This window comes from Podarcis liolepis, assembly GCF_965112155.1.
Source record: "Podarcis liolepis genome assembly, chromosome: 7".
NCBI lineage: Eukaryota > Metazoa > Chordata > Lepidosauria > Squamata > Lacertidae > Podarcis > Podarcis liolepis.
The window spans coordinates 85576574-85630500 of record NC_139561.1 but is presented as its reverse complement, the minus strand read 5'-3'; the positions used below and the strand labels follow the sequence as shown (position 1 = coordinate 85630500).

General features: G+C 49.1%; 2 protein-coding genes and 1 long non-coding RNA gene across 4 annotated transcripts; 1 reads left to right on the top strand and 2 right to left on the bottom strand.

The window, feature by feature from the left end:
- The first annotated feature begins 19101 nt into the window (after positions 1 to 19101).
- B3GNT8 (UDP-GlcNAc:betaGal beta-1,3-N-acetylglucosaminyltransferase 8) lies at positions 19102 to 40253 on the top strand. 2 transcript variants are annotated; one of them, XM_083515921.1, is made up of 3 exons: positions 28951 to 29837; positions 34622 to 39040; positions 39407 to 40253. In XM_083515921.1, the coding sequence occupies exons 1-2, from the start codon at positions 29830 to 29832 to the stop codon at positions 35847 to 35849; spliced, it is 1236 nt and encodes a 411-aa protein (XP_083372047.1). In that variant the 5' UTR covers positions 28951 to 29829; the 3' UTR covers positions 35850 to 39040; positions 39407 to 40253. The 2 variants fall into 2 exon arrangements, 1 of the variants encoding a protein (XP_083372047.1); XR_014528956.1 differs by lacking the exons at positions 28951 to 29837; positions 34622 to 39040; positions 39407 to 40253 and adding exons at positions 19102 to 19254; positions 23064 to 24456.
- On the bottom strand, positions 30178 to 31813 carry LOC310712753. Its single transcript, XR_014528985.1, has 2 exons — positions 30813 to 31813; positions 30178 to 30493 (listed from the first exon to the last, which is right to left on the bottom strand). It is a non-coding gene; the product is annotated as an uncharacterized lncRNA (long non-coding RNA).
- Positions 40254 to 41132: 879 nt separating the features above from the next.
- BCKDHA (branched chain keto acid dehydrogenase E1 subunit alpha) lies at positions 41133 to 52785 on the bottom strand. Its single transcript, XM_083515924.1, has 9 exons — positions 52550 to 52785; positions 48174 to 48353; positions 47924 to 48010; positions 46718 to 46826; positions 45956 to 46117; positions 45344 to 45550; positions 44260 to 44401; positions 43961 to 44132; positions 41133 to 42289 (listed from the first exon to the last, which is right to left on the bottom strand). Exons 1-9 carry the CDS (start codon positions 52658 to 52660, stop codon positions 42119 to 42121), a joined length of 1341 nt encoding a protein of 446 aa, XP_083372050.1. The 5' UTR covers positions 52661 to 52785; the 3' UTR covers positions 41133 to 42118.
- Positions 52786 to 53927: the final 1142 nt, after the last annotated feature.

Genomic DNA, 53927 nt, shown 5'->3' with positions numbered 1-53927 from the left:
TTGAATAAAATATTGGGTGGGCCCAGGTAAGCCCTGGCCTGCATAACTGATCACAAAACATGGCTCACACACATCATTTGAATGGCTTTAAATGTACTTAACCCGAGGTACCACTGTAGTTTGGTGAGCACACCAGAAACCAGAGTTGTTGTTGCAGGCATCTGTCTGTCTTGAGAGACAATGGAGTGCGCCTCCGGGGTTGAAGTCAAACGGCTGTGTTAGCAGCACTGAAGTGACCTCCCCGGGGCTCAAGCCTGGGCAGTGTGGATGGAGGTCCAGGGCTGCTCAGTTGACAAGACCCCCCTCTCGGCTTCTCTGATGCGGTCCAACGGAAAGCAGAGCAAGATGTTGAGCACCAGCTTGGCTGCAGGAGTTGACGGAAGGAGGTGTACAAGGCACCATCCAACCGCCTTAGGGACAACTTCAGATTTGCGTAGGCTTTACTCCAGATCCTTTTCTTCTCCCAAAGATATCCTCCAAGGCAGCAGAGGGTTAGGATCAGAGTTTCCCTTCTCCTAGATGGGCCACATTCCCAGGTTGACGAGCCCCATTTGCCCTTAGAACGAAAGCAGCTTTTGGTATAAAATAGCACGGGTGTCCTGAACTTCCGGACGCAGGTGGTGCTGTGGGTTAAACCACAAAGCCTAGGGCTTGCCGATCAGAAGGTCAGTGGTTCAAATCCCCGCAACGAGGTGAGCTCCCATTGATCAGTCCCTGTTCCTGCCAACCTAGCAGTTCGAAAGCATGCAGTGCAAGTAGATAAATAGGTACCACTCCAGCGGGAAGGTAAATGGCGTTTCTGTGCGCTTCTCTGGTTCGCCAGAAGCGGCTCAGTCATGCTGGCCACATGACCCGGAAGCTGTACGCCGGCTCCCTCGGCCAGTAAAGTGAGATGAGTGCCACAATCCCAGAGTCGGCCACGACTGGACCTAATGGTCAGGGGTCCCTTTACCATTTACCTGAACTTTCAGGCCCCTAGCAACAAATAGTTCATTTAATTGATCTATTGCATCCTTCTCCAAGACGCGGGTGGCGCTGTGGGTTAAACCACAGAGCCTAGGGCTTGCCGATCAGAAGGTCGGCGATTCAAATCACCGCGTGTGGGTGAGCTCCCGTTGCTCGGTCCCTGCTCCTGCCAACCTAGCAGTTCGAAAGCATGCAGTGCAAGTAGATAAATAGGTACCACTCTGGCGGGAAGGTAAACGGCGTTTCCATGCGCTGCTTTGGTTCGCCAGAAGCGGCTTAGTCATGCTGGGCACTTGACCCGGAAGCTGTATGCCGGCTCCCTCGGCCAATAAAGCAAGATGAGCGCCGCAACCCCAGAGTCATCCGCGACTGGACTTAATTGTCAGGGGTCCCTCTACCTTTTACCTGAACTTTCATGCCCCTAGCAACCAATAGTTCAGTTAATTGATCTATTGCATCCTTCTCCAACTGGTGGTGTTCTAGATGTTTTGGACAACAGCAGTTGTGCTGGTTTGGACTGATGGTGTTATTGCGATCTGAAATGTCTGATGGGCACCAGGATGCGAGGCTGACTTATTATGGCATGCTATTTCTAACAGACCAACCTGCCCCAAAATGCAGAGCGTAAAGGCAACCAGCCTTCCCCATCATCTCTCAGCACCTGGCATTTAGAGGTAGACTGCCTTTGAAGAGGGAGGCTCCACTAAGCTTTTCTGACATTGGAAGAGAGTCCTGCAACATGGCTGTGTCCAAAATGAACTGGAGATGTCCAGTAACAATGAAAGTGGCATCACAAGCATCCCTCTGGTGTCCACACTGACTTTGGAAGGCGGCCTTGTTGAATCTGTGTCAGGAATACAGTTTGCGTGGTGAAGAAGAAGAAGGAGAAAGGGACTTTGCTTCCTGTTTTGTTCTCCTGTGCAGCAATGTGTACACATCCTCGCTTGCTGGTCCTGCTCATCCTCACAGGTTTGTTTGTTTTCTGACTGCGCTCAAATCCGTCGCTTGCACCCGTTGCCAGAGGCACCACCCGCCATTTATAATAATAATAATAATAATTTATTATTTATACCCCGCCCATCTGGCTGGGTTTCCCCGGCCACTCTGGGCGGCTTCCAAAAGAATATTAAAATACTATGATACATCAAACATTAAAAGCTTCCCTAAACAGGGCTGCCTTCATATGTCTTCTAAAAGTCTGGTAGTTGTTGTTCTCTTTGACATCTGGTGGGAGGGCGTTCCACAGGGAGGGCGCCACTACCGAGAAGGCCCTCTGCCTGGTTCCCTGTAACTTGGCTTCTCGCAGCGAGGGAACCGCCAGAAGGCCCTCGGAGCTGGACCTCAGTGTCCGGGTAGAACGATGGGGGTGGAGACGCTCCTTCAGGTATACTGGGCCGAGGCCGTTTGCCCCCTTACGGCACGTCTGCCTCTTGTTGATGGCGCTTGGCCTTAGAGCCCCAGATGCTGAGCACCTGAGCTGTGCGGTTGGCAGGCTGTTGACGAAAACACAGCGATATTTTTGCAAGTAAGAACAAGCCTTGCGGTGGCGGCAGGCCTGGGGGATTTACACACTCACAGAAGAGGCCTTGTTGCAGCAGCTGCAGACAAGGAAGATGCTTTCTCCCTGTTGGCTAAATACCTCACGATTTAGTGCGGAGTGGAGCTTTCTATAAATCATTTAAAGCAGGCCTTACGCACTCGTGTTGAAAGGGTTCTTGGATAAACGAAGTATCGACTTGCCTGCTGGATGCCAAAGTGCACTTGAAGAAGCGGGGAGGTTTTAACCTGAATATGCATTTGGGAACCCCTTTTCTGAACCTTTTGCCTTATACCTGCACAGTAGCCAGGTGAGCAGGACCAGCCAGTGTAGTGTAGTGGTTAAGAGCGGTAGTCTCGTAATCCGGGGAACCGGGTTCGCGTCTCCGCTCTTCCACATGCAGCTGCTGGGTGACCTTGGGCCAGTCACACTTTGAAGTCTCTCAGCCCCACTCACCTCACAGAGTGTTTGTTGTGGGGGAGGAAGGGAAAAGGAGATTGTTAGCCGCTTTGAGACTCCTTAAAGCGAGTGAAAGGCGGGATATCAAATCCAAACTCTTCTTCTTCTTCCTGCTGCGATCCACCTGGGATCAGGCCACGACCTGCCAATTGAAGGCCAGGGATCTAGCGGATGGCATTGGACTTTCCTGCCAACTTCCGGTGCAGCTGCCAGGAAAAAGGTAAAGGTACCCCTGACCGTTAGGTCCAGTTGTGGATGACTCTGGGGTTGTGGCGCTCATCTCTATAGGCTGTGGGAGCTGGCGTTTGTCCGCAGACAGCTTCCGGGTCATGGGGCCAGCATGACTAAGCGGTTCTGGCGAACCAGAGCAGCGCACGGAAATGCCGTTTAACTTCCTGCTGGAGTGGTACTTATTTATCTACTTGCACTTTGACGTGCTTTCGAAATGCTAGGTGGGCAGGAGCTGGGACCAAACAACGGGAGCTCACCCCATTACAGGGATTCGAACCGCCAACCTTCTGATCGGCAAGTCCTAGGCTCTGTGGTTTAGACCACAGCGCCACCCACGTCTTGGCAATTCTAAAGCAAGAACAGGGAACCTTGGGCTTCAGGAGTGAAATACGCCCCACAAGCAGCAGAGTGTTTTTGTGTCAGGAGTGGGTCAGTAATAAATCTCACGGGATAAGTGAACTCTCTATTAGGAGAAACAAGGTCTGCGCAGAAGTGCTAGGCCTACTGAGCACAGCAACTCTTCTCGGCAGGTCCTGTGGCACTTGTGGAGACTGAAGGCCTTCCCTCAGCTGCCTAAGTCTCCTCCCCAGGTCCTTCCCAAGCAATCTGAGACTATGCCGGTGTGTCTGATTTTGATCCTCTCATTTCAGCCCTCTTCTGGTCCTGGGAGACACCCTGTCTTCTTCACCAGCCGGTCTTCCTGCACAAAGGTCAAAAGTCAACCGTTTAGGGCAGTGCAGGAAGTGTCTCCCCCCCCCCCCGCCCGGCACTGAGCAGGGGGCACAAAATTGAGAAGATCCATTTCGGGGTGCCAAATTTTGGCCTCACACAGGGTGCCATATTACAAAAGGTTACCCCAGTGCACCCCTGTTTTTGCCCCGCCTTCTTTTGCCCCTGCCCCCGCCCACCCCTGACATGGCCCCGCCCCTGAAAGGGAATATGGCACCCAGGGTGAAAAGGGTCCCAGTTCTCGAGTTATTTCAACAAAGGTTTGCCTCCTCCTTATCCTAACACAGCAAAGCTCGCCTTGCATTGCCTGTTTCTCCTACAGTCCCCGACACACAAGTGAAGTCTTTTTTCTGATCTAAGCCCACCAGCGATTTCCAGAAGCGAGATGTGCCGCCATCATTTCCTGCGCAGGCTCTCAGCCACTGGAGTTAATTTCCTCTGTGAAGCATAGCAGTGTGTGTGTGTGTATCTTCTGTTGCCTTCTGTTCATCCCTGTGCTGTACCAGAAATACAGTGCGTGTCCAGCGCCCTTGGCTTTCCAGTATTTGTCAGAAAAAAGTCCGTTCCCATTGGCTTCCTTCTTGCTGAGCGTTTGTTTCTTACTTGTGATGATTAATCCACAGTGGCCAACTTCTCTCTCCCTCCCTCCCATGAAAAGCCATTACAGCATTTAAATTAAATTTCAGACCGGGCCTCTCTTGCTCTCTTTAGTCTGTGTTTCCTGTTTGCCATGGGCCATTGATGACCCAATGGATCCATTGTAAAAGGCCCAGAGAGGGCTGAGAAATGTGACTGTGAGTGACGTCAGGAGTAGCAGAACAGAATGTGTAATGTGGTTTCTTGCTTGCCTCATCTCCGGGTCTTGGGTTTGGCCTCGGAGATCTCCTGAGAACCCTGACGAAAACCCAGCTTGCCCCGTGCCCGGTTACAGAATCATAGAATTGTAGATTTGGAATCAGGGGTGCCAAATTGAATAACAAAATATCGTTGCCCTCGCCCCACATAATCGATCGCATGAGGCAGTGCACACACACCATTTGAATGGAAATGCCCATCAACTTTGTGGGGGCCCAGCCCCCTCAAATCTTCTATTGCGGGGGCTGAAGCCCCTCCTGTTAAGTTGTGGGTGAACATATCAGACGACACAGCAATTCTTCAAACAGCTCTTGTTTATTCACAGGCCAGGACAGAACTGAACTGAAGGGTTCAGTCAGCCTGCTTATATAGAGCTCCAGTACAACGTAACTGTATCAACTTTCTAAAACTATCCAATCACTGAACGTCACTTTCGATCCCTTATTTGCATAACTAGCTACCGTATCCCCCTGCTGGCCCAGGGTGAGAACTTCAGTACATAACACCTACGGCCCCTGGGAGTTGGCTCCCATGCTTGCAAGGGACCCTGAGGGTCATCTAGTGCAACCCCCTGCAATGCAGAAATCTTTTGCCCAACACGGGACTCGAACCCACAACCCTAAGACTAAGAGTCTCATGCTCTGCTGACTGAGCTAGACCCTGAACTCAGGCTTTGCGAGTCTGAAGCCTAAAGCCTGAGCCTGCATAGACGCATGTGTGTGTGTGTGTGTGTGTGTGTGTGTGTGTGTGTCTAGCCTTGTGGAGAGCAAGCTTTCAGTACCTCCGTTCATTCTGCTGTCCGCACTCTCCCCTCCTTCAGTCTCGGTTTCCTCCTACCTAGGCCTCTCCCTTTTCAGAATAGCCTTGGTATGAGAAAATCCAGCCAATAGAGCAAAGGCAAGTCACAGGAAGTTCTCTATCTTCATTAAACGACAGCACGGACGAGACCTTAGCTGAAGGCAACAACCCTCTGGGTGTCAACAAGGCCGCCATAAACGAGGAGGAAACTTCTGTCTCTCTCTGCCCAACTTGAGGTCTGCTCCCTTTCTTGTTACCTCTTATGGAACGAGAAGGCGCAGGATTGTCACACCATTTTACTTTTAACCGCTGGTGTCCCCCCCCCCCCCAATTCAGTTGCAAACTCGCCTTATCGCCTCCTCGCGTTCTTTGTGGTTGCTGTCGCACGAAAATGTGACTCAGGCCTGGAGCAAAGTATGTGTCTCCCTTGACATCTATGCGCCTCAACTCCTTCTCCCTCAGCCTGGTTTGTCCTCCCACGGAAGAGATAGAGCTGTTTGCTTAGACAGGGCTCCCGGCTTGTGGGGGTTCCTTCAAGCCCAAGATAGCATTTTTCCTAAAGCTGCTTTTTTTGCATATATGTGTTGGTGCGTGGTTTTTTTCCCCTGCCCCCTCCATGATCAGACATTTCTGCTGCTGCGTCTGGCCACGTGGGATGGGTGCTGAGCTGTGGTCTAAACCAGTGTTTCCCAAACGTTTTTGGGCAACGGCACACCTGTTTACTGAAAAAAAATCTCGCGGCACACCACCATTAAAGCCCCGCCCCGTGACATCAGCGCGCAGCGTCACGCCGGGAGGGACGCACAAAAGTGAAAGTTTTTTCCCTCGGCAGCTCCTCTCAGCTGCGCTCAATCCGCCTCGGAGCGCAGGAGCGATGCCTCTCTCTGGCTCTCCCTCCGCGCAGGCTGAGGGAGGGAGGGAGGGAGGGGCGCGTGTGACCCGTCTCTGCTGGGAGACCAAACCCAGCGAAGCAGAGTCGCGCGGAGGCGCCCAGGCAGCGCTGCCGGCTGCGAGGAGGAGCGCCAGGCAGCAGCAGGAGGCGCGGCCTCTCCTCGCCGCCGCCGCCCCGCCTCTCGCCGCCCGACTCGCCCGCCTCCCTCCAGGCATCTCGCGGCACACGAGGCAACGTCTCACGGCACACTCGTGTGCCGCGGAACACCGGTTGGGAAACACTGGTCTAAACCACCGAGCCTCTTGGGCTTGCCAATCAGAAGGTTGGTGGTTCGAATCCCTGCGACGGGGTGAGCTCCCGTTGCTTTGTCCCAGCTCCTGCTAACCTAGCAGTTCAAAAGCACACCAGTGCAAGTAGATAAATAGGTACCGCTCTGGCGGGAAGGTAAACGGCGTTTCCAAATGCTCTGGTTTCCGTCACGGTGTTCTATCGCACCAGAAGCAGTTTAGTCCTGCTGGCCACAGGACCCGGAAAGCTATCTGTGGACAAACGCCACAGCAAGATGAGCACCGCAACCCCAGAGTCGCCTTTGACTGGACTTAACCATCCAGGGGTCCTTTACCTTTTTACCATCAAGGCAGGACTTCAGAGTCCCCACCCAGCAGAAGGGCCCCACCCATTCGGGTTGCCACCCGTCCCTAGAAAAAATGGGATCGCCCCGTTTTTTGGACGAAAGTGTTCCTTGTCCCATTTGGACCTCAAACGTGACACCATATTTCCCGTTTTTGAGATTGGCCGGCCCAAAACAGCCGTTGTGGCTGATGAACAGCCTGGCCTGACACGGGTGACAATACAGTGGTGTCCCGCAAGACGAATGCCTCGCAAGACGGAAAACCCGCTAGACGAAAGGGTTTTCCGTTTTGGAGGTGCTTCGCAAAACGAATTTCCTATGGGCTTGCTTCGCAAGACGACAATGTCTTGTGAGTTCCTGCGGGGTTCCCCCCCCCTTTCCCAAGCCGCTAAGCCGCTTATCAGCTGATCCTAAGCCGCTAAGCCGCTTAACAGCTGACCCGATAAGCCGCTTAACAGCTGATCCGCTAAGCCGCTTAACAGCTGATCCGCTAAGCCGCTTATCAGCTGATCCGCTAAGCCCGCTAATAGCGGCAATCCGCTAATGGGCTTGCTTCGCAAGACGAAAAAACCGCAAGATGAAGAGACTCGCGGAACGGATTCTTTTCGTCTTGCGAGGAACCACTGTACAGAGAAGGGGGAAGGAGTGGCGTTCTCTCCCTCCCTCGCCCTCTGGAGGTCATATGTGGGGAACCCCCCTCCACAAAGTGGGGGGAGGATTTGGTGTCATGCGAGTGTGTGTGTGCCCCCCAATCCCCACCCCTCTCCGGTCTGTCCCTTCTTTTGCCTGCCATGTCCCGTATTTTGCCCGACCAAAGGTGACAACCTTACGCCCAGTGATTGGCTCCACCACATTTTGAATCAACCAGAAGTGGGAAGAAGGAGGGCCATTTGGGCAGGGCCTCAGGCTCAACAGGAGCCTCAGGTTTATAATAATGAATAATAATAATAATAATACATTTTTATTTATTTTTAGGGCCTTCTCGGTAGTGGCGCCCGCCCTGTGGAACGCCCTCCCTTCAGATGTGAAGGAAATAAGCAGCTATCTTCTTTTTAAAAGACATCTGAAGGCAGCCCTGTTTAGGGAAGTTTTTAATATTTAATGCTGTATTGTTTTTAACACTTGATTGGAAGCCGCCCAGAGTGGCTGGGGAAACTCAGCCAGATGGGCGGGGTATAAATAATAAATAATAATAATAATAATAATAATAATAATAATAATAATTATTATTATTATTATTATTATTATTATTATTATTATACCCCGCCCTTCCAGGTTCAAAAACCGGGCTCAGGGCGGCAAACAACAAATTTAAAACACTTAATTATAAAAACAGCATAAAATACAGGATAAAAACATGAATAACAGTAAATTCAAAAATCAATTAGATAATCCCCAGGGCTAGCTGGCTGAATTGGTCCTACTTGGGCCAGCGAGGAGGCCAGGGGAGAATTAGCTGTGGGGTTTAGAGACGTGTTAATTTTTTCTTCTTTCTTTTGCATTTGGTCATAGAATCGCAGAGCTGGCAGGGTCTCTGAGGGTCATCTGTCAGAAGGTTCTTCCTGATGTTTAGCTGGAATTTCCTTTCTTGCATCTTGGATCCATTTGTTTGAGCCCTAGCCTCTGGAGCAGGAGAAAAAACAGCTTGCTCCATCTTCCGTGGGACAGCCCCAACTTGCTTTCATGCACACGGGACCAAAATGTGTCATGATCTTAATAATAATAATAAATTTTATTTATACACTGCCCTCCCCAGCCAAGACCGGGCTCAGGAAGCCTAACACCAGGTAAAAACAATTGATTAAAATACAACATAAAAACAAGATTTAGTACAACATTAAAATGCAGCCTCATTTCAGGAGGAACTCAAATCAAAAACATTTCAGGGATGAAAACGTCAAATCTTCACCAAGGCCGACTATCCAGACTGGTCCTACATGGGCCAGAAGAAAAGCCAGGGAAGTCCCCAAATAGGTGTTCCATCACAGAAGGAGAAAGGAAAAAGGAAAAAGGGATCAAGTTGATTCCAAGCCAAAGGCCAGGTGGAACAACTCTGTCCTACAGGCCCTGCAGAAAGAAATCAGATCCTGCAGGGCCCTGGTCTCATGAGACAGAGCGTTTCACCAGGCCCGGGGCCAGTGTTGAAAAGGCCCTGGCTCTGGTTGAGGCTAATCTGACTTCCTTAGGGCCCGGGACCTTTAGGGTGTTGCTATTTATGGACCTTAAGGTCCTCCATGGGGCATACTGGGAGAGGCAGTCCTGTAGGTACGAGGGTCCTAGGCCGTGAAGGGCTTTAAAGGTCAAAACCAGCACCTTAAATATGACCCTGTACTCCATCTTGCAGCTTTAGGGGTGCTCTGCAGAGTTTAAGAGATGTGATTTGGTAAAAGGGCATTCTTTGAGCACTGGTGCAAGGGCTGCTGCGCTGGCATAAGGTTGAGAGTAACAGAGGTGTGATATGAAATGTGTCGACACAGCTGGACCAGTAGAAGCTTGCTGGGGCAAGAGGTTGCACAGAGCGGGCAGGATCAGACCTACAGCAGAAGAGTGCCGAGAGTCATCGCGACTTCCCATGACTTCTCTTGCACAACTGGCACACTGCTAAGTGATTTCAAATAGCACAGCACTGAATTCCTTCCATAATTTTTGGCTTCACCGGCTGCCAAGTGCTTTTTTCCTCATCTGCCTGCTATGTAAGCAATGGCACTCATCCCCTGAACATCAGCAGGAGAGAGAGTGGTTGGCTTGTTGTTTTAAAGTTATAAAACAGCAGAATTAGGTGGGAAGGAGATAGCAGAGTCAACAAGTGCCCAACGACCTGTAAAATTTGATGAGTGGATGTCTACCCTTGTGGGTAGAATGGATGGTTTGGTCTAGAAATTTTCTCCCTGACATGCTAGATATTTTTTGCTTTCAGGGAGTGTTTCCCCTTCATTTCCTCCCATAGAAGATTACAGTGGTACCTCCAGTTGCAAACGGAATCTGTTCCAGAGGTCCGGCCATATCCCAAGGAATTCCCAACTGGAGGACCGCTTCTGCGCATGCGCGCATGGCGAAACCCGGAAAAATACTTCCGGGTTTGCTGCGTTCGCATTCCGAAGTTTACGTATCCAGAGGGATACGTAAGCGGAGGTACGACTGTATTTTAAAATGTTGATCTCCCACCTGCAGCACTCTTAATAGGATCGCTATGGGTCCTACTTTGTAAAGGTAAAGGGACCCCTGACAATTAGGTCCAGTTGTGACCGACTCTGGGGTTGCGGCGCTCATCTGGCTTTACTGGCCAAGGGAGCCGGCGTACAGCTTCTGGGTCATTTGGCCAGCATGACTAATCCGCTTCTGTCGAACTAGGGCAGCGCACGGAAACGGCGTTTACCTTCCCTCCAGAGCAGTACCTATTTATCTACTTGCACTTTGAGGGGCTTTTGAACTGCTAGGCTGGCAGGAGCAGGGACCGAGCAACGGGAGCTCACCCCGTCACAGGGATTCGAACCGCCGACCTTCTGATTGGCAAGTCCTAGGCTCTGTGGTTTAACCCACAGCGCCGCCTGCGTCCCACTTTGTAGAGTACAGTCCTCTGTTTGAAGGTGTCCTCTGTTTGAAGGGCCGTCTGGTTCAGCTGAAAGACATTTCAAGAAGAAAGAGCTGGATGTGCGTATGGCTTCAAGTTCCCCACCTACGCTGAGCCCCTTGGGTTGTAGATTGAAGGTCAGAGCCTTCCCCACTACGGCATCGCACTTGTATTTTAAGTTGTAGCCATCATTTCGAAATATGCATCTATCAGATAAATTGGCGTATGCAAAACGTATGCAGATCAGTGTACTCTCTTATTTTGGCTGGGCATTTCTGCGGGGTTTATTGGGAATGAAGTCACCACCGTGTTGCAGTCCTCCGCCCTTTCGTTTGGCTACCTGCATAGGCAAGACCTGAGACGTCTTCCTGATAGGAATGTGTCCCTTGGGTGAGCCATGGAGGACCAGCCCTGGTGACTGAGCACATGGGAAAAGAGGATGGCAGTTGCCTGTTGCCAGGAGGCCGTTCCGCGCTTGCGTAAGGATTCCGCGAACGAGTGGAATTGCATTGTATTTTGCAATATCGGGCAATGACTGCTGATACTGCTTGAGAAATCTGGAGGTGAGGCTGCTGCCATCTCCCACCGCATCCCAGCGGAAGCCTTGGCTCACCTCCTCTGACGCTTGCCCAAGTGGAAGAAGAAACCCAACCTCAGAGCCAATCACGCAGATCGGTGCCAGAATTCTCCCACCCACAGCCTCCACAAGTCTATGCCAACATTCTCCAAGCTGGAGATGTTTTAGAGTTTGAAGGGCTGTCATTGGCAGGAGCTTCTCTGGCTATTTTAAGCAGTTTTATGTGAGATTAATGAATATATGATGCTCTCTTATGCTGTGTCATAACGTTGGTCCATCAAGTCAAGGGCTTATCTGCTGTGACTGGCAGGGTCTTTGGAGTCTCAGGCAGATGTGTTTCCTCTGATATTTGGGGTCCTTTTAGCAGGGTATACAGATGCCTGCTTCTTGGGAGAAAAGCAATGACAAACTTAGACAGCATCTTAAAAAGTAGAGACATCACTTTGCCAATAAAGGTCCGTATAGTTAAAGCTATGGTTTTCCCAGTAGTGAGGTACGGAAGTGAGAGCTGGACCATAAAGAAGGCTGATCGCCGAAGAATGGATGCTTTTGAATTCTGGTGCTGGAGGAGACTCTTGAGAGTCCCATGGACTGCAAGAAGATCAAACCTATCCATTCTGAAGGAAATCAGCCCTGAGTGCTCACTGGAAGGACAGATCCTGAAGCTGAGGCTCCAATACTTTGGCCACCTCCTGAGAAGAGAAGACTCCCTGGAAAAGACCCTGATGCTGGGAAAGATGGGGGGCACAAGGAGAAGGGGACAACAGAGGATGAGATGGTTGAATACTGTTCTCAAAGCTACCAGCATGAGTTTGACCAAACTGCGGGAGGCAGTGGAAAACAGAAGTGCCTGGCGTGCTCTGGTCCATGGTGTCACGAAGAGTCAGACATGACTAAACGACTAAACAACAACAACAACAACAACAACAACACGGCATGCAGGTTACCACAAAGCTATGATACAAATAACAAATATTTCCTACCTCCATCACTTCCCCTGGTTCCCATGGTTCATGTTGGCTATCAATTTCAGGTGGGCAACCTGACTCTGGGCAACCTGACTCTACTATCCAAGATTTTATTAAGCATTAAGACAGATATTCCAAAATGTAGGGTAAAGGTAAAGGGACCCCTGACCATTAGGTCCAGTCATGACCGACTCTGGGGTTGAGGCGCTCGCCTCGCTTTATCGGCTGAGGGAGCCGGCGTACATGTGGCCAGCATGACTAAGCCGCTTCTGGCGAACCAGAGCAACACACGGAAACGCCGTTTACCTCCCCGTCAGAGCGGTACCTATTTATCTACTTGCACTTTGACGTGCTTTCGAACTGCTAGGTTGGCAGGAGCAGGGACCGAGCAACGGGAGCTCACCCCGTCGCGGGGATTCGAACTGCCGACCTTCTGATCGGCAAGTCCTAGGCTCTGTAGTTTAACCCACAGCGCCACCCATGTCCCTAAAATGTAGTGTAGTCTAGTGTAAAAGCAGCTGGCATTTTTACCTTCTGTCACAGTAAACCACAGCTAAGATAAACGGTGGTTTAATCATAGAATCATGGCAGGGGGTTGGACTCGATGACCCTTGGCTTCGCTTCCAACTCTGCAATTCTCCGATTCTATGACAAATCTCTCTCTCTCTCCCTAAACCCACCCCGGGCTCTTCTGTACTGCACAGAGGTCAGCTCAATTAAGCAACCCAGGTGAGCAAACGGAAGCGGTGTTTCAGCTAACACATAATTAACCTGTTGCCAACTCCAAACAGATAAAGGTCACACACACACGCACAACACCTCTTGTTTTCTTTTCGGCTGAAACTGCTTCAGAAATGCAACGTGACCAAATAATAATAATAATAAAGCCAGCTAAGTTCGCCTCCTGTTTGCAACTGAGAAGAAAAAGTTGCCGTGTTGTTGTTTTTTGCACACAGGAAACTGCTGAATCCCTAAAATAAAGGTGCCAATTTTGAAGGTATTTTTAAAAAGGTGGGGCGGGTGAGAGAGCCAAGCCTGGCAAAGGAAGACTGAGAATTTTCCTCATCTGTCTTTGCCTTATAGGGTTGTCAAAAAGGCTCTTTAAAAACATCGGTACTGGACCTAGGTAATAAGGGCTCCTGCCACACTTGTTTAGATGACTTTGTGCACCCACTTGCTTTTACAAATCTTGTTCTTCAGCTGATTGGGAGGAAGAGGGACAACAGCCAGAAATAACCTTCAAACTCTTGCAATGCACATGTCAACAGACTGAACCTGTTTTGCACAAACAGTCCTCTTTGCCTGGGGTCTTTTTCACATCCTTCATGGTAACCTCCAGCTCTAACCATTGGCACGCTCTTCTTCCACCATCCCCCTCTCTGGAAATTTCCACGCAGTGTCCTTCTAAAGCAGGGGTCAGCAAACTTTTTCAGTAGAGGGCCGCTCCACTGTCCCTCAGACCTTGTGGGGGGCCGGACTATATTTTGAAGAGGGGGACAAGAACGAATTCCTATGCCCCACAAATAACCCAGAGATGCATTTTAAATAAAAAGACACATTCTACTCATGTAAAAACACACTGATTCCCGGACCATCCGTGGGCTGGATTGAGAAGGTGATTGGGCCGCATTCAGCCCACGAGCCTTAGGTTGCCAACCCCTGTTCTAAAGGGTGATGAATTTACACAGTGGCTGAGTCTCAGGATCAACCCAAACCCTTGAACGGATTTGTTACTAGAGCACGACTGTTTGGTTTGTTCCAATAAGGTATTGCTCGGGTTAAGAACTTTGCTTCAAGATGAGAACAGAAATCGTGTTCTGGCAGCAGGAGGCCCCATTAGCTAAAGTGGTGCTTCAGGTTAAGAACAGTTTCAGGTTAAGAACGGACCTCCAGAATGAATTAAGTACTTAACCCGAGGTACCACTGTACTTGTAAAATACCTACTGCTGTGCTCAGTGCTATTTTTATAGAAAAAGAGGTGCTGGAACGTACCATGAAAGCCTCCCTTGTTCTCTTATAATGGCAATGGCGCCCACCTGAGAGGTGCCAGAACCGAGTTCCGGTGAGTTCCCGCTGGGAAGAAAAAAAGCTCTGGTTTTGCTAGATATTGAGCAGAGTTTTAAATTTTGTTGTTGTTGTTTAGTCATTTAGTCATGTCCGACTCTTTGTGACCCCATGGACCAGAGCACGCCAGGTACTCCTGTCTTCCACTGCCTCCCACAACTTGGTCAAACTCATGCTGGTAGCTTCGAGAACACTGTCCAACCATCTCGTCCTCTGTCATCCCCTTCTCCTTGTGCCCTCCATCTTTCCCAACATCAGGGTCTTTTCCAGAGAGTCTTCTCTTCTCATGAGGTGGCCCAAGCACTGGAGTGCTTCCAGTGAGCACTCAGGGCTGATTTCCTTCAGAATGGAGAGGTTTGATCTTCTTGCAGTCCATGGGACTCTCAAGAGTCTCCTCCAGCACCATAATTCAAAAGCATCAATTCTTTAGCGATCAGCCTTCTTTATGGTTCAGCTCTCACTTCCGTACATCACTACTGGGAAAACCATGGCTTTAACTATACGGACCTTTGTTGGCAAGCTATTTAAAAGAGTTTTAAATAGCTACTTCTAAAGCTTTGCAAAAGTTGGTTCTCCTTTCTCGCATGTCAGAAATTTGGGGTATCTGTGGACGACGGGAGGAGTGCGTGCAAAACGAAGCGGGCTTGCAACTTTTCTAGAAAGTTTTTTTTAATTTTTATTTGAAAGTGTCAAGGGTAATTACAACTGCCGTGTGAGCAAAACAAGTCGGAACGGAGGTTATATAAAAGAAGAGCCCCTGGTTATGAATCGAAGGTCAAACCTCCATAAAATCAGCAGCTGAGCTGAAGGCGACATAAACAGACTTGTTGGATTAGCAGGTCCTTCCAAAAATATTATAAATTTCTCGGGGAGATTTGTGGAGGAAGAATCTTAACTGGTTTTGCACATTCTGGAGCGACCCCGTCATAAGGGGGTCATAAACCAAGGACCTTTATAGCTAAGCACCTAGCTCAGCCACCGGCTATTGGAATTTGCGTACAAAGGACACCTAGGTATAAACATGACCAAGCGGATTAAATTGCCAAACTGAAATGTGCAATTTAAAGATCAAAGAGAGCCTAGTTGTGGCCTTTCCTTTTTCCCCAATGCCACTCTCTAGCAATTTTGTGGACTCTGCTGTCACCGGCTTATCTTGATCAGCAGGGAGAAAACTGAGGTTGCAACCAGCTGAACACCCCAAACGAGGCAATAATTATGGGGCTGAGTAACTGTTTATGCAAATCTCTGTTTCGCCATCAACACCCTCTGTGTTTTACGATCCTGCTTTCGGTCAGATGCTCGAGAAATTCCATATTTTCGAATGTCGGCTAAACATAAGCTGTGTGCACAGCATACATTTAAAGCACACACCGCCCCCCCCCAATAATCATTCTGGGAACTGTAGTTTGTTAAGGGTGCTGGGAATTTAGATCTGTGATGGGGAAACTACAGATTCCCAGTATTCTTGGGTGGCGGCGGAAGAATGTGCTTTAAATGTATGGCGTGCATAGAATTTGGCATGGGAGGGCGCTCTATAGCGGTGCTGGGAGACCTGTTTCTTTTGGGATAGCTCATTTGGTAGAGCAGGAGGCTCTTAATCTGAAGGTTGTGGGTTCGAGTCTCACACGTGCATTGAAAGGAGTTGGACTCGATGACTTGCATGGTCCCTTCCAACTCTACGTGATTCTAAGAGCGGAGACCCTTGGGAACTTTGCTCTTTCTCTTTCTCTCCTATTTTTTTTATCCCTCTTTCTACTCTGACACCTACCCTTTGAACTCTTCCATCCCACCAGAGACTATTAGCAGGGAGAGAGAGTGTACACTTGCCAGAGGTCCAAGCCAATGACTTCCACAGTGTTTTTCCAATGAGGGTGAGGGCCTCAGATAACTGTAGCTTGTCAGAGTAATCCCCCTTCTCCTTAACACTTAGTGGTGGCCTCAGAATGGTTTTTTTCTGCCATATCTCCAACCCCATCCCTTCTGCCATACAAGACACACCTCCACTCCTTGCTTCAGACGGCCTCGCAAATATTTATCTTGCTGCCCAGGCTTCGCCCCACCCTTTAATTCCCAGAATTATCACCAAATCCTTTTTTAAAAAAAATAAAGCAGTTTTACTGGGGGTTTACGAAACACTTTTTAACGTAGTGTTTTTGCACACGGCTTAAAGGTGGCTTTTTTCCTTTAAAAAAAAAGTTGTGCTTTACAACTGCTTTCGAATAAATATATTATTTGTTTCCAAAAAATTACAACCTGCTTGACTGGGGTTTTTAAAAATTAACACCCCCCAAAAAAACCCCCTAAAACGGTTTATATGCCTACTGTATGTCTCTTGCGGGAGCTTCCTTCCATGGTATAACATTTTATTACTATTATTTATTAAATTTGTATAACGCCCTATACCCATAGATCTGAGGGCAGTTCACAACAATATAAAACCCACAAAATACATAATAAAAACCAGAACAGAAACAAACCAATAAAAAACCCGTCCACAACACATTTAAAAAGGCATTGGGTGTCAATCAACCCGAGGCCTGACTGAAGAAAAATGTTTTCGTCTGGAGCCTAAAGACATGTAATGAAGACTCCAGGCAAGGCTCCCTTGAGGAGAGCATCCGACAAGCGGGGAGCCACCACAGAAAAGGCCCAGTCTCGTGTTGACACCCTCAGGACCTCTCATGGGGGTGGCACGTGAAGAAAGGCCTCAGGTGATGATTGCAGGGTCCGGGACAGTTTATATGGGGAGAGGCGGTCCTTGAGGCATTGCGGTCCTGAGCTGTTTAAGGCTCTATAGGTCAAAACCTATATGGAGGCAGTGGGAGATTTTACTTTCTTGGGCTCCATGATCACTGCAGATGGTGACAGCAGTCACGAAATTAAAAGACGCCTGCCTCTTGGGAGAAAAGCAATGACAAACCAAGACAGCATCTTAAAAAGCAGAGACATCACCTTGCCAACAAAGGTCCGTATAGTTAAAGCTATGGTTTTCCCAGTAGTGATGTATGGAAGGGAGAGCTGGACCATAAAGAAGGCTGATCGCCAAAGAATTGATGCTTTTGAATTCTGGTGCTGGAGGAGACTCTTGAGAGTCCCATGGACTGCAAGAAGATCAAACCTATCCATTCTGAAGGAAATCAGCCCTGAGTGCTCACTGGAAGGACAGATCCTGAAGCTGAGGCTCCAATACTTTGGCCACCTCATGAGAAGAGAAGACTCCCTGGAAAAGACCCTGATGTTGGGGAAGATTGGGGGCACAAGGAGAAGGGGACGACAGAGGACGAGATGGTTGGACAGTGTTCTTGAAGCTACCAGCATGAGTATGACCAAACTGCGGGAGGCAGTGGAAGACAGGAGTGCCTGGCGTGCTCTGGTCCAGGGGGTCACGAAGAGTTGGACACAACTAAACAACAACAACAAGGTCAAAACCAGCACTTTGAATTGGGGCTGGAAACTGGAAGCCAGAGCAGTCGGGCCGAGATTGGTGTCATATGCCCGAAACCGTCTTGCCTCGTTGAGCAACCTGGCCGCCAAATCCTGCACTGGCTGGCGTTTCCGAACCGTCTTCAGAGGCCACACGTAAAATCATTCCTACAGAACTTGATCTTCTTGACCGGGAGGGCCCACACCTCCAGAAAGCCCCTATGAAAAAGCCCCTCAGGCACTCAGAAATCTCCCCACACTTCTTCTGCACCTCCAAGCCTGAAATCCTGAGAATTGCTACTGCAGAGAGGCGATGTGGTGCTACACCAGTTGAACTATCAGCCAGTTATGCAACCGTTTCAAGGTGTGCTAGGTGGCCGAGAGAGGAGGGAATACCTGCCCTGTGTGTTTTCCGAAACTGGTTGTGGATGCCCCAGGCCACATCCTGATGTGTGTTTTCTGAAAGTCCCTTAGTTGCCTAAGATGCCTGGTCTTATCTCCTGACTTCATTCCTCGGGTGCTTTCCACCCAGTGCTTTCCAATAATAATAATAATAATAATAATAATAATAATAATAATAATAATAATAATAATTTTTTATTTATATCCCGCCCTCCCCAGGCAAAGCTGGGCTAAATGTTTTGGGGTACAGTGGTACTTCGGGTTAAGAACTTAATTCATTCCGGAGGTCCTTTCTTAACCTGAAACTGTTCTTAACCTGAAGCACCACTTTAGCTAATGGGGCCTCCTGCTGCTGCCTCGCCGCCAGAGCACAGTTTCTGTTCTCATCCTGAAGCAAAGTTCTTAACCTGAAGCACTATTTCTGGGTTAGCGGTACCTTGGGTTACATACGCTTCAGGTTACATACGCTTCAGGTTACATACGCTTCAGGTTATAGATTCCGCTAAGTACTTAACCCGAGGTACCACTGTACTCTCATTTTCCCTACTCATATTGAAATACTGCCCTTCAATGAGACCAAACTTAAGATTCACAAAATGTTTAGGGGGTGTGCGTACCCCCTGGAAAAAAGCTCTGGGTCCACCTGCCTCAACCTTTCCCTCCAAATTTGCTTTTCTGAGCTGCCAAGCGAGTCCTTAAGCAAATGATTCCCTCCCACAGCCCTGCCGGCAGCATGAATATTTGATGGGAGATGAAATATTAAGACACTTTAAAAAAACAACAACCAGAAAATGAAATGCCCCACCCTTTTGCCTTCCTTCCAGTGGTTTTCTGCTCTGGGAAGAGCCTTGTTTTTTCTCTCTCTGCTTCACCTTTCTTTCCTCTCCCCAAGAGAGGCGGCTTGTGTCTGTGAATGGTTTTGGTTTTGCAGAAATAATTAAAAAAAAAAAGTGGGAGGTTTCGCTTCTGCTTCGGGTGTCAGGATGCGCGTCTCTAGTGTATGTGTGCGATGAGAGAGACACCCATAACGCCTGGAGCAATAGCAGAGGAGGGAGAGAGCGGAGGAAGAGAGAGATGAAGACAGTCGAACTTCAAGCAGAGAAGAGGAGAGAAGGACAATAGGAGCCTCCCCATTCTCACAAGGCCTTCAGGTGAGACCTGGGTCTGTTCTGGGCAATGGTGCCTCTTCTGTGAAATCCTGCATGTGCGTTTACCTGGGAGCAAGCTGAACACAGTGGGTCTGGCTCCCAAGCAAGCATGCCAAGCATTTTTGCAGAGCAGTCCTGTGTCTACTTGCTAGGAAGCAAGTGCCATCCGGCAGAAAAATGCTCATTTTTTCCTCCTGAGCAAACGTGCTCAGCATCACACGGCGTGAGCCTGGGTGGCAGGACTGTAGCATGGCTGAAACTGGGTGCACTCTTCCCACCTCGGATCAAATCTATGCTTCCAGGTGCCATAAGAAAGCGGCAGAGATAGCGCAGGATAGTGCGCACCCCGGAAACGATCTCTTTCAGCTTTTGCCTTCTGGAAGAAGGTACAGGGTTATAAAGACTAGGACTAGCCGCCTGAGAAACAGTTTCTCTCCAAATGCGATTTTGGTTTTAAATGCAGTGTAAGGAGTCTCTATGGGAGTATATTGTATTTAAAAATGGGGTATCACAGTTTTTAGGGGGCTAACCAGACTGGGATAGCAGGCTTGTTGGTATTTGAATGTCTGATGTAGATTTTTTCAATTTCGTTGTTCTGTATGGGATAATGACAATAAAGATTATCGTATCGTATCGTATCAAAACAACTTTTATATGAGAGGACACAGGTGAAGGAAAGACAGAGCTTTTGAGAGTTGTTCTTTTTTTGGGGGGGGGCTGTTGTTACCAATGTGCTTTGTTTGGGGGAGGGGGGGCTGGAGGGGGGAGAGTTTGCTTGGTGTGTTGCTATGCTTTTACTTCCTGTTGCCTTTTACGACAGGTGGAAATAAACGATGGGGCAATAGGAGATCTCTAGGATAAAATGCATTAGCTAAAAAAATCTGCAAGTGCTGTAATTCAGCCCGTGGCTCCAGCGTTTGTCTTCCTGATGCTATTTGCGATATTGAATTATTGAGTTGAAAAAGCAGGATTAGAGGTGGAAAGTGGGTTGGCTTTTTTTTAAAAAAGTGTGAAATTAAATTGCAGTCGTGACGGATGGGAAAACAAGAGGAAAGCAAAAAAAGGGACAAAAATAGAGAAAGATACATCCTTGCCGGGGGTTGGACTAGATGATCGTGCGGGTGCCTTCCAATGCTGCTATTTCTGTGAATCTGCGATCGCATGCCTAGAAACTCCCCACAAATGTGGGAAGATTTAGGTGACCTGCGAACCTCTGAGGGTTGTTTTTTTTTTTTAATATTGTGGGTGCGCATAAGTTAAACCATGGAGGAGTTTTCCTTAGCAGGAGGGAAATGGTATAAAGTTGTGAAGTTTTCCTCTGCAGCTTGAGTGCGTTGCCCACAACTTTTGCGTCCTGAGAGAGGTGGCTTGTGGGAGAAGACCGGGATAGTTATGGGTCACCTTTTATTGGTTCAGCATCTTCTCTGAAAGATGCAACGCTGCACTGGGGATGTTAGGTACCCCTGAAGCTCCATGTTATGCATTTGCCGGTGTGGGCTGCACGAACCCCAAACCCCTCACATCACCCCCCCAACATTACCAAGGGCAGAGGGCTATGAACCCCGTGGCCTAAGGTGGTGTTGGGGGGGTCCATCACCTGCCCCTTTTCAAAATAAACGGCAGCCAAGCAACACGTGTTTGTTTTGAGGCCTATAAATCCTCTCAGAAGCCTTGCGTGCCTCTTATTTCTCTTCTCTTGCTTTTCTTATGATCTTATTCTTGCTTTCTTTCTGTTTATCCATATTTATGCTTTGCTTTTCGAAGTTCCCTATCTCCCTTCTGTGTGTGGAAAAAGGATTAAGATATAATTACGATACTAGAGGACTTCGGGTTTGCTTTTCCTTATTCGTTTTCTACCTCTTCAGTTTCTTCTTGTGCTTATTCTCGCTTCTCTCCAAATGATCTTTAGATTGGTTTGGCTTTATTGTATTTTAGGTTGAAAAGTCTCAGTAAACATTATTCTAAAGAGAGAGAGGGAGAGGCCTTGCGTGCCTCTCACTGGCATCATGTGGAGGTTTGGAATTCCCACACAGGGCTGGGCATGTGTCTTATCATGCCCTGTGCCAGATAAACCTGCCATGTGCATAAAAGCGTTGCTGGGAATTTTATGGAAAACTCTTCCTGGAACAGTGATATGTAGGGTACTTGCAAAAGGCGCGTAGCAATCAATGCATTCCGTACCCTTTCCTACCCTTGCTGGTCCAGACAGGTCCAGACATTGTGTTTAGCATTATGCGCATCATGCTTGAAGCTGGCCGCTGAAGTATCCTGCTCCCCAAGCAGAAGAACCACTGTCAGAAACTGTGTCCTTCCATTTCATTCCAGCCTGCCAGGTCAGAAGCGATGCCTCCTTATTAGATCTGTTGTTGACTAGAGGTCCAGAGCCTCTGGCATCTTCTGATTTGCCCCTGCAAGTTGCATTAGGCTAACTCAGGGGTCTGCAACCCGTGGCTCCGGAGCCGCATGTGGCTCTTTTACACCTTTGCCGCGGCTCCGGGGCGGATACTAGCAAGGGGAGGAGGCGCATTGTGCGCCCCGACACTCCCCACTGTGGCGGGCGCTGTACTGGCTGTGACGTCGCATGGGGGCGGTGCATGCGTTAGTCACGCACCGTCCCGATGTCGCCCGCCCGCTACATTGTAAGGGGCATGTACGCTGGTCACTGCATTGAAAGGGGGCATGTACGCTGGTCACTGTTTTGAAGGGGAGTAAAGAACACACACACAAAAAAAGGTAACTTGTTAATTTAACGTTTATTTCTATGAGGAGGAGTAATTCTGAGGGGTCAAACAAAGAAATAATTTTAAAAAGTGACAAAAAGGTTATTTTTATAATGACGAGTTTTGCGGCTCCCAGTTTTTTTTTCTTCGGAAACGGGTCCAAGTGGCTCTTTTTGTCTTAAAGGTTGCAGTCCCCTGGCCTAACTTCTGTTGTCTATTCTCCTACAACCTCTGGGTTAGATTACTGTAGAGCATTATACATGGGGCAGCCTTTGAAGATGGTTCAGAATCAGCAGCTGCTGCTGAATTCAGCGGCTGGATTGCTGACTGGGGCAAAACAGTCTCAACTTATAACAATAACAGCAGCAGCAGCAGCAACAACAACGGCCTATAACATGAATCCTGGCACAACAGCATTGGCTCGTTCTTACTCTGGTTTTTGTACTTGCTCTGAACATTTCTGTAAGTTGCTTTGAGTTCGCCTTTCCAAAAAAAGCACCTGATAAATGCAATGAGTAATGATACTAATATGCAGTCATGCCTGCCCCCAAGCAGGGTTCAGTGCACGGCCCTTTGCTATCCCAGGCTATCAGGCTGGCCCAGCTATGGGGCAAGAAGAATGGCCAGCCCGTTGGGGCTTCTGGCTTGTAGGGACGCCAGGCATACAAAATGTTTGGATCTTTTCTTTCGCGGTTGGTGTCCTCTTGAGGCAGGGCCGGCCCAAGGCCATTTTGCTGGCTGAGGTAGAGGGCAGACTGCCTTTCCCCCTATGAAGCAACCCGGACCTTGAGACCATCTTATGAGGCCTTTCTCTGTGTGAACCCCCTCCATGAGAGGTCTAGAGGGTGGTAACACGAAAACAGGGCCTTTTCTGTGGTGGCCCCCCACTTGTGGAATACTCTCCCCAGGAAGGCTTGCCTGGTGCCCTCATTACACATCTTTAGGCACCAGGTGAAAACGTTTCTCTTCAACCAGGCCTTTGGCGGATTAGCGTTCTATGGCCTTTTAAATGTGTCTGTGGGTTAGGGGGGCTGTTGGTTTGTTTTGGTTTTGTTTCATCATGTATTTTGTGCTTTCATTTTGTGTTTTTAGGTAGTGAGCCGCCCTGTGGTCTTCAGATGGAGGGCAGTATACAGCCCAGTTTGAAATGATGTGCTGCAAGGTGCCTTGGAGATTATAGCGTCAAAAGGCAAGGGTGAAATATAATCCGTTTATTGATTGATTTGATTGATTTTATTTCTGTGCTGTTTTTCATTCACAATAAATAGTAATAACGTAATGGAACATCATGAGCCTGACACTAATCGTATAGAATAATTAACAAGTCGCCAGTAAAACAATTATGGTCTATAATGCACTGGTAACAAAACAACTCAGAAAATAAGCCGAATTACAAAAGGCATATTATGGGATTCACACAGTAGTACAGTCTTTAAAATCTCTAAAACAACATCAGCAACCAAAAAAATAAACTTAGCACTGTTGGATTCACCTACCCACCTCATGACTCATAATCTTCCACTCAATTCAGCTCATTAAAAGACTTAGATACATAATTCCTGTGGCAGCAATTCCTTCCTGAAGGCTGCTAGGGCAGTAGGAGGCAGGTGGGAAAAGCCATTGCCTGATGGCCAGCACAAAGTCTCCATCCCCTCACAGTCCTTCCTCTGGAAACAGCTTTCTTATTGATCTAAAGTTTGTGCTGCTGCAGTTTCACCTGATATGGCATTTGAATTGTGTTGCTTAAGAGTTGCATAGAGGGCTGGGATGGTGAAAGGTGGACTCCATCTCATGCATGTCTACTCAGAGGTAAGTTCCGCTCAGCTCAGTGGGACAACATGTGCGCAGCATTGCAGCCTCGTGAATGTAAATAATAAAAGAGATTCACATATTAATGACTGCAAGGATGCAATGTTAGGACAGGAGCTTTTTCCAGTAGGAGTTTCTCTGTGACTAATGGCATGAAACCATCCCTTGCCTATTATTTTGTCTTGGTGTTCTTACTGCCAGAAGGGACTCCCAAAAAGAACCGCCTTCTTCGGATTATCCCAGACCTTGTTGCCAGTTGTGCTTTGCCCAGGTATTGCAAAGCTAGTTCGTGAATTTTCATGAGGCAGGGGTGGGTGTGGGTGGGGATCACAGCTGTTGCAAGACGGAGAGCTGCAAACTCAGCCTTTTGTATTTTTAACAGTTTGGCAGGTGCTAAGCACCACAGGAGTGCAAAACCAGATGCCCGCTGTACTGCCACTTACGGCTCAGTCTGAACTGGTAGAAAGACATTGGCCTCCTCTGGGAAATCCTTCCAGGTATCGATCGGCCTGGAGGGCTCAGTTGCTTAGAGCAGGGGTCGGCAAGGCTTGCCGGACATGGGCTGGATCACTCTCGCGGAGATCCTCCGTGAGCCGGACTGGCGCAGTGCGATGCCGGAAATCATGTCTGCGCATGTTCGTGGCGCCAGAAATTGCTTCTGTGCATGCCCAGACGCTGAAAAATCTCCAGTGTCTGGGCATAAAGGTAAAGGGACCCCTGACTATTAGGTCCAGCGCTCATCTCGCTTTATTGGCCGAGGGAGCCGGCATACAGCTTCCAGGTCATGTGGCCAGCATGACTGAGCTGCTTCTGGCGAACCAGAGCAGCGCACGGAAACGCCCTTTACCTTCCCGCCAGAGCGGTACCTATTTATCTACTTGCACTTTGACGTGCTTTCAAAGTGCTAGGTTGGCAGGAGCAGGGACCGAGCAACGGGAGCTCACCCCATCGTGGGGATTCGAACCACCGACCTTCTGATCAGCAAGTCCTAGGCTCTGTGGTTTAACCCACAGCGCCACCTGTGTCCCTTTTTACTGTCTGGGCATGCGCAGAAGCGATTTCCAGTGTCTGGGCATGCACAGAAGCGATTTCCAGAGCCACGGAAGAGAGTCCCCGCACCGCACTGCACCGATTTAGTGCAGCGTGCAAGGACTCGCCAAGCGGGCGGCTCGGTTTGGGGGCAGCTCATGGGCCGGTTAAGCGACCCTCATGGGCCTTAGGTTGCCGACCTGTGGCTTAGAGTGTGGTGCAGATATAACGCCAAGGTTGCAGGTTCGGGACAGCTGCGTGTTCCTATATTGCAGGGACAAGATGTTCCTTCCAACTCTATGACTGAGGGGCCTTCTGGTTGATGTACAGTGGTACCTCGGGTTACATACGCTTCAGGTTACATACGCTTCAGGTTACAGACTCCGCTAACCCGGAAGCAATACCTTGGGTTAAGAACTTTACCTCAGGATGAGAACAGAAATCGTGCGGCGGCAGTGGGAGGCCCCATTAGCTAAAGTGGTGCTTCAGGTTAAGAACAGTTTCAGGTTAAGAACGGACCTCCGGAACGAATCAAGTACTTAACCCAAAGTACCACTGTAACCAGCCGGGGGTGGATGGGTAGGGGTTAATTGAGAAAAATCCTCTTGTGGGATTCAGCTTCCTGTTGATTTGGTCGGAGATGGATTTTCTGCAAGCCCTGCCAGGAGAAGAAAGGGAAATGTCAGCTCCTTTCTTCACATTAGGGCACTAAATGGGCACTTAGCAACGCAGGGTGAGGCCAAATCACATGGGCTGACGCAGAGCTTGATTCAGTATTTCCTAAACACCCTGCGCCTTTTTTTCTGAATTAACATTGGATGCACACATTTAATTCTTATGCCGAGAAGAGTTTCTTACATAGGCATTTTGTGTTCCTCTTTATTTAGAGCATACGGAGGCACAAGCCACTTCCTCAGAGGATGTCTGTGTCTTTGTCTCTGCTCAGAATTAAGCCAAATTGAGTCTGGTGGAGTTCATTTCCACATAGGACATCGGTTTGCAGCCCAATTTATTATTGTGGTTTTCTTAAAATGAGCAAATGTCTGTGTTGTGGCTGTAGGCAACCTGCCCATGTTTTCTCAAAAGCAAATTCTACTTGATGTGAACAGGGGCAAGGCAAATAAGTGGCCTTGTCTCTATGTGGGACAAGAAGCTACAGTTAGAACTGGATATGGAACAACTGATTGGTTCAAAATTGGGAAAGGAGTACGGCAAGGCTGTATATTGCCTCCCTGCTTATTTAACTTATATGCAGAATTCATCATGCGAAAGGCTGGGCTGGATGAATCCCTTGCCGGAATTAAGATTGCCGGAAGAAATATCAACAACCTCAGATATGCAGATGACACAACCTTGATGGCAGAAAGTGAGGAGGAATTAAAGAACCTTTTAATGAGGGAGAAAGAGGAGAGCGCAAAAAATATGGTCTGAAGCTCAACATCAAAAAAACGAAGATCATGGCCACTGGGCTCATCACCTCCTGCCAAATAGAAGGGGAAGAAATGGAGGCAGTGAGAGATTTTACTTTCTTGGGCTCCATGATCACTGCAGATGGTGACAGCAGTCATGAAATTAAGAGATGCCTGCTCCTTGGAAGAAAGGCGATGGCAAACCTAGACAGTATCTTAAAAAGCAGAGACATCACCTTGCCAACAAAGGTCCGTATGGTTAAAGCCATGGTTTTCCCAGTAGTGATGTATGGAGGTGAGAGCTGGACCATAAAGAAGGCTGATCGCCGAAGAATTGATGCTTTTGAATTATGGTGCTGGAGGAGACTCTTGAGAGTCCCATGGACTGCAAGAAGATCAAACCTCTCCATTCTTAAGGAAATCAGCCCTGAGTGCTCACTTGGAAGGACAGATCTTGAAGCTGAGGCTCCAATACTTTGGCCACCTCATGAGAAGAGAAGACTCCCTGGAAAAGACCCTGATGTTGGGAAAGATGGAGGGCACAAGGAGAAGGGGACGACAGAGGGCGAGATGGTTGGACGGTGTTCTCGAAGCTACAAACATGAGTCTGACCAAACTGCGGGAGGCAGTGGAAGACAGGAGTGCCTGGCATGCTCTGGTCCAGGGGGTCACGAAGAGTTGGACACGACTAAACGACTAAACAACAGCAACAAATATGTTGCCTTCCCCCCTAGTTCCTCAAACATAACCAATTTATTTGAGCCAGACAGCAGGTCATTATCAATGTCACTAAGGTGCCAATAGACCCAGGGTGTGGGGAGTATTCTTTAAGTATTTAGCCCTCAGAATTTCATATAACTTACAGTACAACTTAGAATGAACAGTGTCCTCAACTGACTGACATCCACAGATATGGATTCTCTGGGGATGTTTTTCTATCAAACTTCCAGGAATTTGGTTTTCATTGTCTGGAACCTCAAGGTTACAAATGCCATGCGAAGGGCAAGGGGAAATAATCTGAACCAGACAATGAAATTCAATCAAATATATTAAATATAGGCCTGGCTTTATTTCAACTCATTTTGTGGCACATGACAAGTTGGCCTCTGTCCCTTCGCTGTAAAACGGAGACTATATGACCGATCTGTCGTGAAGGCAAACGAAATAAAAGCTTGGAAAATGCTTATTGGTTCCTACATTCAGGGGCTGGGAGCCAGGCAGCTAGTCCTCATTAACTTGAAGATAAGCTGGCAATAAACCCTGAAACAAACTAATGAAACATATTGTGTTCCAACTAGAATGGGGAATATGTCAAATGTTGGGTAGATTGCTGATGTGGCCCATGTTTACCCAGCAGATCGCCCATGTTGAAGATCTGGGTTGGGGTTATATCCTGACTAGATGGAATCATAGAATTGTAAAATTGGAAGGGATCTGAGGGTCATCTATTCCAACCCCCTGCCGTGAAGGAATGTCATTCTGTCAAGAAGTACTATGTCTTTGCAGACGCTCCAAGGGGGTCCCTATTTTCCAGGGATGCGGGTGGCGCTGTGGGTTAAACCACAGAGCCTAGGACTTGCCGATCAGAAGGTCGGTGGTTCGAATCCCTGTGATGGGGTGAGCTCCTGTTGCTCGGTCCCTGCTCCTGCCAACCTAGCAGTTCGAAAGCACAACAGTGCAAGTAGATAAATAGCTACCACTCCGGCGGGAAGGTAAACGGCGTTTCCGTGCGCTGCTCTGGTTCGCCAGAAGCGGCTTAGTCATGCTGGCCACAAGACCCGGAAGCTGTACGCCGGCTCCCTCGGCCAATAAAGCGAGATGAGCACCGCAACCCCAGAGTCATCCACAACTGGACCTAATGGTCAGGGGTCCCTGTACCTTTACTATGTCTTTGCAGACGCTCCAAGGGTCCCTATTTCCCAGGCACAGTCCTGGATTTACAGAAGCCATCCCGGTTTCTGATTTGATCCTGGAATGTCCCACTTTTCCTTAGGACGTCCCTATTTTCAGCAGAGAAATGATGGAGTTATGTGACCCCCGAACCAAGGAGATAAGTAACTATACAACCTTTAGAAGACACCTGAAGGCAGCCCCGTATAGGGAAGTTTTTTAAAAAAATGTTTAATGTTTTATTATGTTTCTATGTGTTGGAAGCCACCCAGAGTGGCTGGGGCAGCACAGTCAGATGGGCAAGGTATAAATAATAACATTGTTATGGAGCAGGACATCCCTATTTCCATCAGAGAAATGTTGGAGGGAATGTCTTTCAATGTCAGTTGCTGAGAATGGCTAGAGCATGGGTAGGCAAACTAAGGCCCGGGGGCCGAATCCGGCCCAATCACCTTCTAAATCCGGCCCACGGACGGTCCGGGAATCAGCGTGTTTTTACATGAGTAGAATGTGTGCTTTTATTTAAAATGCATCTCTGGGTTATTTTTGGGGCATAGGAATTCGTTCATCCCCCCCCCCCCAAATATAGTCCGGCCCCCCACAAGGTCTGCCTCTAGAAGGAGGACTGCTGTTTTCCCCAGGTCCTGGTTTTGTCATATGCATTGGTAAAGGTAAAGGGACCTCTGACCGTTAGGTCCAGTCGTGGCCGACTCTGGGGTTGCGGCGCTCATCTCGCTTTATTGGCCGAGGGAGCCGGCGTGCAGCTTCCTGGTCATGTGGCCAGCATGACTAAGCCCCTTCTGGCGAACCAGAGCAGCGCACGGAAACGCCGTTTACCTTCCCGCCAGAGTGGTACCTATTTATCTACTTGTACTTCATGCTTTCGAACTGCTAGGTTGGCAGGAGCAGGGACAGAACAACGGGAGCTCACCCCGTCACGGGGATTCGAACCGCTGACCTTCTGATCAGCAAGCCCTAGGCTCTGTGGTTTAACCCACAGCGCCACTTGCGTCCCTGTCATACGCATAGGATCTGCCATTTTGGGAATAGGATGCTGGCTCAGATGGGCCTCTGGCCTGATCCAGCCGGCCACTTCTTAGGTCCTTATCTTCCCTCTCTCTTCCTCCAGCTCCTTGCACAGGGGGCAGAGAAGGAAGATTTGCATTAGCTTCTAGCCTGTGGCTTCCCTTACCCTTTGAACCCATCCCAGCAACTGGGGTGGAAAAGTTTTTAACTACAGGGAGGAGATTTTCCTCTCTCCTCCGCCTCCAGCCATTGCCAAGGGGGAGTGGCAGATGCCCTTTTCAGAGATGCCAAGCGCACTGTTTTGTCTCCCGGCCTGCGCGACTGTTTAGTTTTGCCACCCAGGCAGAATTTAAATTTAGCCCCTTGGCCGGTGGCCAGGATCGGATGGTAGAAAGCCACGGCAGGAGGGGGAAATCCAGCAGCATTGTGTGTGCATGTGCTTGTCACATGAGGCACATCTATGCACTGGAACTCCACCGGAGAGCGGCTCCGTGCTTGCACCACGTGAAAAAGGGCCGCGTGCGGCGGAAACCGGCGTCTTTCCTCCCAGGGGAACAGGCCTTGGCACACCAGGGATAACTGCTTCTTGGCGCCAGGGCTTGTGAGCACAGCAAGCCTGCTAAAGTCACAAACGGGAAACCTCTAAGTGCAGGAAAACTGTGCCAAAGAACACCAGGTCTATAAAACCTGCAGTAATGAGAAGGTAAGTACATAAGGGACTGTCCGTTTGTTGACCTGTAATATACTGTCACGTTCTGGTGTGCTGGGTGCAAGCACATCCTCACTCTTTTTTTAAAAAAAATAATTATTTCTAAAATTACAAACATCAAATTAAACATCCACATTGATTTTCTAACATAAACCTATTACATAATTAACTAAATTAAAATATACCTAACTACTCTAAACTTCTCTTTGCTGTATACAAATATAACACAGTTAGAAATTTTATATTAAAGCTTTTATATTATAAACAATATTTCAAATTCCACTATACCCCCCTTCCCCTTCACCCATGTGTGATCTCTTTTCCCCTCCTTCTTCTTCTTCTGTCTTGTTCTGTTGTTATAATTTAATCATTGTTCGGCTGATTCTTTTATTATTTCCTTGCTTACCCCTGCACGTTTTACACGCTATCTATTAATATTCCAGTTCCGAAACCATATTTTTTCATATATTCCTTCACTCCCTCCCACTCTTTAATTATTCTCTGATTTGAATGGCCTCTAATAGTTGCCGTCATCTTTGCCATTTCCACAAACTCACAGAGTTTACTTTGCCATTCTAGTAATGATGGTATTTGCTCCCCCTTCCAGTTCTTTGCGATCAGTATTCTGGCCACTGCTGTTGCGTAAAGGACTACAGTGGTGCCTCGCAAGACGAAAAGAATCCGTTCTGTGAGTCTCTTCGTCTAGTGGTTTTTTCGTCTTGCGAAGCAAGCCCATTGACGGATTAGCGGATTAGCGCTATTAGCGGCTTATCTGCTGATCGGATCAGCTGATAAGCGGCTTAGCGGCTTAGAAAAAGGGGGGGGGGAACCAGCAGGAACTCGCAAGACATTGTCGTCTTGCGAAGCAAGCCCATAGGAGATTTGTTTTGCGAAGCACCTCCAAAACGGAAAACTCTTTCGTCTAGCGAGTTTTCTGTCTTGCGAGGCATTCGTCTTGCGGGGCACCACTGTACATTTTTCTTATCTCTGGGAATGTCATTTGATATTATGCCTAACAAAAAAAACCTCTGGCTTTTTGGCAAACGAAATCTTGAATAATTTTTTTCAGGTCCTCATATACCTCGTTCCAAAATGTCCTTACAATTTTGCATCCCCGCCATCACATCCTCACTCTTAAGGGTCACAGGCCAAAAAGAAAAAAGAAAAAGAAAAGAGGCCATCCTGGAAAATGATGTGTTGCAGGGGGTTGGTCTAGATGACCGCTGGGGATCCCTTCCGACTCTGCAAATCTATGATTCTATGGTTCTAAGAAGCAGAGACCTTGCAAAGATACTGCACTACTGTGATGAAAACAGCAGTTCCTGGGCCATTGCAGAGAATGAGCCAGGAAGGAAATGGGTAAAATCCTTTAGAAGGGACCCATCTCTCACATCATGGAGCGTTTATGGCTAGGTTTACCCATGTCCAGAAGAAAGAGGTGTAGAAAGGGATTGTACCGCTTCATGCTACTGCTTTCAAATGCTTCTCCATTATTATTTTTTAACTCCTTGCAAGCTGAGAACTAGCAGATCAGGAAAAAGGGTTCTCAGTCCTTTTGACTGCTGTGTGCTGTGGTTCGTTGTTTTTTGTTTAATTGACCGTACGTTATTAACGTAGAGCAGGGGTGGCTAAAATTTTGCGACCCGAAGGCCGTTTGCATCGTTTGCCAAGCCCTCCAGGGCCGCACGCCAGCCGTGGATGCGGCCACAGTGCTCAGATCAGCAGAGAAGTTTTAATTTCACTCTCCGCCTCTCTCTGTATGAACCCTGCACTCATCACCCAAGGGCCTTCCTTGTGTGCCTCCTCCATGGAAGGTCCAGAGGGTGGAAACAAGAACGGGGCCTTTTCTGTGGTGGCTCCCCGTTTGTGGGATGCTGTTGCCAGGGAGGCTGGCTTGGCGCCTTCATTCCATATCTTTAGGCGCCAGGCAAAATCTTTCCTCTTCAACCACACTTTGGGCTGATTAAACAATCTATATATATAAAAGGAATATATAAAAGGAAGACAATTGGCTGAATCCTAACAGTCCTTTTTTTTTGGGGGGGGGGATAATGGTGGAGAAAATCACCACAAAGTTTGTTTGTTTGTTGATTGTGAGGCCAGTCGTGGTACCACCCCCACCCCGGGGCAGTCAATAAACTTGAATAAACTCAAGCAGTCAATGATCTGGTATGCAAATGGCCACAACGTTATGGGCGAAGCAAGCCCATAGGAAATTTGTTTTGTGAAGCACCTCCAAAACGGAAAACTCTTTCGTCTAGCGAGTTTTCCGTCTTGCGAGGCATTTGTCTTTTGGGGCACCACTGTATAGTCTGGCCCCCGACAAGGTCTGAGGGACAGTGGACAGGCCCCCTGCTGGAAAAGTTTGCTGACCCCTGCAGAAGAGATTCCTACATCTAAAGAATCCCAAGAAGGCTCTGGTTTGTAGCCAGTGCGAGTCCTACTCAGAGTAGACCCGCTAGAATGAATGGACATAATAATAAAAAATTTTTATTTATCCCCTGCCCTTCCCTGTTCAGAAAACTGGGCTCAGGGCGGCTAAAAACAAATTTAAAACACTTAATTGTAATACAACATAGAAGCAACATAAAATACAGTACAAAAGCATGAATGACAATAAAATTCAAAGTTCAAAAATCAATTTGGGGGGAAACCATCCAATAAACATTAGTCAGTCACCAGGCCTAGCTGGCTGAATTAGTCCTAATTGGGCCAGCGAGGAGGCCAGGAGAGAATTAGCTGTGGGGTCCCAGAGTGGGTAATCTTCATAAAAGGGGGGGGGGGGGAGAGAAGGGAAATGAAAGATCAGGCTGAATTCAAATTAAAGGCCAGGTGGGATAGCTCTGTCTTGCAGGCCCAGAGAAAGGAGGTTAAATCCTGTAGGGCCCTAGTCTCATGGGACAGAGCATTCTACCAGGCCAGGGGCCATCACTGAAAAGGCCCTGGCCCTGATGGAGGATAGTCTGACTTCCTTAGGGCCTGGGACATCTAAGCTATGGTTATTCATGGACCTTAAGTCACTTACCCTATTAATTCCAGTGGGTTTACTTTGAGTAGACCTTAGTTGGCTACAAACCCGTATTTTAGCTCCATTTTAACTTTTTTATCAGCGATATAGTTTTGCATAATCAGAACTTTCATATGCCTAAGATTCTGGGCTGGCCTCTAAACATTTATGCCGGTGGTACGATTTTATTCTCGCTATCGCAAGCTGGCACTAGAGGATTACGGAGACCGTTCTGTGCTGTCCTGGCAGAAAACGACCGAGCTATTAAGAGTGCTAAATCCCGTGCCACTGCTGCGGCCCGTGTTTTGTTAGCCCCAGAATGGAAAACGAGCGAAGTCTCAACTAAAGAAGAATGGCAACTTAAGCTGGCAGAAAATGCGCAGCTTGCAGACTTAACATATAGAATAAGAGAACAAGAAGAACATACATTTAGAGAAGACTGGAAAACGTTTATTGAATATATGGTGGGAAATTGTGTACACTTGAAAACACTGGCAGCATTAAGATAAATTCAACAGTGTAGATGAGTTTTGATGGATGTAATAATGGAATACGGAATGGTTTAGTTTTTGTAAAATATGCAGGGATTTATGATGTGCAAAATGAACCGTGGAAAGTGAAGAAGGGAAGTCATTGATACTTTAAGGATGTTTAAATGAGTATTCTAAATTGTAAAACAGAATACATATACTGTGTGAGTGTCTGGAGGTGGTTGGAGGATGGATGGCGGCCAACAGATTGAGGTTGAATCCTGACAAGACAGAAGTACTGTTTTTGGGGGACAGGAGGCAGGCAGGTATGGAGGACTCCCTGGTCCTGAATAGGGTAACACTGCCCCTGAAGGACCAGGTGTGCAGCCAGGGAGTCATTCTGGACTCACAGCTGTCCATGGAGGCGCAGGTCAGTTCTGTGTCCAGGGCAGCTGTTTATCAGCTCCATCTGGTGCGCAGGATGAGACCCTACCTGCCCGCAGACTGTCTCACCAGGGTGGTGCATACTCTGGTTATCTCCCACTTGGACTACTGCAACGCGCTCTACGTGGGGCTACCTTTGAAGGTGACCCGGAAACTACAACTAATGCAGAATGTGGCAGCTAGACTGGTGACTGGGAGCAGCCTCCGAGACCACATAACACCGGTCTTGAAAGACCTATACTGGCTCCCAGTATGTTTCTGAGCACAATTCAAAGTGTTGGTGCTGACCTTTAAAGCCCTAAACGGCCTTGGTCCAGTATACCTGAAGGAGTGTCTCCATCCCCATAGTTCTACCTGGGCACTGAGGTCCAGTGCCGATGGCCTTCTGGTGGTTCCCTCACTGCGAGAAGCAAAGCTACATGGAACCATGCAGAGGGCCTTTTTGGTAGTGGCACCCGCCCTGTGGAACGCCCTCCCATCAGATGTCAAAGAGAACAACAACTACCAGACTTTTAGATGACATCTGAAGGCAGCCCTGTTTAGGGAAGCTTTTAATGTTTAACAGACTACTGTATTTTAATACTGTGTTGGAAGCTGCCCAGAGTGGCTGGGGAAACCCAGCCAGTTGGGCGGGGTATAAATAATAAATTATTTTATATTAGAGAGAGAGAGAGAGAGCGCGCGCGCTAAATCCAAAGAGGTGGATTTTGGAAAGAAAAAACGTTTTACAGATGGTGCGAGTACTATGAATGGGATAATGTTTGCCATCTTTAATTATTATTAATAATGATTTTTATTTTCCACCCCGTTCCTCAGCCCTTCCGAGCCTCACTTTCCCCTCTGCTCTTGCTTTCCAGGAAGGAGATGAAACCTTCGCGGTGCATCACCGTGGCTACGGCTTTGCTGAGTCTGGTGGCCCTCAAAGCCTACATTGAGTGGACTGTGGAGGAGGCTGAGAGGGTCCCGACCCCTCACGGGGGGCACGGCGTCCCAACCACGGCCCAGACCTCCAACGAGGACTTGCCGGCCTTCACCCTGCAGCGCTTCAACGCCTCCTTGCATCAGCTGCGCCAGAGTATCCCACGGACGAACGCCTACTGGAACGAGAAGCAGCACCAGATTTTCCAGGACTTGGACGACGGGCTGGTGAACACTTCATGGAATGACTGTTCCGCTGGGCCAGAGGCAGCAAGCCGGGTGGCCAAAATCAGCGACTTCAGCTCCTATCCAGAACTTTACAAGAACTTCCTCCTCTACGACGAATGCCGGAACTTCTCTCTCTTGATCAACCAAGCGGGCAAGTGTTCCGGCACCAAGAACCGCACTTTCCTGCTCTTGGCTATCAAATCTCTGCCGGGGAATTTTGCCGCCCGCCAGGCCGTGCGGGACACGTGGGGGCGCGAGGGTGAGCCCGGAGGGTTGCCCGTCCGCACGGTCTTCTTGCTGGGCACGGCCCAGGGCCGCTTGGGGCCTCGGCTCCAGAATCTGGTGGAGTACGAGAGCCGGAGCTACGGCGACATCTTGATGTGGGACTTTGAGGACACCTTCTTCAACCTGACCCTGAAGGACTTCCTCTTCCTCAGCTGGACCGCGGAGTACTGCCGGGACGTGCGCTACATCCTCAAGGGGGACGACGACGTCTTCATCAACACGCCCAAGGTCTTGGAGTACCTGGGGTCTCTAGACGCCAACAAGATGATCTACACGGGCCAAGTGATGGCCAACGCTTCGCCGTTCCGCGTCCGCCGGAGCAAATACTACGTCCCCGAGTCGTATTACGTGGGGCCTTACCCGTCCTACGCGGGGGGTGGGGGGTACATCTTCTCGGGGCCGCTAGCCCGCTGGCTCCACCTCATCTCCCGACACATCGCGTTCTACCCCATCGACGACGTTTACACGGGCCTTTGCTTCCAAGCCCTGGGCATCGTCCCCGAGGCGCACCCGGGCTTCTTGACCTTTGACATCGCGGAAAAGGACCGCAGCGATCCTTGCGTTCACAGCAGGCTGCTGCTGGTCCACCGCCGCAGCCCCCAACAGACCTTCCAGCTGTGGAAGCAGATCACAGACCCGAACCTCAGCTGCTGAACGATGGGAGTCAGGAACAATGGGTTCGAGACGCTTCCTGAAGGCGGACGGAAGCAGATGTGGCGCAGCCTTCTGTGTCTTTGTTGGACATGAGGACCTCCGGTGTGCAGTTGGGGGAGGGAACGGCCTCCATGAAAAGTCTGTGTGCGGAGAAAGGGCAGTTCCGAGTGGCGGCGCCACGCCACTGCCTTCGTATTCTGCTTGGGCGCTTCCTAGAGGCAGGAGCCAGAAACCGAATACTAGGTCAGAGGGGCACCAGACCCTCTTCCCTAGGCCTCTCCTTAGGTTTCTGTTTTAGGCCTGCTCTGGGGTGGCAGCATGGAGAGGGGAGAGGTTGGCCGGTGGTGCAGCGGGCAGCCCGGTAGAAAGCAGAGGACCAGAGGGGCGTTTTTCTGAGGAGTGGTTCGGAAAGGGTGGTATCTCAGCGGCAGAGGACACGTCTGGCCGCGTCAAGGCCCACCTTCAATCTCTTCGACCGGGGGTGGGGCCCTTTACTGCCAAAGGTCCGCATTTTCTTCCGTGCCATCTTCTGAGGGGCCGCATGCTGGCGGTAGGCGTGGCCAGAGGTACAAGTGGGTGGAGCAATGGGTGTAAATTTGGCCTTTGTACAGGAGGCAGGTTTTTACACCAACAGACGCCGCCTATCCTCCTCCCGGACAAGCAAAAGGTGTGATCGGAGTTCAAGGAGACATTTGTGGAACCATGGGAGAGTTGGAAGGGACCCCGAGGGTCATCTAGTCCAACCCCCTGCAACGCAGGGATCTCAACGAAGGCATCCATGACAGGTGGCCATCCATCTTCTGCTTAAAAGTCTCCAAGGAAGGAGGGTCCACCATCTTCCAAGGGAGACGGTTGCACTGTTGGAACAGCCGTTTGGGGTGTGAAAAATGGCCAAAGTAGGGTATGGCTTGGAGACAGGGGGTATGACGAAAGGAGAGTTCTTCCTGGTGTTTAGTCGGAATCTCCTTTCTTGTAACTTTAATAATAATAATAATAATAATAATAATAATAATAATAATAATAATAATAATTTATTTGTACCCCGCCTATCTGGCTGGGCTTCCCCACTCTGGGTGGCGTCCAACAAAGATTAAAAATACATTAAAATGTCACACATTAAAAACTCCCCTAAGCGGGGCTGCCTTCAGATGTCTTCTAAAAGTCAAATAGTTGTTTATTTCCTTGACATCTGATGGGAGGGCTTTCCACAGGGCAGGTGCCACTACCGAGAAGGCCCTCTGCCTGGTTCCCTGTAACCTTACTTCTCGCAGTGAGGGAACTGCCAGAAGGCCCTCGGCGCTGGACCTCAGTGTCCGGCAGCACGATGGAGGTGAAGATGCTCCTTCAGGTATACTGGACCGAGGCCGTTTAGGCCTTTAAAGGTCAACACCAACACTTTGAATTGTGCTCGGAAACGTACTGGGAGCTAATGTAGGTCCTTTCAGGACCGGTGTTATGTGGTCTCGGCCGCCACCCCCCGTCACCACTCTAGCTGCCACATTCTGAATTGCAGTTTCCGGGTCACCTTCAATGGTAGCCCCACGTAGAGTGCATTGCAGCAGTCCAAGCGGGAGATAACTAGAGCATGCACCACTCTGGCGAGACAGTCCCCAGGCAGGTAGGGTCTCAGCCTGCATACCAGATGGAGCTGGCAGACAGCTGCCCTGGACACAGAATTGACCTGTGCCTCCATTGACATCTGTGTGAAGCCATGGGTTCGGGTCCTACCCTCCAGAGCAGGAGAAAAGAAGCTTGCTCCACTTTCTGTGTGGCATCCCTTGAGACATTTGAAGGTGGCTTTCATATCTCCTCTCAGTCTCCTCCTATCCAGGCTAAACATACACAGCTCCTTCATCCGTTCTTCATAAGGCTGGGTTTCCAAACCCTTGATCATTTTGGTCGCCCTCCTCTGCACATGTTCCAGCTTGTCCACATCCTTCTTAAATTGTGGCACCCAGAACTGGACACAGTATCCCAGGTATGGTCTGACCAAGGCAGAATACAGTGGTCCTATGAGATCCCTTGATCAAAACACTAGACCAGGGGTCTGCAACCTTTAAGACAAAAAGAGCCACTTGGACCCGTTTCTGAAGGAAAAAAGACTGGGAGCCGCAAAACCATTGCAACATCTAAAACAAATATATCTCCGGAGCCACGATCTGACAGCGGGCGGGAAGGTGACATCGGGACGGTGCGTGACTAACGCACACACCGCCCCATGCGACATCACAGCCAGTACAGCACCCGCCACAGTGGGGAGTGTCGGGGCGCACAATGCGCCTCCTCCCCTCGCTAGTATCCGCCCCGGAGCCGCGGCAAAGGTGTAAAAGAGCCACATGCGGCTCCGGAGCCGCGGGTTGCAGACCCCTGCACTAGACTGTTGTTGATGCAGCCTAGAATAGCATTAGTATTTTTATTTATTTATTTGCTGCTGTGTCACATTGTTGACTCAAGTTAAACTTGGGGTCCCACTAATACCCCAGTATCCTTTTTCACATGTACTGTTAGTAAACCAGGTGTCCCCCACCATGTTATATTTGTTCATCTGGTTCTTCCAGCCTTAAGTGCAGAACTTTACATTCGTCCGTATTGAAATTAATTTCGTTATTTTTGGCCCAGTTCTCCAATCCGTTAAGGCCATCTTGGTGCGTGGGGAACAAATATCCAAGCTGCCATTGCCTTTAGAAAGAAACAAACCTAAACATGCGTAGAGGGGGGATGTGAAAATAAGGAGGGAGCAATTCTACTGCAACAGCTCAGTGTTAGGGAATGATAAATTTTCAGATTTGGAAAGGCAAACAACTCTGACTCTCTCAGATCACCCAGGTTAAAAAACATTTGGAGGATCAACCCCTGCTAAAAACATTTTTCTGGTGTGAAGGTCTGCAGCCCTACCAGGGATGTCGCACTGATAGATTTCCTGCAATGGCAAGTGGGTTTGACTAGATGGCCTTTGGGTACATTTCAGATGCTTGTCAAGTTTGCTTTCAATCAAACTCTTTGATCACACAGTGGGATTCTTATACAGCTCATGTACCAGAGCTGGCTCAGCTAATCAGAAATATTAAAAATCCAACACGCAACTTGAATGCCGTTTTCTCCCTGCTGAAGCAAGGAGGGCTGCAGACATGCACAACCACTCAAGATCCTAAGGCTGCCATCTTTTTGTCCTGGACTTTGGAGGGACGCAGGTGGCGCTGTGGGTAAAACCTCAGTGCCTAGGACTTGCTGATCGTAAGGTTGGTGGTTCGAATCCCCGCGGCGGGGTGAGCTCCCGTCGTTCGGTCCCAGCTCCTGCCCACCTAGCAGTTTGAAAGCACCCCTAAGTGCAAGTAGATAAATAGGGACCGCTTTACAGTGGGAAGGTAAACGGCGTTTCTGTGTGCTGCGCTGGTGCTGGCTCGCCAGATGCATCTTTGTCACGCTGGCCACGTGACCCGGAAGTGTCTTCGGACAGCGCTGGCCCCCGGCCTCTTGAGTGAGATGAGTGCGCAACCCTAGAGTCGGACACGACTGGCCCGTACGGGCAGGGGTACCTTTACCTTTTACCTTCGCAGAAAAGTACTTGGACACGTTGAAAAGCGGGTGCAGCTTTTACGACATTTGCTGCAGAAAGACTTAAGTCAGGGGTCAGCAAACTTTTTCAGCAGGGGGCCGGTCCACTGCCCCTCAGACTTTTTGGGGGGCCGGACTATATTTTAAAAAAAATAAAAAATGAACGAATTCCTATGCCACACAAATAACCCAGAGATGCATTTTAAATAAAAAGGACACATTCTACTCATGTAAAAACACGCCGATTCCCGGACCGTCTGTGGACCGGATTGAGAAGGCGATTGGGCCGGATCCAGCCCCTGGGTCTTAGTTTGCCTACCCATGACTTAAGTGGTACGGAAACCTCTGCCTGGTTCACACCTGTCAGGCAGCTTATAAAGATCAGTTAAGAGTGGTACTGAGTCTGGGTTGGACTCTCATTCCTCACCTTCATCACCCCAATGCCAGATCTGGGTACAGGCTGGGCGGATCCTGCTGAAGAGTTCTGTATTATCTGACGTGTTTACCCACTGCAAGCATTTCCCCCCTAAGGTCTGTGGCTTGATCTCCAAGGCACTCAGAGAACCTGGGTGAACAAAGGAGCCCAGCAAACTTGTCTGTGCTATTGGCCTCCTAGTGTTTAAATACACCTTAAGGGAAAGTGTCCACCGTCACCAATAGCAAAAAAGAGGTGTTCTATTAAATCACAGGCTATTAGTGGCTGCCTTTTGGCTGATTCTTACACAGAAATTTGAGGAAGGTTCAGATGTTTCCATGAGCTCTATTTAAAGAGCTGGGAAGACTATCTCTCCCACTCTGCAATGATGTACAGCTATCATAATAAAATATGCCTCAGGTGCTGTGTATTGATGATGTGGTTTGTGTCTGCTGTGGTTGGAAGTTATACTTGTTGCTGCTCTTTGGAAAGTATTCGCAAGTGCTTTTAAAATACCAGGCTAGTAATCTAGTGCCAAACTATTATTTTGCAGCAAGGCAGTGGTTCCTAAATGATGGCGCAGCAGGGAGGCAAGCTGTTTTCAGTGTTGTGTTTTATAAACCAAAAAGTCTGCCTTTTGGCTGGGGCAAGCAGCCGAGGCAAAAAATGGAAGGGTGACAGGTGGTATCAAAGGGACAGAACGGGGTTGTAGACAGGAACGCAGATGGCCAAGGAACCTTTATAGTGTCCTTCCACATGATGGCTGACAGGTGGTAAAAACAAATAACAGGTAAACTAGGAAAGTACTCCGATACAAAATTTTAAGGAATGTGCCCTAAGATGTTGAAGATGATGGATTCTGTACCTAGTACCTGTTTCCAACTAAGTTCTACTCAGACAAGAGCCTCTGAAATTAATAAATCTGCATTGGTCATGGCCATTAACTTCAGTAGGTCTACTCAGAGGAGGGCTGGCATTGGAAGCGACCCTATGGTGCTGTAGTGCAACTGCAGAATATTCATCGCAGTCAGGGTGAGATGAGATGAAGCAGCTAACTTTGCTCTGCCACAGTTTTAATCATTCTAACATGAATTCATCTAACATGAATCCACAGCCTGCTTCGATTTAGGGCGCAAGCCCTAACTCCCGTGAAGCGAAGGCAGTGTGTCTCTGAGCACGTGCAAAGTGCCATTCTTTCCTTCCCAAGTGACTGCCAAACGGGTTCCACCCATTTTGATAACTATCCCAGTCAAGAATGTGGCACCCTGGCTGGAGATTCTCACTGGTTGAAAAGCAGACTGCACAGAGGCAAATGCCCACGAAAGTTTTATTAATTCCCCAATGTGACCCTTTGTTCATACATACATTTGCCTAGACACTTGTTACTCCCAGCAGCCCAAATAGAACCATTGCTTTTCAGTGGTAAGAACTTCCGATTCGAGCGTAACAGACCAAGAGAGCTCCCCCCTCCAGGTGCCAGTTTAGATCGGGGAAAGGGCTCAGGAAAAGAAGGCCAGGCAAGACAGCCGGAACTTCTTTCAGCATTGCTCTCCCTGGCTGCTAAAAACCCTCAAAAAATTTAAGATGACAGCTTGAGGTTCACATCCCTTAAAAATGCCATTTATCACCCAAAAGACACTATCCGAAGAAGGCCAGGATTTCCTTCTCAGACAGGACACCAGCTGCGGCCTCCCACTCTAGACAGCGCAGATTCTAGCGGCAGATTCCACCAAAGTGGTATTCAGTTCCGAAGACATTTACGATGGCATTAGGGATCCGTTTGGCAAAAATGCTTGCCCCCCCACAGGGGAAACCAAGGTGCTGCCTGCTAGTTTATGCCCAATTTTTGGCTGAATGACAGAATGGTGGAGGGAAAGGGTACCGGGAGCAGGAGAAGAGTTGGGGAAGCAGCAGATCTAAGGCAATTCACATCCACAGCAGGAGAGCCGTGGATGTTTCGTGTGCTTTGAACAGGCTCTGTGCAACTAGCAGATTCTAAAAACGGGGGCAAAGTAACAGTCTGGGCTGCTACCACAAGCTAGTTTGAAGCCCCTGGGTGGGGCCCAGTGACACAGCTTACAGGTGCCAGCCCCTCAACCCCAAAGTATCCAAAAGGGATCCCTCGGTGTGGAGTCTCTTAGCAACTGATCCTTCCTTTTCACACGATCGCCACTGTGACAAGGAAGGGGTTGCGCAGAACACGAAACCTCTCTCTCTCTCTCTCTCTCTGCACGCTGGCTTGAGCCAATCTCCTGCACATCCCAGGTGCTGGAGGGCAGAGAGGCGAGGGGAAGGCGGTTCACTTCTCGTACTGGCCCAGCGGGTAGTGCTCGCCGTATTGCTTGAGGTGGCGTTCCAGGGATTCCTGCTGTTTCTGGATGTGCCAGGGCATCTCGCAGTAGACGTCGGAGAAGAGGAACTGAGGGCTGGGCTTCAACTTGCGCTCCGCCTCCTCAAAGGCCTCCATCACCTGAGGAACACAAAAGAAAAGTAGAGATGGGAGTCCCCGTTCCGGACCTGCGATTTGCTTTACAATCCTGTGCGGAAGAAAAGGAGGGTGGGGCAGGTGCCTGGCTTCTCTGAAAAGGAGCACCCATGGTTATGTCCCACCTCAGCCAGGATGCTTCTATTCATCACAAAGAAGTGGTTCTATTTTAGAAAGCTGATCAGATGAGCACTGGAATTTCTCTGTGTCAGGGCTGGTTTGGCTGCAGTTCAGCACAGAAACACAGAGATGAGCAGTAAAGTCGATTCTTTATTCAGAGAGACAAAACACAACGGCGAACTTCACAGGCAGGACTAACCTGATGATGAAGTAGTAGTAGTAGTAGTAATTTATTTATACCCATCTGACTGGGTTTTCCCAGCCACTCTGGGCAGCTCCCAAACAGAATATTAAAAACACGATAAAACATCAAAAGCTTCCCTAAACAGGGCTACCTTCAGATATTTTCTAAAAGTCAGGTAGTTGTTTATTTCCTTGACATCTGATAGGACGTTCCACAGGGCGGGTGCCACTACCGAGAAGGCCCTCTGCCTGGTTCCCTGTAACCTCATTTCTCCAAGTGAGGGAACATCCAGAAGGCCCTCGGAGCTGGACCTTGGTGTCTGGGCTGAATGATGGGGGTGGAGACGCTCCTTCAGGTATACTGGGCTGGCACAGGGGATCTGAGCCTCCCACTTCCTTCCAAGGCTCCTCTGCAGCTGGCTGCCTTCCCAACAGTCGCAAACTCTTCTGAGGAGGGGCTCTCTGTGCTTTTTGCTCTGCTACAGGTAACACCCTTCTCGTTCTTGGGGACAGAAGAGGACGGGAGGAGGAGACAGTGGAACTGGCAGGGGGCTGGCAATCTGTCGCAGCCTCAGCCTCCTCCTCTTCAGCTGCCTCACTTAAACCTATTGCCTGCTCAGCCTCCAACCCATCTGCCCCCCCTTCTTCCTCTGACTTGTCTTCTGCACCCCACCACCAATCTCCTGGCTCGGAGCCTTCCCACTCTGATGCTTCCCTGGGGGGGTTCCTCGGCTGTAGCCTCCCACCATTCCTCCTCGCCTAGCTAGTCCCTGACACCCTGTGGAAGTCACCATGCGTGTTCCTCCTTTTCAAAAGGGGTATGTACTCCTGTACCTAGGGCATGGGCAGATGGAAGGAGCACCCTCCTAAATAACGAAGAGGTAGCTCAAGAGGTAGAGCATTGACACTAAGCTAGGGGGAGCAATGTTCTGGCTCAGTATTAAGGCTGCTCCCTATGTTTGTCCTAGGAGACTTCAATATTGTTGGCCTTTGCTCATATTTTGCATTGTTCTGTACATTTGCCTAATTATCGCAAGCAGGCACCCACAGAAACACAGCCAAGACGGAGAATAAGAGTTTGGATTTGATATCCTGATTTATCACTCCCCTAAGGAGTCTCAAAGCGGCTAACATTCTCCTTTCCCTTCCTCCCCCACAATAAACACTCTGTGAGGTGAGTGGGGCTGAGAGACTTCAGAGAAGTGTGACTGGCCCAAGGTCACCCAGCAGCTGCATGTGGAGGAGCGGAGACGCGAACCCGGTTCCCCAGATTACGAGTCTACCGCTCTTAACCACTACACCACACTGGCTTTCAGGAGGGTAACGTGGACACCATACATCCAAGCCACTCACCCTTTTGCGGGATTTCTTCCGCCACGTCTTCTCCTGGTCCTCATCCCACCAGCCTCTGCCCACCATGTAGTGACGGAGACGAGAGATAGGGTGGTCTTGCTTGTCCCAATAGTTGACTTCGTCCACCGAGCGGTAGGCGGAGCTGTCGTCACTTGTGCTGTGATGTCCAATCCTGAGAGGGAAACGGGCAGCTCATGATTCAGGTGGGTTCTTTGGTCCCGCCCCCCACATCAGGTCACTTCCTTCTCAGGCTATGGGACTTGTGCTCCATTGACTCCCCCCACTCACTCCACACCTACCTGTAGGTCATGGCTTCAATCAGGAAGGGCTGGTTCTCGGCAACAGCCCGGCGACGGGCCTCTCTGGTGGCATTGTACACGGCAAAGACGTCGTTGCCATCCACCCGGATAGACTGGATGCCGTAGCCGGGACCACGTGCAGCTGTGGAAAGAAAGCAAAGGATGGGCGCTCTGGGAATAGGGAGTGTTGGACTGTTCAACTTTCCAATTCCAAAAATGAGAGGTGCTAAGAAGTCATGATATTGATTTGGGAATTCGAAAGATACAGTGGTACCTCGGGTTACATACGCTTCAGGTTACAGACTCCGCTAACCCAGAAATATTACCTCGGGTTAAGAAATTTGCTTCAGGATGAGAACAGAAATTGTGCTCCGGCGGCACGGAGGCAGCAGGAGGCCCCATTAGCGAAAGTGGTGCTTCAGGTTAAGAACAGTTTCAGGTTAAGAACGGACCTCCGGAACAAATTAAGTACTTAACCCGAGGTACCACTGTATTTTGGTTGAATAAATATAGTTTAGTTTTACTTAGTATAGGTAATATGTGTGCAAAACTGCAAAGAAATAATTAAAAATGATTGCCAAGAACTTGCAGTTATACATTATTATTCTTTAGCATTACTCAACATTTTCAGAAGTTAATATTGAAATTCATGGGTTTCCCGAAAGCAGTTTACATGTATCTTCATCAAATGCAGACTTATAGAGCTAAATGTTGTCTGATCACAAAAATAATAGCAGATTTGAATTCCTCACACCCCGAAAACATGATTTTAAGACCCCTAACTGAGGAAATTTGCAAAAATTAACTTTTACTCCCAATATGATACGCCCTACTCTGGGAAGCCACGCTTCACGTTGCAGCAGGTGCTTTTGGGACAGTTGATGAAACAATGCCAATATAAAGATGAAAAAAGGCACATATATTTCTGTGCTAGTTATGCGGCAGTGGCTGGTAACAGCAGAGCCTTCCAAAATGGACTTTCTATGTTATTCTTGCTTCACCCAGAATCTGGGGCAGGAAGGTAAGGTCATGCAGCCTCAGAGCATTCTCCACCCCACCCACACCCTGGCCTGACCCCCCTCACCTATTCCGTCGCCCCGGTACTGCTCAGACGTCGGGGTGGAGATGGCATAACCGTTGTTGCGGCAGAAGAAAATGATGGGGCACTCCAGGGTGGCGGCGAAGTTGAAGCCTGCGTGGGCATCGCCCTCACTGGCCGCGCCCTCCCCAAAGTAGCAGATGACAATCCGGTTGGTGTTCTCCCTCTTGATGGCGTAGGCGGAGCCAACAGCTGCCAAATGGGGAGGGGAAGAGAGGGAATGAGAGCAGGGAAAGGAAAGAGATGGGTGCACAGGCCATTCACTGTGACTGTGTCTTCAGACAAAGGGTTGCTTTGTTGTAACGAACCCTTGTCATTAATAAAGCGGAGGATCTGTCCATACTAAGCAGTGTCGTGACCCGCTCAGCTCCCAGACCCCTTTGGCAACGAGGGATTTGCCAGCCTGGGGTGTCTCACACCTCCTGACTCTGCCAGAGGGAAAGAGGATCAGATACTATGTGCACTTGAAGCTACCACAGATCAAGCTAAACCACCGATTCAGCCTGAACATACCCAGTTCCCTCAACTGTTCCTCATAAGGCCTAGTTCCCAGACCCTTTATTGTCTTGGAAATTTTTAAACCTATTTTCATCTCACCTTGTGGGATCTGCGTAGCTAGTGGGGATGATATGGTGACAAAGTGCAAATCTTTGCAGCCGTAGTGCACGGGCATTTGACGGCCTTTCCCAGTGTCGCTGGCATTGCCGTAGCACTGTGCCATGAACAGGTCCAGAGGGTACCCTCTGTGCATCAGTACACCTAAGAGGAGCAAGAGGGAACATGAGATTAACCGGAAGCACCTTTTATCAGAGTGAGAAGCCAGTAATGGTATTAACAGCGCACTAGTTGATGCAGAGTTCAGGAGCAACGCTTCTTCCACAGAGGGGGGGTCATTTGATGAACAAGAGGCGAGCATTTGGGGGGGCAGCCATCTCAGTCAAGGTTCAAAAGCCTACTATAAAATAAATTCAAGATTACACTGCAGAAAAGGAGGCCTATTAAGAACACCTATTGCGATGGCTGCTATTATGGAATATAAAAACAGATCAATCAACCTTTAAAGCACATGGTACCATGTGCCTGTCTAATCGGCTCCTTTAATTGTTTATAAACAGTCACACGGTGTGCAGAACTAACCAGCCCAAGAGACAGTGTATCCTAAGGGAAAATAGGAACAAATGATTAAAAAATGGAATAACGGGAAAGAAGTAGTATTGCTGGGGTGAGAGCTAAGGATGCGAACATGCCTTATGCTGTTAAGAGCGCTGCAGTGTTGAGCTGTCATGTGCTGCCACCCAGTGGCTGAGCAGCTAGTAGCACACCACACTTTAGCAGGAGGGAGGGTGAATTGGCCCATACCTGCTTCACGGTACTGTCCAAAGACCAGATCGGTGTCACTAAGAGCCGCTGCGCTGCCCACGTGGGTGCCTTCCTCCCCGTAGTTGGTCATGTAGAAGGAGATCCGACCCTAAGGAAAACAAACTGAACTTAGTCATGGAATGAGGAAGGGATAGCTCAGTCAGGAGAGCAAAAGACTCAGGGTTGTGGGTTCGAGCCTCATCTTGGGCAAGATCCCTGCACTGCAGGGGGTTGGACTAGAGGATTCACACGGTCTCTTCCAACTCTACAATTTGATGATTCTAAGGAAGGTGAAGGCCTCTGGGCCCAGCTTTGTGTGCCTGTCTATTCATTACATCAGGGCTGTCCAACTTCCAAGAGACTGCGATCTATAACCACTATAAAAAAAACTGGCAGTGATCTTCTCAGAGTTGTTGAGCTTTTTTGGGGGTGGGGCACTGTAATGTGTATGGGTTGCTCGTGCGTAAGTTGCCACCTCTCCAGGCTTTGTTGCCTTGCTAAACCTTTCAGTCTGGGCAGCCCTTCACTTCGTGGCTGCCTCAGTCGCTAGCAGAATCCGTCAGTGGGCGTTTCTTAAATCTTTTCCAACATAAAAGTTGTTTGACACCCAGTCTCCTTCGACTCTCTCTGCGCAGAAGTCTTCTGCGCAGGGTGGGCGTGGGTAGCGGAGGACCCGTGCTCTCCCCGCTGGTGTCCAGTGAAGAGTCCTGGAGCCCTCTCGCCAATTCCCCCATGAGCCCATCTATATCCCTGGTGTTGCGCTGATTTGCTTCCCCATCTGCGGAGCTGCCTCTCTCCCTGCTGGGCCCTTCTCCAGCATCATTTGAGAGCCTTCCCTCCGCCTCTAGCTCCAATGTCAGTTCCCTGACAGGCACAATCAACCATGATTGACAAGGGGCATCCCACGAATGACCAGTAGATCGCAATCGACCTGTCGGACAGTCCTACAATAGATCAACTTTCCCCAACCTGCTGTAAGCCAGGTGTTTTGGACTACAATTCCCATCAGCCCCAGCTAGCAGGGCCAGCGCTCAGGGGTGATGGAAGTCCAACCAAAACATCAGGTTGAAGAAGGCCAGGCTACATCCACATCCAAAAGTCAGGAGATACTTTCTGTGACCCTCCCAATAGGACAATTTGTTTTTTTGAATGACGGGGGCAGAATCTTACAGCACGTGTGTGTGTGTGTGTGCACTGCGGCCATACCTGCCTCTGGGACTCATAGAGAATCCGATCCATGGTGTTGAGAAGCGTCATGCTCTTGTAGAATTTCAGCACCTGCTCTTGCGGAAGCTGCAATGGAGGGAGAAATGCCGCTGGATGAAAAATATTTGAACAGGGCCGGAGGAAAGTATTTCAAAATTCCTTGGCTCCTGCAAGAACCTCTTGATTTTTTTTTCTTCGGAACCGCACAGTGCACTGAACTGGACAATCTGACAAGGCCCTTGTATCTTACCTCAGGGTCCTCGCTGGGGTTGGTGATCTGCCCCTGTCGGTCCATAACTCGGTAGATGGGAATCCCTGAAATGACATTAGGCTGGATGAATTCTAGCTTGTCTACGAACTCGGCCGAGGCACCGGGGAATTGCGGCTTCTCCTCCAAAGAGGTAAACTCTTCCTGCTGTCGAAGGCATACCTGGTACGGATAAAGAGAGAACAGCACGCCTGTGAAAAGGTGAACAGAGTTGCATCATGCCATACAGCGACGAGGCAACTGAAATGCTATGCATTTGATGTCAGTAAAAATAATAAATAAATAAAAATTATCCAGTAGCACCTTAGAGACCAACTAAGTTTGTTCTTGGTATGAGCTTTCATGTGCACGCACACTTCTTCAGATACCCACAGAGATACTGAAGAAGTGTGCATGCGCATGAAAGCTCATACCAAGAACAAACTTAGTTGGTCTCTAAGATGCTACTGGATAATTTTTTATTATTTTTTAATATATTTCTACTGCATCAGACAAACACAGCTACCTATTTTATTTAAGTTACACTTGTCATTCTGCAAAGCTATCACCACATAGGTATTTCCCCCCAGCAAGCGATGTGCCTTGGCTTCTCAAAATGTGGTCCCACCAACCCTCTAACCCACTTCGCTTTGCATCCCCATTGGCAATGTAGAAGGAGGTGGCGTGTACTGCCAAGATCCCAGGGTGTGCTTGTGCATGCAGTGCGCCTCCCCTCCCAGTGGACTGCCTCTCTGCAACTACGGGGCTGTCGGGGTGGTAGGTAAAGTCCAGCCCTATGTGAAACACTGTCAGCAGCTGCAGGAGCCCTTCTGTAGGCTGGGCTTCATAGGATAGAAACACAGCAATAAAACACGGTCCCCAGATGCAATGTTTTAGTGTAAGGGTATCCGGTGGGAGTAGGAGCTAAATCTGCTGCCTGCCCCAGGCTGAAGAACTGAGCACATCCCTAACATGATATCCCCATTCTTACTGCAATTACACCTTTTTCTCCAAGTAGCTCAGGGTGACATACACGGCTCCCCCTCTCCTCATTCAATCTCCACAACACCCCTGTGAGGTAGGAAATGCTGAGAGATTTTAAGTGACCCAAGGTCACCCAATGAGCTTCATAACTGAGTGGGGATTTGCACCCTGGTCTGAAACTCTACCCTAGAGGTCGGCAACCTTATCCGAGGATGGGCCGGTCGACGCTCCGTCCATTGGAGGACAGGCCGGAGTGTGTGCGCATGTGTGCTCTTCCGGGTCAGAGGAGCGCCTGTGTGCGAGCGCACACGCTATTTCTGGCACTCCTCCGACCCGGAAGTGCGCTGGAAATACTGTGTGCACATGCACACGGGCGCTTCTCCGTCCTGCACCCGTGCGCACATGCTATTTCCGGCGCACATCCGGGTCGGAGGAGTGTCCATGCGGACAGGTGCCATCAACCCAAAAGTTGGTCCCTGTTCTGCGCCGCACCAGTAAGAGCAGGCAGTGGGCGTGGCAGCAGGGGGCGCCATGGGCCGGTTAGGCAAGCCTCATGGGCTGCTACCGCTAGGTTGCCGACCCCTGCTCTACCCCCTCCCCCCACCACACTGGCTCTCATTTCTTGGTGAAAAGAGTGTGACAGAATGGTGGGGGGTAGGCCTGGCTTCTATAGGGTTGTGGGTTTTTTGGTAAAACAAAATGCAAAATGTCTCCACCCCCACCGTTCTGCCTGGACACTGAAGTCCAGCACCGAGGGCCTTCTGGCAGTTCCCTCATTGCAAGAAGCAAAGCTACAGGGAACCAGGCAAAGGGCCTTCTCAGTGGTGGCGCCCGCCCTGTGGAACACCCTCCCACCAGATGTCAAAGAGAACAACTACCTGACATTTAGAAGAAGAAGGCAGCCCTGTTCAGGGAAGTTTTTAATGTGTGAAATTTAATGTATTTTTAATCTTTGTTGGAAGCTGCCCAGAGTGGCTGGGGAAACCCAGCCAGATGGGCGGGGTACAAATAAATTATTATTATTATTATTATTATTATTATTATTATGCAAATCTAGGCCTCTAACATATTACTGGGTGGAAGAACCAGAGAAAGTGTCTCTTGGATTACACACTTTAGAGGCCGTCCCTGTATGGTTCAACAACATCTGGAGAGATCAGGTTCCCTATTCAGGCTATATGAGCTGTCGAAAACAACGGTGGAATAAGCCTTTAAATCCAGGACGGACATGTTTGTTAAACAAATACCACGTCCTTGGCTGCTGCCAGGGAGAGAAGGAAAATTATCTCCACAGATCTGGGACCTGTAAAGCTGTGACAAGAAAGCTAATTGACTTCAGCAAATCAACACTGGGGAAAGGGTGAGGGAAACTGGATGCGGTCCCAAAAGAAGGAGAAACACACGCCCCTTGAGGCGGCCCAATCAGGCAGGAGAAAGTTGCAGGGGAGACGGATTCTCTCCCTCCCTTTCTGAAAGAAAGTGTTTTCCAAGTGCTGAAAACACACAGGGTGACCTGCCACAAACACACACGCCAACCACATTTGACGATGTCTTTTAAAAGACTGGTTCCCTGCTGAATGCTTTGGAAAATAGATATTTGCAGCATTTCTAACACAAGCCTCCCACCTTCCATCAGGGCGCAAGGCAATCGACTCCCTCTCACAGCCTCATCTGTTCTGCACGTTTACTTGGGAATTAAATCTCACCGGGGAAGTAAGTCCTACCGAATTCAATGGGGCGTACAGTGCAAAGCAGCCAGTTGTACGAACTTTTGGCTAGCATTATGAGTGTCTATGTGTTTGTGTTTGGCCACAAGGCCACAGACCACTTCAGTTCATAAGGTGCAGGGAAGTTGTGGTCTTCTAGATTTTGCCGAACAACAACAATAATAATAATAATAAATTTTATTTATACCCCGCCCTCCCCAGCCAAGACCGGGCTCAGGGTGGCTAACACTAGGTACAGTGGTACCTCGGGTTAAGTACTTAATTCGTTCTGGAGGTCCATTCTTAACCTGAAGCACCACATTAGCTAATGGGGCCTCCTGCTGCTGCTGCGCCCCCGGAGCCCGATTTCTGTTCTTATCCTGAAGCAAAGTTCTTAAGCTGAAGCACTATTTCTGGGTTAGCGGAGTGTGTAACCTGAAGCGTATGTAACCCGAGGTACCACTGTATAAAAACAATTGATTAGAATGCAACTTAAAAACAAGATGAAAATACAACATTAAAATGCAGTCTCATTTCAGTAGAAACTCAAACTCAACACACATACACACACCCTCCGCCATCATCCCATTTGAGTGAGCCAAATGAATAGCCGCAGGAATGTAAGAAGACCCTTCTGGATCCGGCCAACAGCCCATCTAATCCAGCGTCCTCTTCCCACAGTGGCCAACCACATGCTTGTGGCAAAGCCGCAAGCACGATTCGGGCGTAAGAGCAACTCTCCAACGTCCCCTCCAAGCAGTTTCCAGCTGCTGGTATTCAGAAGGATTACTGTGCCTGACCTTGGCAGAGCCAGCAAGGCCAGTAGCCATCGATACAGCCAGTCCTCCATGAATCTGTCCAATCCTTTCTTTCTTCCTTTCTTAACCCACCTGGGTTATCAAAACCGTTTTTTAGAAATCAAATCAAATCCATCAAAAAACCATCTGGGCTGGTAGCCATCACTTCCTCCTGCAGCAGCAGTGAGTTCCGCAGTTTAACGATGTGCACTATTCTAATGACCCATGTCATTATTTGGGCAGAGCTCACTCAGAAGCAGTTCACATAAAGAACACAACAAATACATACATACATGATCAACAACAATAACAACAACCCCCAATAGACCAGCATGAACGATGATTTCAGGAAACATATGCCAGTTAAAAATCCCTGCAGGACACCCATTTCTGAGAAGACGGATATAGCATTTTCAACAAGGACAGATGGACCCGCAATATAAAATGCTCCACTCCTCCTCACCCCCCCCCGCAAAGTTTGCACCCATACACGTGCAAAGTAGCACGTGGGGATGTGCAACTTCCACATTCCCTCCCTCCCCCATCCAGCCTTTGCCTCCCAAACCCTAAAAAACTTGGGTTTCTGTGATTTGTTTTGGTTTTTTAGGGTTGGGAGGCGGCGGGAAGAGATCTGGAGGGTAGGGGGAAGAGATATTACCCCACCTCTAGACCCCCAGCGAAGGGGGTCCCACCTCTCCTTCCACCCCTTATTTGATACGCCCCCCAAGCAAAAGAAACCCCCACGGCTAAGTGGGGCACAAGAACCTCCTTCCTCGCTGAGAGGGGAAACCCCCCCCCCCCACGTCTATCCAACCCTCCCTTTAAATGGGGCCCAAATATCCGGGTCGTGACTGCGGGAGGGGGGCAGGGGGGGCCGCCTCGGGAGACTCACTCCTGCGCGGAGCCCCCTCGCCGGCAGCCGCCCGGGGTGCGAGGGGCGTCCCAGCAGCAGGCGCCTCAGGGAGCGCAGCCCCGCGCAAGGGAGCCTCGCCGACGCCGCCATTTTGGGCGGCTGGGAAGCGCGAGGCGGGCGCCGGGCACTAGGCCTCGCCTCCTCCTCCTCCTCCGTCGAGGGAGGCGGGAAAGACGCCACCGCCGCCCTCGCTCCTCCCTCGAACCCGCTCCGAAATATAACGGGGCCCTGGGAATAGAGCCCAGGAATGGGTCGTGATTTTTCGTGTGTGTTGACGTATTTCAAACCATATCCTGGCAGAAAAGTTGTAGAGCTGGGCAAGATGGAATAAAACAAAATAAAATTTAAAAAATGCCGTTTTTGAGGTGTCCCGGCGGGGAATGCGACGCGCCCGGGTTTTCCCGGACGAGAGGGCGTCCCCCCGCCGCTGTGTTATTCTGTGTCCGGGAAAATCCGGACGCCGCAGCCACCCCAGAGACTCAGACAGGAGGTGTTATGAATGTAATGAGTAATCATCTAATGTTTATTGGATGGATTTCCCCCCCCCCCCCCAAATTTATTTTTGAATTCTGAATTTATTGTTATTCACGTTTTATACTGTATTTTATGCTGTTTTTTTGTTGCATCAATTGAGTGTTTTAAATTTGTTGTTAGCCGCCCTGCGCCCGGTTTTCTGAACCGGGAAGGGCAGGGTATAAATAAAAAAATATTATTTATTATTAATCATCATCCCGAGGGATGAATCCTCGGGGTGACTTGGGGTGTGTATGTGGAAGCAAGACCCCCGTTTTATCCTCACAGCAACACCTGTGGAGGAAATTATTCTGAGGGTCACCTAGTCAGGAATGGACTGTGGCAATAGGCCTTTCTTGGCGAGGATGAGGTTTGGCGCCCACACCTAAATATTTCTTATTTTCACAATGATTCCTTTGGGTGCAGTTGCTTTTTTATGGATATTTTCAGTAGGCAGCTGTGTAAATATAGGTGGTGGTGATTTTGAGCCCCCTCTGCTCAGCGACCTGTGCAGGGGACACACGTGCACTGCCCTAAACCCAGAGAGTGGGCCTTCCCCCAATTTTTTATTATAATTTTAAATTTTTCTTTGGTTCTGTTTATGAATTGCTTCCCCGTCTCCAAGGGACATTAAAAAATAAAATAAAATATAGGTTTTTTTTCCCATAGGAGAATAAGCACAAATGAAAAGAAACTTAGGCTACGGTTTGTCAGTCACATTTGGTATAGTTAAAGCGGAACAAAATGTTAATTCGTTGCTGAATTGTTTATTTTACTTATTTGATTACAACTACCCTGTGAGGTAGCAATTTGTAAGGACGCAGGGGGGAATGCTGGAAAATCA

Coding starts and splice junctions, on each gene's coding strand:
- BCKDHA (XM_083515924.1), bottom strand. CDS start 52,660: ATGGCGGCGTCGGCGAGGCTCCCTTGCGCGGGGCTGCGCTCCCTGAGG. Junction 48,354..52,549: donor CGAGGGGGCTCCGCGCAGGA/GTGAGTCTCCCG, acceptor TATCCGTACCAG/GTATGCCTTCGACAGCAGGA. Junction 46,118..46,717: donor TGGACAGTACCGTGAAGCAG/GTATGGGCCAAT, acceptor TGCTCCTCTTAG/GTGTACTGATGCACAGAGGG.